We start from the raw sequence: 72,089 nt of genomic DNA, 5'->3' as shown, positions 1-72,089 counted from the left end.
CCAAGTTCCGGTCCAATTGAAACTTGGGTGATGAGAATCTTTCCTTATTTGGTAAATTTAGACATTACCACAAATGAAAGAATCAATTTCATATTTCCACTCTTGCTATTAATGGAATCATATAAGCAACAATTTTTCCTCAAATGCCATTGTAAGGATATTTTAAAATAAATAAATCATCATTTTTCCTATTATTTTAAAAAAATTTGCGGAAAAAACTATCCTTACAATCCATATGAAAACTTGTTGTTATCTATTCCTAAGCAATAGCTCATATCTCCTAAGAAGTAGCTCAAGAATCCGATCTTCAAACTATGCGATAGAAATCCATCTACGCGATCAGATTTAGCATATTCTTTCTTTAAGTTTCTTTACTCTTCTTTGATTCTTAAAACATCACCATGTGACCCAGTCACATTATGTATCAAGAGTCTCATAATAGAAACTTATCAGAGTCAGATAGTGGACTTTACTTGAAGTAGAGTCAAACTTATTGACTTTAACATCCTTAGGTAAAATTGGCAGCTTCGCAACCAATGCCCCTTCCTTTGGCAATTTAACATATGGACGCTTTGGTAATGGAGCATGGGACTATCACAGACTTAGCCTTTCTCTTTACCATTTGGTCAACCGAGTTGACTATGGTCGATCCCTTTCCATTGGGAAGAGAGAGCTTTACTGGATATCCAATGTCATCATTGTCAATGTCCATAAAGTTTTAGGAAGTTGATCTTAGCAAATAGATAAGATCATTAAGGGTCTTGTCATAGTATGGTTCATAGGAGTCCCAAAGGAGCTCACTATGTGACTTAGAAAGTGATTGAACTACCAACTTTGTCAAGACTTTGACACCCAACTCTCCCAGCTTGTCAATATGTGACTACATCTCCAAGATGTAATCACAACTAGACCTTGTCTTGCCAATAGGGCTTGAGTTACCTTGAACTTGTGGGTTAGGGAGAGTAATTGGAGGAGGTGAAAGAAGTATGATTTCCATGGGACATCATCTTCATTTAGGAAAACTTGTTTCAAGAGATTTGGGAATATCATAATTGTCTAAACCAGACATCTTTTTGGGAGATATTCAAGATAGTTGATCTAAAGTCCTTAATATAACACTCAATATGAAATATTAAGTCTAGGACCCAACAAACTATTTTATAACTTAGAAGAGGGATGCCGTAATCCAAGCTATAAAATATTTGAAGGTAGGTGAATAACGATTCACCAGTTTCCACCAAGATAAACGAAATGTATTATTAGGTTTTAATTGGTTTTGAAACTCCTAGATCTTTGAGATTCATTGAACTGTTCAATGGCATGTTTCAATCTCGAGTGTGCCCTTCAGGTTTTGTGACTGGGATGCCGAGGACCACAAAACAAGGTGTGAAGTAACCATGCAAATTACTTGGTACCCTTAAGTGTTTACCCCTCAATCGATGTGCCGGTTAACCACACACGCTCCATCGATACTATGATAAACATTAAGTTACCCTTTGCCTACCTTGTTAAATACGAGTTAGTGTGCCGGTTAACCACACACACTCCACTAACCGACTTAAACAAAGTGCAAAGTGTAATTTCATGGATTAGCACCTTATTCACATTTTCCTAAGTAACTAAGATTGGGTATTATTAAGAGTTTAGTTACTTAGTATTTATCATTAATACTTTTAATGAAGGGAGAATTATAGTCCTGTCAAACCCGTTCAGCTAACGACCTTCCACCAATCAAGGAAGCGGTGGGTGAGAGTGGACACCCATTAAACTGCCATTTTATAGGCAGTAACCTTTTACCCCCTTATAGACCGGCTTCGTGAATGAGGCCTACTAACGGTAAGACTGACTTTACTCTTATACACACACACACACATATATATATATATATATATATATATATATATATATATATATATATATATATATATATTAACTTATAATATTATAAAGTATAAGGGTTGAATTTTAACTTTTAAAATTCTAAGGGCTAACTTGGAATTAAAGTATTCATGGGGAAAACTTTACAAATTCCAAAACTTGAGGGCAAGTTTTGAAACTATTCAAAACTCTTGGATTTTCATAACTTATGAGTTTAATTAAAGTTTTAAAGACTTTAATGAAGTGACTCTTGAACATCCATAAGTTGAGGACAAGTTATGGAGTCATAAAACAATTTAATGAGGAAAAAGACTCTTCATTTTGTAACCTATGGCAACTTTTATGAGTTTTAAGATTCATAAATGTGACTTATAAGTTACATAAACACATTTTATGAACTTCTTTTAGATTAATTTGGATTAAAACCAACTATCACATAATTTTATTCATTAATCTAAATTCACTCATAAAACAAGGTAACACAAAAAACTTTTGGTGATCCATAACTTATTCTTAAGTTATGGAATCCTTTAAAACATTAACACCAAATTTTGTAACTCCATAAAAACTTTGAATCATTTTTTTTAAAACCTTTTCATATCTATAACTTATGGAGGTTTCAAAAAATAAATCTCTTTAGATCAAACTTTTAAAACTAATAAAATAATCATATCATTTTATCTTTTATTAAATTTGACCTAATTCAACTCATAAAGCAAATTATTCAAATTTTACAAATAATTAGTTTTTCACAAGAACAAGTAATTATAAAATTTGACAAACTTCATGTTTTTTTTTCCTTTTTTTCAACTTTGAAAATAAAATATTTGCATCAATATAACAGAAAACAACCCGTGGCTCTGATACCACTGTTGGGTTTTGAGCATTCTAACACTCCTAAGTGTACATGCAACCCTAAATATCTTGGATCTATGTTTTCTCTATTATACATGCAAATATGAACATCCAAGGTATTACCCTAATCTAGCATACAAAACAATGAATATAACAAGATAGAATACATACCTCTTTGTTGTAGAAAATCTTCATGAAGCTTGAGTGCCAAGTGCCTCAAGTGTGACACCTCAAATGGTTCACACAACACCAAATACACTTGGAATAACTTGAGAGAATTCTACACTTCATGAAAATCGGCTAGCCCTTTCTTACTCTAAGAGTGCCGATTTTGGTGAATAATATGATGCTTATATAGTGTGTTATAATTAGGGTTACACCATGTAAGCCCTAATTGTCATGACCTTTCATTTCCATGACCCATGGGTTATGTAACCTCCATGGAGCATCCATGGAGTATCCTATGGGTTTAACCCAACTTGATTATCCATGGAGTTTTGGCCCACTATATAAGTTATGGATGATTTGCAAAATCAACCCATATATTTAGTTAGTCTTCTTTTGATCACATAATTAATCCTAGATTAATTCTTGATCAATACTAATTAAATAATCTTATTATTATTATTATTAATATACTAGAACTTATAATATATTAATAACCATAAGTGTCTTATTTCTCTCATTTAGTCTATCCAAGTGCATGATGCCATGCAACCCAAATGGACCATGTCGGGTCGGGTCAAGTCTTACCAATTATAGTTATGGACTTAGACATTAATCCAACAGGGTTGTCCTACCTTGAATCGCATTTCGGGCCACTCTGCGGACCAAGATTGGCAAGATTTTGTCTGCTGAGCCCCCATTGCTCAAGTCATAGAAGCTTCAGTCACCATTAAATGGTATGGGCTGATCTTGTCCTTGGCTCCATGTTTCCAAACATTCCACCCACTCAGGCATCGGGCCATGAAAAGTCGGACGAGGGTTAGGAATTGGAAAGGGAGCTGTCCGGGGTAGGTTCTCAACCTCGGGTTCGGAGTTAGCACTGTCCGAGAGGTCTTCATCATGGTGATCATTCACAGGGATAGGATGATCATTCTCTAGATCTTCTTCAAACCATCCAGCAATGACCTCGTTCGGAAGGTACGGGTTGCCGTGGGGATGGAATCCAACCATGTTATCTACGCGAGAATTTGGGAAATGAAATAATTATTAGACGAACTATCTAGATAATTATTAGAAAAATCTTCATTAGTTATATCGCTATTTGTAAAGTGCATACCAGTTATATGTAATCAACACAGGATAGGCCTTCGAATAAGTGACCTTAACTCCAAATTCACAAGGAATAGGGGTAAAGCAAAAATTTCACCGATTCTAAGTCTATAACATCCTAGTTACATATAGCCTTAGTGTATCCACTTAGCAACTATCAACTTAGAAATGAAGACCCATTTTAGTTCTCAAGTAAGTAATTATAGTAACACAAAATACCTCTATGGTATTTTAGACTTAGGTTCTGTTATAATATTCTCATTGTGGTAATGTTGGTAAGTTTTTGGACTTGTTGCCATATCACAACCATTCTTGGGCATGTGCTAATCACTCCTCAGAACAGCATATTTGATCAGGCTATGCTACTCCCAAGACTGACCATACATCCCCAGGCTTACTTGTGATATTCAAGAATCGTAATACTTTTGTTCTTGTCATTGTGACAATGATTTTAGTATTAATGCAGGTATGTATACTTACTTAAAATAATTTATTATTTAAAAGCATAACTATTAGACAGAGTGTTTTAATCCCAATGTATTTATAGTTAGTATATCTTTTAGGGGTTGATATACTTAATTCACTATAAACAATGCTCTGATATCAATCTGTCAACCAAGAACGGCGGAAACGTTCCGGGGTGGAGGACGTCATGTGAAGTTTCATAACAATGTGAAGTAGTAAACAAACAACAACATCATCCATTGCATTAAAAGTAAAGTTTTAATACATGTGTGTTCTTTCATAATGTACAAAAATAAAATGAATAATCAAAATAAAATGAGTCTTGTCTGTGCTCCGTCTTCTCAAAACTTGGCCATCGTACCTGTCTAACCGGTGACCTAAGAATACAAGTTATTTTGAAAGCGAGTATCAGCCTAAAGCTGGTGAATTCATAAGTATTTAAGTGTCATTGTCTTGTTTTGGAAAGCTGTTATGAATGCCATGTAAATCTTTAAATGAAACAGTTGATATAAGTATGAAAAACCCTAGAAAATCCCATGTTTCCTACTAGTATGAAATGTAGTCTTCTACCAAGACCCGAATGTTTTGTTATGACAATGTAGTCTTCTACCAAGACCCGAATGTTTTACTATGATAATGATAGTTTTTCCTTCTTTCTGACTATTACAAACAGTACTTAGTCTAACTCATCGTTTATGTGAATGTATCACAAAATAAAGTAAATAGGAAAAGAATATAATAGTCTTCTACCAAGACCTAAATGTTTTGCTATGATAATGATAGTTTTTCCTTCTTTTTGACTATTACAAACAATACTTAGTCTAACTCATCGTTTATGTGAATGTATCACAAAATAAAGTAAATAGGAAAAGAATATAATAGTCTTCTACCAAGACCCGAATGTTTTGCTATGATAATGATAGTTTTTCCTTCTTTTTGACTATTACAAACAGTACTTAGTCTAACTCATCGTTTATGTGAATGTTTCACAAAATAAAGTAACAGGAAAAATATAATCATGTAAGTGTTATCCTTTTGTATTAGGATAACACGACATCGCGATTTGCGAAATGTATAACCTTTGAACATCCGTAGATTGTTCAATTATCCTCTGTAGCTACAGCAAAGGGGAGGAAGGGTTAGTCCCGTAATTGATGTTCTTAATATAAGTATTAACCGTAGACATCCGTAGATGTTCATCAACCTCTGTAGCGAACAGTAGGCCCAAGGAATGGTTAGTCCCGTAAAAGTATTCTAATAAGAATCAACTGTAGGCATCCGTAGATGTTCATCAACCACTGGTGCTAACAGCTGGGCTTCGGAATGGTAAGTCCCATCTAGATATCCCGTTGAACTGGGACAGGCAGGATAATTTACACAGAAGGTACTAATAAATCATCCTAATGAATCGAGGTACAAGTATCCATATAAATGTATACAGGAAAATGTATCTATGTAAAAGTACTCATGTAATGTATTCATGTAAGGTGCTCATGTAATGTATTCATGTAAGGTACTCATGTAATATATTCATGTAAGGTACTCATGTAATGTATTCATGTAAGGTACTCATGTAATGTATTCATGTAAGGTACTCATGTAATGTATAGTGTAGACTCATGAATGAACTGACTCTAATGTAATTCCTTGTAATAGGAATAATGTTATGTATCTCCTAACTATCCCTATAATAGTTAACTGGAAGGTAATTGATTGTCCAAACAGGTTTATACACCCTTGCTACACAAAAGTGTGGGAAACTGAATGAAGGATGAAAACTATAACATCAATACATATAAAAGAACAAAAGTGTATAGATATAGTTTTGTTCAAGAAGGTAAAAATGGTTTTGTAAGATATCTATGATGTCATTTTAATAAACATTTCAAATGTAATACTTTTAATAACAAGGTATTTTTAAGACAGAAAACCATTTCATGCATCACATTTTGAAGTATGTGAAATCTACTGGATGAAAACACAGTTATAAAAACATATGAGTGATTTAATAACATATTGTTTTCTACTTGTATCCGCCCCATTAAAGCATTTAAAATCATTTAAAACATTGATTAAGGGGTATGAACTCACCTGTAGATGGTGGTTTGGATGTACTGAATGATGTAGGGTAGCTAAGTTACAAGTGAAGACTTGTTCACACTCAATGATCCTAGTTAACATATAATCACACATATATGTATCCAGTTAGACTTTAAACCACTAATTGACAAAGTTAAGACATCCTAAGGCATGTAAAACACCTTATTTAGGTGCTACAAGTCATAAGGATTGCATCTAAGTGCTAAAGGACCTTGCTATCGTGTTTGGGGTTCAAGGGTAAACTCCCTTGGAGTTTACGGTTTTCAGTTTGACCTAATAAGTTTATGGTCGTAAACACCTCTCTTTTTGACCATAAGTTGGTTTGAGGTTTTTCAAGTCCTTTGAAGCATTTCTACTTGGTGGTTTGGCCTTTGGAAGAGATTAGGGCATCATTACACTCCTTTGAGGAGTTTACGGCCTCATGTTCATTTCTCTTTGGGTTTACTACCTTAAACTCATGAGTTTACTACCTTAAACTCATAAGTTTGATATTTGGGGGTTTTCAAGTCCTTAGCTCAATCATGGCAATAGTCTAGGTTAGATTTAGACATAAGGAATTACCATTGGACTTTTATGGGGACTTTTATGTACTTTTGGGGGTGTTTACGGTTTTGGGAGATCCCCAAACCGTAAACACATAAAAATGGAAGTATTTGGTGATTTTTGTGTGATAAACTCATCAAGGATGAAGCTAGACAAGTCCCTAAGGCATGGTGAAGCATCTAGGCACCTTAAGGCACCACTTTGCACCATAAATGATGTTTACGGTTTTGGGAGCCTCCCAAAACCGTGAACACCTTTAACTTGGTGTTCTTGGGACTTTTCTTTGATGTTAATATGTAATACAAGCTTAAGAAGACTCAAGGATGGAAGTACTTACTATATGGAAGCTTGGATTTAGCTAAAAGTCCAAGAACACTTAGTGTGTGTTAAAGAACAAAAGTGTATAGATATAGTTTTGTTCAAGAAGGTAAAAATGGTTTTGTAAGATATCTATGAGTTTTGAACAATAATTAAAAATGACTTGATATCATTTTAATAAACATTTCAAATGTAATACTTTTGATAACAAGGTATTTTTAAGACAGAAAACCATTTCATGCATCACATTTTGAAGTATGTGAAATCTACTGGATGAAAACACAGTTATAAAAACATATGAGTGATTTAATAACATATTGTTTTCTACTTGTATCCCCCTCATTAAAGCATTTAAAATCATTTAAAACATTGATTAAGGGGTATGAACTCACCTGTAGATGGTGGTTTGGATGTACTGAATGATGTAGGGTAGCTAGGTTACAAGTGAAGACTTGTTCACACTCAATGATCCTAGTTAACATATAATCACACATATATGTATCCAGTTAGACTTTAAACCACTAATTGACAAAGTTAAGACATCCTAAGGCATGTAAAACACCTTATTTAGGTGCTACAAGTCATAAGGATTGCATCTAAGTGCTAAAGGACCTTGCTATAGTGTTTGGGGTTCAAGGGTAAACTCCCTTGGAGTTTACGGTTTTCATGACTTTGACCTAATAAGTTTATGGTCGTAAACACCTCTCTTTTTGACCATAATTTGGTTTGAGGTTTTTCAAGTCCTTTGAAGCATTTCTACTTGGTGGTTTGGCCTTTGGAAGATATTAGGGCATCATTACACTCCTTTGAGGAGTTTACGGCCTCATGTTCATTTCTCTTTGGGTTTACTACCTTAAACTCATGAGTTTACTACCTTAAACTCATAAGTTTGGTATTTGGGGGTTTTCAAGTCCTTAGCTCAATCATGGCAATAGTCTAGGTTAGATTTAGACATAAGGAATTACCATTGGACTTTTATGGGACTTTTATGTACTTTTGGGGGTGTTTACGGTTTTGGGAGATCCCCAAACCGTAAACACATAAAAATGGAATTATTTGGTGCTTTTTGTGTGATAAACTGATCAAGGATGAAGCTAGACAAGTCCCTAAGGCATGGTGAAGCATCTAGGCACCTTAAGGCACCACTTTGCACCATAAATGATGTTTACGGTTTTGGGAGCCTCCCAAAACCGTGAACACCTTTAACTTGGTGTTCTTGGGACTTTTCTTTGATGTTAATATGTAATACAAGCTTAAGAAGACTCAAGGATGGAAGTACTTACTATATGGAAGCTTGGATTTAGCTAAAAGTCCAAGAACACTTAGTGTGTGTTAAAGAACAAAAGTGTATAGATATAGTTTTGTTCAAGAAAGTAAAAATGGTTTTGTAAGATATCTATAAGTTTTGAACAATAATTAACAATGACTTGATATCATTTTAATAAACATTTCAAATGTAATACTTTTGATAACAAGGTATTTTTAAGACAGAAAACCATTTCATGCATCACATTTTGAAGTATGTGAAATCTACTGGATGAAAACACAGTTATAAAAACATATGAGTGATTTAATAACATATTGTTTTCTACTTGTATCCCCCTCATTAAAGCATTTAAAATCATTTAAAACATTGATTAAGGGGTATGAACTCACCTGTAGATGGTGGTTTGGATGTACTGAATGATGTAGGGTAGCTAAGTTACAAGTGAAGACTTGTTCACACTCAATGATCCTAGTTAACATATAATCACACATATATGTATCCAGTTAGACTTTAAACCACTAATTGACAAAGTTAAGACATCCTAAGGCATGTAAAACACCTTATTTAGGTGCTACAAGTCATAAGGATTGCATCTAAGTGCTAAAGGACCTTGCTATAGTGTTTGGGGTTCAAGGGTAAACTCCCTTGGAGTTTACGGTTTTCATGACTTTGACCTAATAAGTTTATGGTCGTAAACACCTCTCTTTTTGACCATAAGTTGGTTTGAGGTTTTTCAAGTCCTTTGAAGCATTTCTACTTGGTGGTTTGGCCTTTGGAAGAGATTAGGGCATCATTACACTCCTTTGAGGAGTTTACGACCTCATGTTCATTTCTCTTTGGGTTTACTACCTTAAACTCATGAGTTTACTACCTTAAACTCATAAGTTTGGTATTTGGGGGTTTCCAAGTCCTTAGCTCAATCATGGCAATAGTCTAGGTTAGATTTAGACATAAGGAATTACCATTGGACTTTTATGGGACTTTTATGTACTTTTGGGGGTGTTTACGGTTTTGGGAGATCCCCAAACCGTAAACACATAAAAATGGAAGTATTTGGTGCTTTTTGTGTGATAAACTCATCAAGGATGAAGCTAGACAAGTCCCTAAGGCATGGTGAAGCATCTAGGCACCTTAAGGCACCACTTTGCACCATAAATGGTGTTTATGGTTTTGGGAGCCTCCCAAAACCGTGAACACCTTTAACTTGGTGTTCTTGGGACTTTTCTTTGATGTTAATATGTAATACAAGCTTAAGAAGACTCAAGGATGGAAGTACTTACTATATGGAAGCTTGGATTTAGCTAAAAGTCCAAGAACACTTAGTGTGTGTTCTTGGTGTTCTTTGTGTTTTTGAAAATCTAATCAAAACACAAAAATGAATGGATGAATAGATGCACAAACACTAGATTAAGTGTTTAATCAACTTGAAATGGATAGAACACTTACAACTTGGAAGATATTGAATTGTTTCTAGTTTGCTACTTGAGAGGTTTTCTTGAGTTTACTCTTTTGGAGTTTCCTCTTTTGGGGAGTAAACACATGATAACTAGACTTAGGGAGTAAACTCATGGATAAGCATGAGTTTACGGATTTTGGGATGATTTTTCGACCCAAACGAAATAGTTTGGCCGGGAACTTCTAAGACGCGAGGTGTTTGCGGTTTTTAAATTTCAAAACCCGAGACGACACTTTCTTACACCCATTCGTTTAAAGAATTATATTAAAATAATCAAACGAACTCTAAATTTGTTAAACTAAGAAGTAATGACATTAACTTATAATAAGAAGTGATTGACTTCTAGGGTTTGACCGAATGAAAATTCCGGGTTGTCATATTACTTGAGCTCGGCTGATCGCATGCACCACACCCTTTTCTCTTTTCAAAGTTCTTTTCTTTCTAAAATTCTTTTTACTTTTCTAAAACTCTTTTCTTTTGAAAAACATTTTACCACTTCCTTAGTTTGAGTTCAGACATACCCGAGAGTGTGCCCGAATCCCTCAAACCAAGGCTCTGATACCAACTTGTAACATCCAAAAATACGACCCAAAATTTTTTGTTTAAATAATACTAAAAATCATATGCTGGCTGATATATCATAAAACCATACGTCCAATATCTCAAAACATAATATAAAATGTCGTGAATAAACTGTATTGATATGTGTATTTTTATATGTATTTTTATGCACTTTATCTTAATATTTTGGCCTTATTTATTCTCTTTTAGAACTAAAAAGTACTCATAATGCTTTGAATTATGTTTTGCAGCTATTCGTTGGCGATAAAGCACAAAAGAAAAGACTGAAGCGGAAACCGGACGTAGAAGCTAAAACAAATTAAAAATGTTGAAGGAGTGATCATGCCCCGCATCCATAGTGATTACGCGCCGCGTAACGACCAATTTGAAGTACGCCCCGCGTACCTTAAGGGTACGCCCCGCGTACAGACTTGCACCGGATAAACTTGATCGCGTAATTATCCTTAGTACGCACCGCGTAATCCTACGTATGCCCAGCGTACGTAAGTCGGCTACAAAGGCTATAAAAGTCGATTTTCAGCTAACCAGGAGGGGGATTCGACTTACAACTTAGTTTAGTCGATATTTAACTTCTGTTAAGCCGTTTTGAGGGTTTAGAAGGCGGCCGGAAGGTCGTTAAGCTAACGGGAGCAGAGATCGGAAGGATTGGAGAGCGGATACATGTCGGTAATCATATGGGTTGTTAACGTGACCATGTTTAGCATTCCATTGTGTTACTATTCTGTATTTAGTTTCTGATTTGGGTGTAAAAACCTTTTACTTTGTGTTTATGATTAAATGAAGCTTTGATTATTAGACTAATTGCTATATTGAATTGTTTGTTTATGTTTAATTTATCTTGCCAAGCTTGTTAAAAGATCCTTACGTATTAATGATGATTATTTGCTGTTAATTGTTAAGTGAATTGAGTTGTGTGAACACCTGCTTGATTGCTTGTCTCTTATGATTTTGATGACCATTGAGATTATAAGTCTAGGAATAACGAAGGTGAAACTAGGATTAACTTGGGAATAAGTAAGTTAATGTGTGAGCCTTGTTTGATGACCATCAACAAGAGGTTAAATTGAATGATTAATTTGATTAACTATATTTACAAGTCTTGCTTGATACGAACTGAACACTAGGAAGCATGTTAGTTTAATCAATTGATCACTGTTTAAATTGACTTGTTTGCTAAAGGATTAGTTATAGTGAACGCGAATCTAATCATTTTAGGAATCGGTGAACATGAATAAATGAATTTATGTATGCAATTGTCTATGTTTTTAAGGTGTAATTTATCTAAATCAAAGTACTTGAAGAGATTTGTTTTCCTGTTAGTTTATCGAAAGTTGTTAATTAATTGTTAGTTTGAGATTTATTAAACTATTTCTTTATTCTTTCATGTGACCTGTAGCCTATAATCAAATATTTTAAATTAATTCACCACCGTTCCCTGTGATCGACACCCGACTTACCTAAGCTATACTGTAATCTGACTAGGTACACTGCCTATAAGTGCATAGTTAGTCTATGTTTGTTAGGTCATAAATATTAAAATTAGTGGGTACTTTTGTGCACATCAAGTTTTTGGCGCCGTTGCCGGGGAACGGCTTTCAATTAATTTAGTTTATTTGATTATTCGTTATTTGTTTTTAGTTAGTTTTTTATTTTATTTTTTTTAGTTTTATTTTCATTGATATCATTTCACTTGTCGGGAAGGTTTTTGTTGCTATGTGCAGGAATTCGTGATCATACACATTGTTTGGTTTTACTTTTTGCATGGGTTTCGAGATTGCAAGCGATTAGGGAATTCTTGACTTGTTTAGTCTACTACTTTGGGTGATTTGTCCAACTCAATCCACAAGGCGTAGTATAGCAAGGCGTGTCATGGTGGTTAAGTGGAAGACCGAGCTCTTGCTGTTCTTGACTAGTTTGGTCACTTCTTGTTCTACTTTTAGTTAATGGTGCAAAGAAAACAAAGGAAATAGTCTGACAGGTCCCGAAAGATTTTGTTTTCACAAACCACTTCTTGCATGCAAGGGATTTAATCAACAATTGTAGCTTGATTTCGACGAAGACGAGTGATCGTGATATCCTTTTTAGTTATTTTGGTTTGCTATTTTTTTAGTTATTTTAGTGAGTTTTTATTTTTATTTTTATTTTTAGTTTGTTTAAAATTTCGTTTTCCATGTTGATTCTCTTTGATTGATTTAGATCTTTGTAGAATTTTCGCCCTTAGAAAGCTGGCAGTAAGTTCAACTGCTAGGTCCGACTGTTGCCAGAGAGAGCCGAGTGAGCGTTTGAAGTTTATAGTCAAGACCCACGATTTCTAATAAGTGTGGGGTGTGAGTTGATATTGTGAGAGTATATTATTTAGAAGAGTGGCGTTTCTACCGTATTTTGATTCCTATGGTATGGATGAGTTGTTCCCACACCATGGAGTCTTATTTCGACGCAAGGTAGAAGCATCATCCCGGCTGCCACGACATGGTTGACACTTTCCTATGTCGTGGGGGAGATTTTCATCGCAAGAGGAGGGTGCCATTCTTGATATCACGACGTGGCCACCAATTACCACACGTGGCCATGTTATTATTCATAATAAAGATTACACATCACTTGACGACATGATCGTGTTGACACTTTTCCATGTCATGGTTATTACACATTGCATTTATTTGGAATCTTTTGTACCACATTTTAGAAGTTGGCGTTCTTGGTTTTAGTTACCGGCATACTCAGAAGCAACAGTTCCAGTTTTCAGCACATTTATGGAGCAACTTTTAGCAGCCCCATTCGATCTCGCCACAACTACCCCAGGGGAGTCTGTTCCTTTTTCTCCCTTTTTACTGTTTTTATTAGTTTTAGCATACAATGAGGGCATTGTATGAAATAAGTGTGGGGTAGGGGGTCGAAAAAGCAATTTAAATTGAAAAATTAGAAAATAGTTAAAAATTTATAAACTTGAAATAGTAGTTTAATTTAGAAAATCTAGTGATAATTTAAAATTTTGCTAATATTGTATGGGATGATCCAATGAGAACCCAAATGTTTACTTGAGCCTACACATGTTATAGTGTATTTGTGGCTTCCCATTTCCTAGTGAAAAGCCATGAGATATGAAAGGTAATCTGGTAGTTTATATGGCATAATATTTTTTGCAGCCTAAACCTGAAATCTATCCAGGAAAGCTTATTTAGTCATTGCACTTAGACTAATACTCTAACCAATAAAGGTTGAAGTTAAGCCTCTGCTTAAGCATGTAGGTTTTGAGTGGAAAAAAGTGAGTTACATGTGAAAAAAAAAGAGAGAGAGAATTACGAAAAAAGTTTGAAGAATTTTGGAGCAATTAAAGTGAAGATCAAAAGATCAAAATTCTGAAGAAATCCTAAAAGTTGAAGATACCATAAATCAATTCAAATAAGGTGGTGAATTCAAAGAAATCAAAGATCAAATTATCAAGGAAGTGAAAAAATCCAAAAGAAGCTCCATAGTGGTATCGAAACCAAAATTGAAACTGTAAGCACAAAACTTAGTGAGCTCCCCCAAACTACCACATACCATACAAACATATAAACAACTACTGGGCCCCGCCCATTGCATCGGACCGAAGTCCGGAAACTGCGTCGGACCGAAGTCCGGAACTAACCAGGGCCCTGCCCACTGCATCGGACCGAAGTCCGGAACTAACTGCATAGGACCGAAGCCCGAAACTAACTGCATCAGACCGAAGTCCGGAACTACTGAACACAGCATAACATACACATATCAACTAGCATAACAACATAGACTGCATACTGAGTCGGGTCGTACCCGAAACACATAACACGCAAAACCTGTCTGATCCACGAAGGCATCAAACATACTAACTATTGCATCAGCCCGAAGTCCGGAAACTATTGTTAACTAAACAGGCCGGCATTGTGGCCTTAGACCCGTTCCTACAGGAAGGAAACTCACCTCTTACGCTGGCTGGTAAATGAACTGCTCTGAAAACTGTCTGCTGCTGCTCCGATATCTCCCCGGCTCAAATGACTCTGAAATGGATGCAAGATCTTGTTTCCCTTCTTCTCCTTTGGATCTAGCCTTCCTCTTCTCTTCCAATCTTCACTCAGAATTGAGGACGTTACACAAACGGGGGTCCGGGGGCAGCGCCCCTAGGAGCGGGGTCCAAGGGGCGGCAGCCCCTGGCTGGCGGGGTCTAAGGGGTAGTTTTGATGACAGTTTGTAATTGTTTTGTGATAGTTTTCAGACATGAATTATATAACCGTTTTTTTTTTGTCATTTTCTGATACATCTTCTTGAAGAACATTTTCACATACATTCTCTGATTTCGTTCTCTGAATTTCATCCAATTGAGTGTTCGATCTGTACCATCGAAATACTTCAATTTGATAGCGAATCACGACTTTCAGAGAATCCAAGCAATCTGTTCATCCCCTATTTCTAACAGAAGAAACATGTGTGAAGATGTATCTGGACAAATTTCTATTCACTTTCCTCTTCGTAGCAGACAATAAGAAATCAATTAAAGTTAGCAACATTTGGATTCTTTTGTTTGTGACCTATGAAGGTTTCATCCTACCATGTTCATTCAATTAAAGTTAAAATAGCTTCATAAAATTACAAAATTACCACTATGATAAGAGGGGTTTTGGGTCGAAGATGATGAATCCGTTTAGTCAAACATCTACATATAGTAGGAATGTCAATTTGTGTTGCAACAGGGTTAGACAAAACCCTTGTGTCATCCTTTTTATTACTTTTAAAATACAAAAAAGCGTAATTCTACTTAAAAGTTTCAAGAATGTTTCATTACTCATATCTTACCATAGAATAAAGGATTAAACCCTAAAACAGATTATCACAATTCAAATACTTTTTTCGTGTGTACCCAACAAAAATGAAATCGGGGGAAATAGGTTCTAGCTCATATGTGCAGTATGATCTATGGAAACCCCTTATTTTTAAATAATTTAAGGCAAGACCTTTGAGATTTCACTTTTACCACATTTATATGTTCCCACCATTAACTGTAGTGACATAAGAACATGGTTTGGCATGCGGAATTAAAGATTGCTCAATGAATATGGTGATTTGGGTGTTCAAGAGATGTATTTAATATGTATGGTGTTACAAAAAGGGACATAGATCTACATCTACATAAATAACACACACTTACACACTCACTTTTACACCTCTCAAGCACACCTCTACAAGTGGACTAAACCCACCTTATATAGATGTGTTTACATGTCTCTCTCTCACTCTCTCTAGCTAATGGGTCAAAAGGCTAATGCACCACATGCAAGTGGGTTTTACAAAAGTCAACACATTACAAAGTCAAACATGAATAACTTTGCACCCCAACATTCTCCCCCTCAAAGTTAGGAATTGATGACCCACTTCAAATCTTCCAAAATCGAGCAACTATGCGATCCGAGCCTCAAAGGTGACACATGTCAAAACAAACTTTATTCTTCAATTCTTCCATGATTCTTCAATTTGGGCTCTAGGATGTGAGACCATACAACCCGAGCATCAACGAATGATCACGAGCTTCTCAAACTCCAAATTGATCACCAAAAGTTGAGCATAAAAATACACCCCAAAAATCTTCAATAAAACCAACCCCATTTCGAAAATAAATCACTTCCGAACTTCTAATTGCATCATTTCGTAAGCTTCAAAAATTCAAGGTCACTTCGGTCTTCAAATCTGCGTAATATGAAAAATTCAAGTTCGAATTTCCATATAAATTTCTCCACCTTTTTATAATCGAAATTTGATTATAAAACCTTCAAGGAAAGAGAGTGTGCTCTATTCAGAATTTTTCGTGTCAAAACTCCCCCTTAACATGTGGCATAAATTTTGTGCTTTAATCCGGAAAACCCAAAAAGTATTCAATTTTAGCTTTGTTTACAGACCGCCTTTGACAAAATTTCTCAAAAATTGGTAGAAATTGTCAATTTCAAAATTCTACAGTGACCCGGTGCGCCCAAAACAGCCAAAAATGCAAAACTCTCCCCCTTTTCCAAAGCTGGGTAGAAAGTGTCAATTTGCATAAACTGCAGGGGCTTAAAATGCATATTCTTCAAATTCTCAACAAAAACAGTTCATTTTCGAATTTGGGCAAAGACTGCTAAACACTCGAAATTATAGGGACTACATACGAAACTTTTCCATTTGTCTTCAAAACTAACGAAGCTTTTATCCCTTCGTACGAAAATTTGGAAAAAGTGTTAACTTCAATGCATCTATTTTAATCCCCCAAAATATTTCCTGTATTTATAACCATCGTCAAGAACATCAGCATCACTCCTTGTTTGAAAGCAGAATCTTGGTTCTCTCAGTTTTCTTCTCATTTTCATTCTCCCCTTTTAAGGGTTTGATGAACTCCTCTACCTTCCAATTATATATCAATGGAAAAAGTTAAATTTTTATTTTTCTTATAAGAGTTTATAGTAGTATGGATGTATAGGTGGTCTATAATGGATGGTTTAGTGGGCATGATTCATGAATGCATATATGGATTTATGTGAACTCCTCCAGACTCCTATAATTCCTATTAGAAAGAGCAAGTAAAATAAGGTTTTTTTTTCTTCATTTTTAGTTGCAGTTTCCATTGTGAATGGACAACAAAAATGTACTGTTGTGTTTGTATTTACAACTGCTAATCCGATCATAAACAATAGTGTCACTTATAGTGTTTAAAACCTCAAAGGTTTAGGGGCCTGCTCCATAGGAATTGCAATTACATTGAATAACATTTTTGTGGTTGTGGATATTTTTCAATATATTCAATGAATTATTTGATTTTTTTATTAGATCCCTAAACGAACCAAACATAAACGAACAAGGACATTTTTTTATTATAAGACTAAAATTGTTGATTGTTTCGATTTTAGATTATATGTTAGATTAAATGGCATGTTATATTTCTATCATGTTTAGTTTGGAGTTCTAACACTTGTATATTAGTAGTTGTAGATTGAAATGTTGTCTAACAAAGAATGGATGTACACGAAGAGACTTGATAGTAATCGTTTGTTTAATACCCAATGGCCACATTATGTCAATTTTTTTTGGATTTTGCTTACTCGAACGCAACAAACATCCAACGTATTATTAGGGATGGGGTGGAAGTTTTAGAAATTAGATGTCCATGTGCGAATAGCAAAAATATTTATTACCTCTCTCGATAATTGGTATTTAACCATCTTATTAGCCGAGGATTCATGAATAGTTATTCACTATGGTATTTACATGGCGAAATGTATTCATTACAAGAGGTTGGTCAATGTTCGAACCCAATACCACTTCAACACATGGGTCAAAGTTCAAATCCTGAAACGACTCAACACATCAATGGCGGTTTTGATGATTATCGTAGATACAAGGAGATGGTTATCGAAAGCATGCACCAACCGAAGCTTCTTATTATCAACAAACACCACAACACCCAAATCTTGAAGCCCAAAATTTTTATAAAATTTTGAAACAAGCTAGTGAGCCTTTATGGGACGGGTGTACAAAATCTTCCACACTCTCTACCACCACTAGATTATTGGACTGGAAATCACAATCTAATATTTCAGACACGTCATTTGATAGATTACTTTCGATAGTTAAAGACATTCTACCAATTGGCGAGAAGCTTCCTAATAGCTTCTACGAGACCAAGAAAATGTTGAAGCCACTAAAATTGCCTTCACAACGAATTCATGTATGTATAAACCATTGCATGCTATTCAGGGGTCAGTTTGTTGAGCTGGATCATTGTGTAGTATGTGGCGAAAATAGATACAAAGACAAAGGGAGGAAGGTTCCTAATTTGGTCTTGACTTACATGCCGATTGGACCGAGACTTCAAAGGCTGTTCTATTCAAGGAAGACAGCCAAACATTTAACTTGGCATTCAGATCATCCAGTAGATCCAGAAAAGATGATACATCCCAGTGAAGGTAAAGCATGGAATCATTTTGACAGAACCTTTCCTGATTTTGCAAAAGAGACGCGCAACATTCGTCTTGGGTTGTGCACCGATGGGTTTAGTCCTAATAATTCAAACACAACTCCCTATTCATGTTGGCCGGTGTTTATCACTGTTTACAACCTACCCCCTTGGTTGGCTTTTAAACATCAGTACAAACAACTTCCGTTGATCATTCCCGGGAAGAAGAGCCCTGAACAGAATTTGGATGTTTTTTTACAACCTTTGATCGACGAGTTGAAGATGTTGTTCACAGATGGCATTGAAACATATGATGCCTATCGAATGACCAATTTTCAGATGAAGGTGTTACTTTTATGGACAATTAGTGACTTTCCTGCTTATGCAATGCTATCCGGATGGAGCACGCATGGTACTTTAGCTTGCCCTTATTGCATGCACCAAACAGAATCATTCCGACTTTCCAATGGACAAAAATTGTGTTGGTTTGACTGTCATAGAAAACATCTACCCGAAAGACACATATTCCGAAATGATACAATTAATTTTTTAAAAGGCAAGAAAGTGAAGGGTCATGAAGTGCCTGTTTCGTACCCAACCAGAGAATATATTTGGGAGAAAATCCAACATTTCCCCATTGTATACAACGATACTCCTTATGGCCCAAATTATATAAAACCTCATGGTTTTGGTATTACACACAGCTGGGTAAAAAAGAGCATCTTTTGGGAGCTTCCATATTGGCGTCACCTGTTGATCCGACACAACTTCGATTTGATGCATATCGAGAAGAATTTTTTTGAAAATATGTTTCAGACTTCAATGGGCACCCCAAAGTCCAAAGACAATATAAAGGCAAGAGACGATATTGAGATGCATTGTGACCGACCTATACTAAACCCCATCAGGGAAAACAATAGGAAGACTCGGAAGAAGCTTGGAGATTACACATTGAAAAAGGAAGATGTTAAAAAAGTATGTGTTTGGTTGAAAAATCTCAAATTTCCTGACGGGTATGCATCTAATATCGGGAACTGCGTAAACATCAAAGATTATAGTTTTTATGGTTTCAAAAGCCACGACTGTCACGTGTTTATGCAACGGTTTCTTCCCCTAGCCGTAAGAGGGTTTGTTTCAACAAAAATATACGAGGTCATATCGGAGATATCTATGTACTTTATGCTCGAAAACGTTGCATGTTTGCGACTTGTTCAATATGAAACGTAGTATTATTCAAACCATGTGCAAGTTGGAGCAAATATTATCTCCTGGCTTCTTTGATTCCATGGAACACTTGGTCATACATTTAGCAGATGAAGCTATTGTTGGTGGTCCGGTACAATACAGATGGATGTATCAATACGAGAGGTAATCACCCTATTTTAGTATTATATCCAACATTTTTAAAGTTATTTGTGGTATTCCTAAGATATCATTCATACTTTTTAAATATAGGAAACTGGGCATAATTAGAAGAAGAATCAGGAACAAAGTAAGGGTTGAGGGTTCAATCATCAATGAACATCTAGTGAATGAACTTGCTACCTATTGTTCTTTATATTTTGACCTGACGATTGAGACATGCCATAATCGAGAGGCATGAAATTTCGCACCGCAAAGTCATAGGTTTTCGAGTGGAGAAGCTCCACTTAGCATCTTTGTCGTCCCATCAAGAAGATTATATGAAAAAAGTGGAAAACGAAAACCCTTGAGTGATAAAGACCTTCAGAAGGCACACACCTACATATTACTTAATTGTAAAGAAGTTAACCCTTAAATCCTCGAGTTTTATGAGCTGGTCATGACAATGAATCCAAATGAATTGGTTTCAGATTTAAGAGATAAATTCTTTGCTGAATGGTTTGAAGACAAAGTAAGTAGAACCAGTTCTTTAGTACTAATTATTATTTACGCATCATTAACTAACACAATGTGTGTATGTTTTCATTTTAGGTAATGAATAAGACACCCGATGGAAGTGCTAAACACTTAGACGTTATAGCTGAGAAACCATCGAGACATGCTCATTTTCATAATGGGTATTTTGTAAATGGTTATAATTTCCACACTCAACAATACGGTGAGGGTCGTGTGACAGATAACTTTGGAGTATGTGTGAGAGGGGAGACTTATAATGATGAACATGAGTCAGACTACTACGGCATATTGCAAGAGATCTTAGAGGTTGAGTATTATAGTAGCGGGCCCTCGACTGTTGTTCTGTTTAATTGTATTTGGTTTGATAATAAAGATGGTATAATAGTCAACAAAAACAAGTTGATTGATGTCAAAACCAACTCTCGACTTCAAACTGACGACCCATTTTGTTTGGCATCAGAAGCAGAACAAGTCTTTTATACACCATACCCTTCAATGGCAAATGAGACGAAAGATAAGTGGGCGGTTATAAAAACAAAACCAAGAGGGGTATTTGAAGTCACCGAAGCTGAAATGGAAGCAGAAGAAATCTTTCAGGGTGAAGAACGGTTTGAGTCACCTGTTACTGTAACTCGTGCAGAACGATTGTGCCTAGCCTCAACTATAAATACATATGAGCAGATATCTGATGACGAGAATGAGGGATCTAGGGAGGAAGACGAAGAAGAGGAAGGTTCTGAAGACGAAGATTATGGAAACGAGTTGTTTTATTCAGAAGAAGAATTTGAAGATGAAGATGATGGGGACGTATATTAGGAGCATTATCTTTTGTTTACGTTAGGAGCATTTTATTTGTTGATGTTAGGAGCATTGTCTTTTTTAAACCTTATAATGAAACAATGTTTTTGTAATGAGTTTGGTATGGACATCTCGTTGTTTTAAACATTTGTTTTGTCTTGATTTATGAATCTTATATTATATATCTGACCATTCTTGTACTATTAAATGTAGCATGTCGGGTAATGGACAGAATGATAAAGGTCGGAAGAACAACCCTTCTTCTGGCAGTACGGGGCGTAGGGGGAGGGCATCCCCTAATTCTACTGACGAGCCACGTCATACGATGTTGCTCACACCGATCGACATGCCTATGATCACTGGAGTCGCAGGCTCCAATAGTCAAGGTGCCATTGCTCCGCAAACCAACATGGTTGATCCTCTAGCAGACTTATCTGGGGTTATGTGCCAGGCTCAACAGATGGGCTATGTGTCCCAGCCCCAACCCCAACCCCAACAGACGAGCCATCGATTACATCCCTCACAGATAGGCTATAGGCCCCAACCTCCACTTATACAGACAGACTATGGGTTCCAGCCCTCACCCCCACCCCCGCCCCCACCCCTCCACCCACAAAGGGGTTGTCAGACCTCACCTACAATATTGAGAACCCATGGTGGTGATGGGTTTTAGGATTATTTTTTTGAGGGTGGAGGCATAGAGATGCCGACGCCAGATACACTGGTCATGCCACACACACCACTGACGCCACATGGCTCCGCCTCCAGAGATATTTCAGGCGATCATGGCTCTAATGCTGGTGATTTTGATGAATCATCGTTGCCCATTATCCACAAAGAAGGGGATAAGTTAGTGTTTTCATCTTTTAAATATTTAATTTTTAATGTTGTAATTACACTTATATATATATATATATATATATATATATATATATATATATATATATATATATAAGTTTTTTGTAGGTTTGGTGATCATTCTATCCACAACGTGGTTATGGATCTCTTTTGGCAGAGTATGGATGATGCGTGGCCTACATATAAGAGCATCACGGAAAAGACTCGTAAACAGATGTTTGCGCGTTTTAGGGTAGTATATTAAATATTTATTATTGTATCTTAAACTCATTTCTTTTTACTTTCTATTTTTAAGTATACTTTTTGTAACATCCAAAATTTCAAAACAATTAAAACTTTTCAAAATCACCCATTTTATTAACATGGTTGCAAAAAGGTTTTCAATACATTATTAAACAGAGTAATTTCCCAGGTTCATATCATAAAACACCAACGCGTGGAACGGTACGATCACGCCTTTGCCTTGCCACAGACTCTTGAGAACCTGAAACATAAAACCACAACTGTAAGCCCGAAAGCTTAGTGAGATACCCCCAGAATACCAACCACATATACGCCTTTCCAGGCCCTGACCTTCCGGTCCATGTGTCTCAGGGGACTTCCGTCCCTGCTGGGTAAACCTTCCGGTCCTACCCACGCCGACCTTCCAGTCCATCACACAACATAATCGCCTTCCGGCCCATAACATATTGCCTTCCGGCCCATAACATATATTGCCTTCCAGCCCATAAGCATAAAATGCATATACAACATAACGAATAATCATATAGCAGTTCATAGACAACAATCGATCAACAGATTACATATCATAGCATTACTCTAACAAGATACCGGTCTAGCCGGTCACTATCATAACATTACCCTATGAATCAGTCAACATACTAAATGCATACATACGCCTTTCCAGGCCATGACCTTCCGGTCCACATAGTAATGCCTTCCGGCCTGTAACATATAATGCCTTCCGGCCTGTAACATATAATGACAACTACCCGGATTTCCATCCGGTAAAAAGGGTCGGCCTTGGTGCCATAAACCCTAGCGATATAGTGAGGATAACTCACCTCGAAACTGTCGACTGAACAGATAGCTCAAGCTGCTCCGATCACTGATACGATCTCCACCTCTGGACAGTCACCAATGCACTGAACTCAAACAATAACAACAATTACCAAAATACCCCTGGAACCACTGGTAAATCCTTGGTCAAAGACAAGGTCAAAGTCAACCCCTAACTGACCCTACTCGCCGAGTCAACCCTATGACTCGCCGAGTCCCCATACTCAGAACTTCACTCAACCCGCGATCTAACTCGCCGAGTCACCCCAAGACTCGCCGAGTTCAACGACTCTGAGTCCACTCGCCCTTAACTCACCGATTCCTTAAGACACCCTTTCTACACGTCGAGTATCCCCTTTTTACTCGACGAGTTCCTCCTGGAAGAATCGCGGGGCCACCCCGACTCAACTCGCCGAGTCTGAAGAACGACTCGACGAGTCCCAGTAAATCTTCAAGCTACTCGCCGAGTCTGTTCATCGGACTCGGCGAGTCCATGCCATGCAACCACTCAAACTGCTTCCTAAGGCCAAAACTGCTCCGACCACTCATAGGTCTGGCCTTTCTAATCTGATTCATCACATAAGGTCCTCATTTCAGTGCTCATGATACACCCCATGATTCATAATTCACATTTTGACCTAAGGCATAAGGATTCCAATCCAAAGCCTTCATCAATTCCCGAAATGCACAGGCATGGGACATTCTGGACCTCCAAAGGTCCCAATACAGGGTTACAATCGCTTAGGGGACTAGGGTAACATTCAATCTATTCACAAAAAGGGTTCCATAAACCCTAATTCCATAATCACATCAAAATAGCAGAGCATAACTCGAATTCTTACCTGAATAATGTGCCCTCTGTTTCCCCAAATCCTCAGAACGTGACTCCCTTGCTGTTCCTTTAGCCAAGCCCTTCTCTTCCTTGCACAACAACTCTTCCAAGATCAACAATGGCCCTTAAACTTTGCTCCAGATGCACCCAATCGATTTAGGGTTCTTCTCAGAAGGCTAAAATGAACAATGACGGCCAATAAGTGCCTCTTATACGTCCCAAACCTGAACGGTTAGGGTTTTCGCTAAACAGCGCAGACTCGCCGAGTCCATATCTGGACTCGTCGAGTCCAGTCGCGAACCCGCGACCCAGTCTGCGATCCTACTCGGCGAGTCTAGGCTCCAACTCGCCGAGTCCCCTCTTAAAACACCCCAGAAACATAATTATTACAATACTTGAAATTCCGGGCTGTTACACTTTTTTTATAGACAAAATATAGGTGGTACACAACAGAGAATGAGGCGATATATACAACATTCAATAATGTCCTCAAGGAAAGATACAGGGACCGGATGAGGGATTTGAGGAAGTTATCTGCTAGAATGGCATGACGTGATGGGTTACCATTTAAAAAAGATTTTTCTAAATACTTTCCAGAGATGTATCAATATCGTCCCCAGATGGTACCAGAGTCCGTTTGGCCACGCTTGTGTGACGTAAGAAATACAATATATTATTGTTTTATTTTGTTGATTTTTATTACTTATTATATTATTAAATATATATTTCTTTTAATAGCATTGGAGTACAGAGAAATGGAAAAAGTTGTCAGATGCTGCTCAGACGAACCGGAACACCCCTGATTCCACTGGGAAGACATCAAGGCATACGACTGGTAGCATAGGATATGCCGAGCACCGTCGTAGATTGGTTGGTATCATAATTGTAAAATTTATTATTCTTGTTTTTCACTGACTGCATTAATTATACTTTGTCTTTTATGTAGAAAGCACAGCTGGGTAAAGATCCCGAATTTTGTGATCTATACGTGAAGACACATGGCACCAGTGAGTCGAAGAAAAGATATTTCAAGGGAGAAAGTGAAAATATAGAATATTGCTCTGAAACATCCAAAGATGCAAAAGTAAATTATTTTTTTTATATTGACTATCTCAATTTTTTGTATATGACAAGGGTGTTGTTTTGGTAAATTGTAGGATGCATATCTAGAGGGGTTAGTGATGAAATATGGAGAAGACTCGACAAACCATAGGCACAATGCGCAGGTATGGGTTGAAAGCCAAATTCGGAGAACAGGAGGAAAAAAGAAGGGTCATATCTATGGTATAGGAGCATCGGATGCCAATTTTTTGGTTTCTGGGATAACATCTTCCGAATCTACCCGGTCCACCCAATCCAACAACAACACACAAGAAAAGGTATGTTGTTATTATAGATAAAATTGATTAAAAACAAAAGTACATTGTTATTATGGTTTAAAAGTTAGGTGGTTTGTTGTGCTTATGGATTACATTGATATTAAAACAAAAGTACATTGTTATTATGGTTTACAAGTTAAGTAGTATTTTGTTATTATGGATACAATTGATTAAAAACAAAAGTACATTGCTATTTTGTTATAATAAATTAAAGTACATTGTTATTATCATTTTTTAGGTTGATAGGCTACGTGAAGAAGTTTCTAACATGCGACAATTGCAAGAACAAATGGTACAACAAATCAAGCCAATGATCCCCCTCATACTCCACCCGAGGATGGTGTATAAGTTATGCATGTTGGTATTTGGAATGAATGTTTGTTAATTTTTAGTTGGTATGAATGTTGTGACAATGGAACAAATGAATGTGTCCACTTATTTTGCAAACTTGGTGTATTTGGAACACTTTTTGTGTATTTTGAAACCTTAATTGTAGTGTTATTATGTTTATGTTTACTTATCTTGCATATTTGACACAAAAAAAAAAAAAAAAAAAAAAAAAAAAAAAAAAAAAACTGGAAATATTTTATATTTAAATTTAATAATTAAATAAAATGACTATTACCGACGGAATACCAACGGAAATGTCGTCGGTAAGCACGTCCGTCGGTAAATAAGTCCATACTAGTCAAAAGGGAATTACTAGGTAATCTGTCACAATTCTGTCGGTATTTTTTTCCGTAGGTATTCCGTCGCAATGTCGTCGCAAATGAATTCCATCGGTAATCTGTAGATAAGTGTCCGTCGTCGATATTCCATCGCAATTCCGTCGCAATTTCTCGCCGTAGGTATTCCGTCGGTAATTTACCTACGGAATATGGCCGTCGGAATTCCGTCGGAAATATGTCGCAATTCCGTCGCTAAAAATTACCCACGAGCAATTATGCTATGACACCCATTTCGTCACAATTCCGTAGGTAAACCGGCATACCTACGGAATACCTACGGATCTTGCCGTAGGTATTTTCGTTTTTTCTTTGGATATGGATTTGTTAGCGGGATTCAACATGCATGGCAACCATCGATGGGGTATATGTAATTTCAGAGTTGATCGGTGGTTCTCCTATGATATTCTTCCAGGATTCAATGACAATTTGGGTTTTTCACGCAATGAAGAAGGGGATCACACTGCTTGCTCTTGTGGGAACGACTGTCATATCAGCTCACAATACAAAGCATCATTCTCTCTCTCTCTCTCTCTCTCTCTCTCTCTCTCTCTCTCTCTCTCTCTCTCTCTCTCTCTCTCTCTCTCTCTCTCTCTCTCTCTCTCTCTCTCTCTCTCTCACACACACACACACGCGCGCGCGCACAGAAACTCTACAGAAATGTTGTTGCTTATAATAACCATCAGAAATGGTGTTCATAGGGAATTGGAGTAAATACATTTTCATTGAGGAAGAACATGTATCCGCTAATAAGTGGTAGTAGCCACTCTAAAGATCCACATTTAAAGCCTTGTAATACTCAGTCTTCTCCTAATTGGAGTGAAACATGGAGGCATTTCAGTTGTATGAAAGGCAACACATACTCGATATTTATGCATATATATACGCTACCCAAACTAAAGTTCAAATTTCATCAAGTTAGAGAACTAAAGACAGAGAGAACAACAAATCAATGGGAAGATCCAAAATATTTCATATCTTAATCTTCTTCTATATATGTCTTGTCGCCATAGCCCTTCCTCATCCATCTGATCAAAATGAAAGAAAGGTATACTAAATTTCAACACCCTAAAGCCCTTTCCGTTTCTTTATTCAGACATATCCATCCGACTGCATGCACTGATTCTTAAGTTTTTAAGCAAGTCACAGCGACTCGAGAAACATTCTTCATTACATCGTGCTTTTGATTTTTTTTTTGTTATCTATATTGGAAAAATGCATGAACTTGATGCGTTGTGTTGTCATAATTCATAATTCATAAATGTTGTTGTAGCCATACATAGTATACATGGGAGCTTCTCCTGTAACGAGGACAATGACATCTATCGTTGATCATCACCATAGTCTTCTTTCAGAGACCATTGGAGAGTAAGTTCCTAGTTATTATTATTTAATACGAGTATTTTTGTTACAATGAAATTCCCGTTTTAATTTGCAGTGAAATATTAGCAAGAGATTCCAAGTTGCATAGTTATGGAAGGAGCTTTAATGGATTTGTGGCAAATCTACTACCTCATGAAGCAAATCTACTCTCACGTAAATCACTCATCACAATCAAAATATGCCTCTTAGAGAAGATTATAAATATGGTGTTTTTCTAAGGGTTTTGATTGTGTTGCAGAGAAAGAAGGAGTCTTATCAGTGTTCCCAAACACCATACGACCGCTTCACACAACCAGATCATGGGATTTTATCGGATTGCCACTAAGGAGTACACAAAGAAACATAACAGCCGAAAGCGATCTAATTATTGGCGTTCTTGATACAGGTGATGATTCTTTGTAATAAAAAGAATCCTTTTATATAAAAGGAATCTTGATTGAGTGACTTATTTTATTCAGGGATTTGGCCGGAATCCCCTAGCTTCAATGACAAAGGCTACGGTCCTCCTCCTACAAAATGGAGGGGTAAATGCTTCTTGGGTGGCAATTTTACTGGTTGCAACAAGTATAACTTCTTTCACTGGTTCTATTATAATTAACACCTATACTTTGTTTTCTCTCTTGCCATATTATACTTATTTTTTTTCTTACTTATTAGGTATTATAATTTTAAATAAATTTACTATCCTTTCATTTTTTTTTCTAATTATACTTGCTAATAAATTTACCAAATGATATTATGGGGGTTTTGAGATTGCTTATTTATTAATTTATTATCAATCATCATTTGTATCGTTAATAGATAGTTTTTAAGATTTTGGACGGAGTGAACTAAAAAAAGTAACTTATTAATTTGAGTAAATTAGACGAATGGTCCCTATGTTTTGGGATAATTTGTACGTTTGGTTCCTAACTTAACATTTTAATTCGAAATGTCCTTATAATTTGTTTTTGTTGCACGCTTGATCCCTATTTACTTAAAAAGACTAATTTTTCATTAATTTTTTAATTTATCTAAATAAGGTGAGGTAGTTAATGTAATGTAAAGTGAGGCGAAAGTGACATTAAGGTTGTGTTTATTTAAATAAATTAAAAATCAATGGTAAAATAGTCTTTTTAGATAAGACATGGACCAAACGAATAAAAAAAACAAATAATAAAAAATTTCGGAGTTAAAAAAAAAAAGTTAGAAATCAAACATTCAAATTACTCCAAATCATAAGCCCCATTCTACTAATTTACTCTATTAATTTAAATAAGCGTATTGTGATAATTTAATTGTTTTCTTTTAACTTAATTGAAAATGTTAATAAATTATTTGAAAGTGATTGTTATAAAACTGCAAACCAATTAACCATTTTATTATTATTTTAACAATAAAAAAGAATATGGATCTTACATCGTTTATATCTATAAACAAATTTTGCTAAACTATGGAATTTTTTACCATTGTTACGATATTAATTAATCAAAACAATTTTTTTCTAAACCCCATTTTGCTTTTGATTTCATAAATTATAATACTATAATAAAAATTTTGAAATAAAATTCTGTAAAGAAAAATAAACAAAAATAAATTGTTATTTTTAAGTTTTAACATATAACCTTCATTTTAACTTGTATGTATATTTTTTTTTGAAAATTCAACAGTAAATTGATAGGCGCACAATATTCCTACATCGCAAGTAAGCACGACCCGAAACTATCACCGGTGGATAACGAAGGCCATGGAACGCACACAGCTTCCACGGCGGCGGGTGTTCCGGTGAGGGGTGCAAGCGTGTACGGTATTGCGAGAGGCACAGCTCGAGGTGGGGTGCCCTCGGCTCGCATAGCAGCTTACAAAGTATGTTGGGGCGGTGGTTGTTCGGATATGGATCTGTTAGCCGGATTCGACATGGCAATCGCCGATGGGGTGGATGTAATTTCAGTGTCCATTGGTGGATCACCTAAGAAATTCTTCCAGGATTCAATGGCGATTGGGGCTTTTCACGCAATGAAGAAGGGGATCTTCACCGCTTGCTCCGGTGGTAACGACGGTCCATATCAGCTCACAGTACAAAACACAGCGCCGTGGATAACAACCGTAGCTGCTTCAAGTACCGATCGGCAGTTTGTGGCTGATGTTAAGTTGGGAAACGGTGAAAACATCATGGTTACTCTCTCTCTCTCTCTCTCTCACACACACACACACATAAATTCAACAGAAATGCTACTATTGCTTATAATAACATTCGGAAATGGTGTTTATAGGGAATTTCTGTAAATACATTTTCATTGAGGAAGAAGATGTATCCGTTAATAAGTGGTGCCCTTGCAGCCAACACCACCGAATCATACAGAAACGCAAGGTATCTGCATTTTGTTTTGGGCTAAATGCTTGAAATAACAACCTACTTTCCTATATTTATGTACTTAAATTTCTTTCTATTATAATACTGTTATTTCAAAAAAAAAAAAAAAAAAAAAAAAAAAACTTATTGAGCCCTTGTGATTTGAAAAAATATACTTAATTATAGCATTTTAGTTTCAACTTTTCCTTATTACCACATTATACATTGAGTACAATGCTATTATAGAAAAAAAAAAAAAATCTAAGTAGAATGTTTGTGGATTGCATGAATGATTATGTATACATATGTTTAAAATATGGGATCATTTGTAGTGCTTGCGACTATGGATCTTTATCAGATGAGATGATAAAGGGTAAAATCGTCTTTTGTTTGGGGAAAGGCGAGCAAGATCACACACTTTATGACAAACATGTGGCGGGTTTAATTGTGTCCCGAGAGACACATTACGATACACCTTCTTCTTTTGTGATCCCTGGAACTTCAGTAAATCTCATGGAGGGAAAAAACATTGATTCCTACATCAACTCCACCACGTAAGAAATAACAACATACTTTCATTTCATTATCTTATAGCATCATACATTCATTTTTTTACAATTTCACAATATACTTTTAAAATTTTATATATCACAGAATGTCGGTTGCAATAATACAAAAATCAAGAGCCATTAAGATTGCTAATGCACCATTCATTGCATCTTTCTCTTCAAGAGGACCACAAGTGATAACTCCCAACATTCTTAAGGTCTCTTTCTCTCTCTCTAAAACTACAATGTTGTAATCACAAATAATAAAAATTGATGTACACAGCCTGATATTGCTGCACCTGGATTGGGGATATTGGCTGCATATTCAAGACTAGCAAGCATGACAGGTGATAGAAATTATGACAGACGATATGTGGATTTCAAGATAGCTTCCGGAACATCAATGGCGGCTCCTCATGTGGCGGCAGCAGCCGCCTATGTCAAATCATTTCACCCGACTTGGTCCCCTGCTGCAATCAAATCAGCTCTCATGACAACAGCAACACCAATGAAGATGAACAAAGAAGACATGGAATTGGCATATGGATCGGGTCTAATAAACCTTAAAAAAGCAAGAGACCCGGGTCTTGTATACGACATCAACACAAGTGGCTACATTCGATACTTATGTACTACTGGCTACAACACCACAACTCTTGGCATACTCATTGGTGGAAACCAACAATATGATTGCAAGAATTTTAAACCAACCAAAGGTGCAGATGGACTAAACTACCCCTCCATCCATTTGCAACTTGAAACGAATGTCACCACGTTTTCAGGAGTCTTTAAGCGGATTGTGAAGAATGTAGGGACACAGGAATCGACGTATAAAGCGGAAGTGGTGAGTCAACCGGGACTCACGGTTAGGGTTGACCCGAGTACTTTGACTTTTCAAAAATTGAATGAGAAAAAGTCGTTTACGGTTTATGTGGAAGGGTTGTTTCTTCAACCGAAAGTGCATTTGGTGTCGGGAGCGATTGAATGGAAGGATGCTAAGCATTCGGTAGTGAGTCCGGTAGTTGTATATAGGTATTCGCCTCCACTATGGATGGATGAAAAGAAGGTGTAGGGGCTACTTTCACTTTGTTTTTTCTAATTTGGAACAATTTTGAGTGATGAATTTGGGATGTGGTACTTAGTTTTTAGTGTTTAATTTCAGAATGGGTTAAATGCTAGAGATAGCAATGTACTTTTATTCATCTGTTTTCGTTATAGCACTTGACTTGACTACTTCCATTTGTTTCTATTGTTGAATTGTGTTTTGTAAAATCTACTCGGTTATAGCAATGTCATCTGAATACAAAGTCAATCTCATTACTATAATTGTAATGATTTTATAAAGTACTAATGTCCTTATAAGAAAAAGATTGAAACTATAAGTACAAAGTTTTAATTGAGAGAGAGATTTTTACACATGAAAACGTAAACAACTAGTTAAACCCATAATAACCTTTTTAATCCTTCCTTGCAATATTTCTATCTATTGGTCCATAAAAGTTTATATTATTAAGTCTTAATTCACATTTTGACCAAATTCATTATTTAATCTTATTAAATTATGGTTTCTGCCATAATAATAATAATAATAATAATAATAATAATATTATTATTATTATTATTATTATTATTATTATGTTCCATTATTTTTTATTTAATTAAATAATTAATTTATTTTAACAAAATTTTAATTTATTCCTAATGAAGTTGTTACACAAGTACACACGGGGTGACCGCTTGTTTTTCTTTTTCCTTTTGTTTTTTTAAAAAAATCCAGTAATATGTGGATAAATTGCTGCTCCATGGAATAAATGATGTCAAATGTTTTTTATTCAGTAAACTATTGGAGAAAAGCAATTGATTCATATTAGGATTCATCTACTTTTAATAGCTGAAAATTTTCGGTGGAAGTTTTTACGGTCTAAAAATTATCGGTCGCTAAAATTGTTATATACAGATTTAACATATTTTCATTTAATTATTTTATATATATATAAACTAAGAAATCTCAAATGAACACTCGGATATGTGCCTGTGAGGGAATGAGGGTATGTATGGGTCCACACATACATCCCTACGTCTCCCCATTAAATTTTTTTAGCAACACCCTAAAATTACACGATGTAGTACAAAATAAACACTACCCCTTGAAAGGAAAAGTGTGTGCAATAATCACGTCTCATGATCATATCATAACTAGATCTAATTCATACTTCATACTCAATTCCAAAATAAAATTAATACATATCAAAATATGTCATGTCCACTTAACCAAACAGAAGAAAAGAAAAAAAAAAAAAAAAAAAAAAAAAAAAAACAACAACAACAACAAACAAAATAGTGTTCTTACTTCTGCATCTACTTGGATCTTCACTTCGGCTTTAGCAATCATTCACTGTTACAAAAAAAAAGTATTAGAACTTTTGTCTGAAAAATAAATGATCTATGAGCTTACTACATTACAAACCCACCATAAAGTAGAAAGCTATAACCATAATGATTTGTTTAATATCGCATCCTACTTTCATTCTTCCTATTAGAGCATAAAATTTTGAAAAATCTACAGATATCCATTGCTATGATTGGGTAGATTTTTAAAAGCATAATGTCCTAGTTAATATGAAAAATTGAAAGTATGATGTTGTAATTGGTATATTTTCATCGCTTTAATAAGCACAATGCTGTAATCGAATTAAATAAAAGTAGGATGTTATGCTTAACAAATATATGAAAGTACATTACTATTTCTTGCATTTATCCCTAAACCAATAAGAAATTCAAATCTTGCAACTATTGAAATTGGTCAACTCTAAAATCAACTTTATAACACCCGATATCATAAAAAGAAATTTTCAAACGACAAACTGTCATATGTATGTTTATATGTGGAATTTTGGAATTCTAAATGACTAAATCAAGATCACAATTAGGTCCATCTTTAGGCAGGTCTATTACCCAAACATCAAAACCACAATTAAAAAGGATGAAAAAAATTCTGTTAATACCTATCATGGTTGGAAAAGAGCTTTGGAACACTCCAGCTTTAACTGCACACATCAGCATATCTTAAACCTTTAAGCTTTTTCTAGAGGCAAAAACAAAGAGAAACAGGCACCATAATCCAACAACTAGTAAGTAACACAATCAAAAAATTTAATAAAAAGAAAGAATAATAAAAAAAACCCGAAACCTAACAAATTACCAAAATCAACAAAACCATCATTTTTCGATTCACCGTCTAAGACTTACCAAAAAAGTATCTTTGCAGACGGTCTATACACAAACTGGGAGTTTCGATTCCAATGTGGATCGACACTGGGCTTTATGTCACATGTCAAGAGTTTGTTGGAAGAATAACCCTTTTTACAGAACTATCAGTATTTCATTCAAATTGTTTGTTAACTTCACTTAACGCATCCTTCGTTGTCGGCAAAAAAGAGACTTTTCCATTTTGAGGTTTTTTCTCCTCTTCCTGGCCTCAGCTGCAGCAGCCATGTCACATACTGTTTTAACTGAACAAACACCTGGAACTTGATGATTTTTATGCACAATTTGCTTGCTATCAGAAAGTAGATTGCCCGGGGAAGAAGAAGACTCTACTGGTTTTTCATTTAGATTAAAATGGGGATGGTTTTGGTTATTATTTTGGAGAAAAGGAAAAAGCCAAGGGTAAGGGAGTACAATCATTGGAGGCCATGTGAAAGGGGGAAATGATGACTGATTACACATCATAATCGGAGAATTTGTTGATGAAGAACAGTAAGTATGTCCATACATCTTCGTTATCTTGATCATCTACAAGAAGAGACACGTATTAGATGTAGTAGTTGGTGTAAATTTTAGGGGTTAATTGCAAGAAATAGCAACATACTTTTGTTTATTTGTTTATTATAAAATTCTACAAAAAAATCATAAGTACAATGTTTTAATTGAAAAAAAGTTTCGATAATAAACATAAATATGAAAGTAGGTTGATGTTTCTTGCATTTAACCGTAATCTTAATCATATTTTTACCTTTGCTTTTAAGCATTCGTTTGTAACCTTCAAAATGTCCAACTCTTTTGAAGCCATCTCCTTTTTCTAATAACAAAAGGGAGGTAAATTTTAGATTTGTACACTCCAAGCTTTTGGGAATACAAATTTACGCTGCTAAAAAAGACATATTTTGTTCGTAAAATATCATCCAAGATATGAAATTGGAAAAATCCAAAACAGTATGAAATACTTTCATTAGGTGATCTAACCACAAAAGTATATACAATTTTGGGGGTGTTTGGGATTGCTTATTTCAAGCGCTTATTAGTAATAAGCATCTTTAGTTGTTTGGATGAAATAAAAAAACATGTGCCTAAATAATAAGTTTTTGATAATTTGTTTTCTTCTAACTTATTTTGAAACTGTTATTATAAATGAAAAACATTTTACCATTTTACCCCTATTTGAATCATAAAAAATCCTATATATATTGCAAAAACCTACTTTTCTCTTTTCATCATCAATAATATATATATATATATATATATATATATATATATATATATATATATAGAGAGAGAGAGAGAGAGAGAGAGAGAGAGTTAGGATCATATATAAACTTCAACTATTGTGTGAACGTATAACCAATTTTGGACCAACCACTACACAAGGGTATTATCGGAAGTTTGCATACAAATGTTTTAATAACCATAAATAAAATTTCATAATTATGTAACTTCCCTTAAATCATGCATCCCTTATAGGTGTCTCATCTCCTTCATGCCTTAACTGTCGTATCACCATTACAAAACCCTACATCATCTCCATCGCCGCCATCATTACACACCTTACAAATTAATTTTGCCTTCTTTGTTGTTTTAAACTAGCTACTGCTTATTAGTTCTATGAAAAAAAAACCCACCATGTTTTCTCATTCAAACATAACCCTTGCACCATCAATTCTTGTTTCTTGACCATGCAAAATAAGAGATCATAATATACCTCTCCTTGTAACTCCTTTTCAGCAAAAAAAAAAAACCATTGTCTGAATATTTAATCATCTATACACTTTCCCATCACACCAAACTTCCATTAATGTATTAAATTAATTTTATGTCATCAAAAATGGTGTCATGAAAGAAATAGTACTGGAACAATAACATTATTTTATTGGAACAAAACATTATTTTGATCATATCGATTGAGGTTAGTTCATGATTATTTCATTTTTTACTGTTATATTAACATTATCAACGTTATGAATTTGTTGCTTAATAATCATTTGCTTGCGTTTTGTTTTTGAGATGTCAGATAGCAATTATTTTGGGATTTGGTTGATGTTGTGATACAATAATATTCTTTCAGAATTTCAGGAATCACCTTACAAAAACATCAATATTTTTTAAGAATATAGAGAATCGAGAATTTTAGTATTCGCCTTATTTATATATATATATATATATATATATATATATATATATATATATATATATATATATATATATATATATATATATATATATATATATATATCCTTTCCGGTCATTTTTCATTTATAAACAATATCTACAAAATACTAAATAACAACTATCACTTATTGTGTTTTGGTACCTAATAAGCTATTCCAAACATTATTTATTAAACAAAATTTGGTACCACATAAACTGATAAATATTTTTACAAGAAACCATAAGTTGTTTAACGATTAACTAGCTTTGAAATAATAAGATGCCCGTTTATTTTTTATATCAATTTTAGAAACAGAAAACAATTTATCAATTAGTGTTTTCCATGTTTTTAAACCATTAGATTATTATTATTATTATTATTATTATTATTATTATTATTATTATTATATCTTCTCACATTTACTAGGGGACAAGTGTGTGGGGCTATTTTAAGAAAGATTTGTGCAGGAAGTGGGGAAAAATTTAGATTCGTAAGGTCCACGATATTAATGTTAGGAACCAAAGCATACTATCTATAAGGCTATAAATGCAAAACTACGCTACTTAAAGCGACAAATCCTTGTCATAAATCCAAAACATGAAATTTTAAAGAAAATAATGCAGGAAAAAATAGACCAACCCTTTTCAAATTTTTGTTCTCCCATGCTAGATCACCAGCTTTTCTGGCCAGCTCCTCATATATGGCCTTGAAAATTCATCATAAATTAAGAAAAACTTCAGTAATGAAAAAAGAAAAAACTCTTTTATCTAATATACATATTATCTTACATAATAAAAATCTTGAAATAAAAATTCTAAAATACAATACCTGCCTCCTGCGGATTGTTTGTCTAGCTGACTCTCTGTTTGCCAGCACTCTGCGTATCTTACGCGCTTCCTTTTCCGCCTGCATCAAGAAAGTTCTAGGCATAAATATTGATGGATATATTTAGAAAAGCGATCTCAAGATCTATAGCATGTCCGTCGCTTGGACGATAAGGTCGATCGTCCAAAGCCCATATTTTAAAGGGGCCAAAATTTTATGTAGACTTTATTATATATATATATATATATATATATATATATATATATATATATATATATATATATATATATATAGGGATCATATATGTATAAATTTTTTGTAATCAAAAATGTTATTTAGATGCTGGTATAAGTAATTTTCTTTCAACTGTTGAGTTATTATAAAAAAATTAATAAAATTTATGTATTTTAAGGGTCTTTTATTGTCTTTCGTCCAAGGCCCAAAATATGTCTGAAACGACTAGAACAACTCTGACATAATATACGAGTTTCAATTTAAGAGCTCTCGTAAACAAAAAAGAAAAAAAAATTATAGTCAGGTCCCCCCTTAAGTATTTTTTGGGTGAGAGATTCAATATCATCTTACCAAATATTTCTACTTCATTAATATTATCTACTTATCTTCCTACTGGCACCATAGGACAAAATTTTATTTACCTTTTTGGACCCTCTTTTGGTGAAAGAACCCTAAAGACCCCAAAAAAGAGAAACATATTTATTTTTTATTTTTTTTAATTTCTATGTTTTTTTATATACAATGACCCATTAATTATGGTTCTTGATTCTTATACTACTCATCTAGCTGTGTAGATGAATTTCATTTTGGAGATAACCCATTTTTGCAAGAAAATAAATAGAGATAGGCATACAACTAAAAAGGAGACAGATCTTGTTACCTCGGTCAAAGTCCTTCTATGTCTCCTGCCACCTAAAGTTGAATATTTTGTGGAATAAGAAACATTTGACGCAAGTTCAGTATTCCATTCATTGTTCACCGGTTTTTCAGCCCAGATGCATGTCTTCTCCGATTGCTGACAAAAATAAATGAGGTAACTTTTTATTAATATAGAAGTCCATCTTTTACTTTTTTTTTTCTTTTGGAAAATTACAACCAAATTAAGTAGAAGCTCCTCGCACTATTTCATAGAGTACCCGGTTTGATCTTTTACTTAATGCAAGTTGCAATTAATAAAATATTGAGAAAAGACAAGGACCTGTTAGTGATTTATATTGACACCATAAAGATTGAAGAAGACAAATGATAGTTAACTATTTGTTGCATTTAAAATACGTGTTGATTGTAGAACATATTTATTGAATTGAGATTGTGACATCTTGAAAAGATAAGAACCTTTCATTCATTTATGTGACCCATTAGACTCGATGTTGCATTTTTCAATTGCTATACAGGTTGTCAAAATTGACCATGGATATAAAAAAACAATAAGTAAAGTGAACGATGTGATTTGTGAAGGTGATGGTAAATACGAAGTAACAATTCAAAACACTGATAGTAATTAAAACACCATAATTACATGGCCATCGATGAAAATTAGGTAAATAAGAAACCTTATCGACATTGATGGGACGCTTCGAGGACGATTCTATTGAGTCAAAACACGAGTTACCAGCGTTTGATACGGCCTTGACTCGTTCACTAACCGATTCACCAACATGACTTAACGCCGCCAGCGCCTCCGCCGCTTCCAACATCCGGTGATCTTCCCCGGCATTTTCTGAACTCGATCCATTAATCGCCTCCATGATTAGTCAATACCAGCAATTGAGTGGGGAGGAGCAGAGAGAGTGAAGAAGCCATGTTAGTAGTCGCGAAGAAGGGAGAGGTAGAAGGTGACACGTGTCATGCCACATCATGTTTGGCGTCTTATAAAAAATAGTTAATGTATGAAAAAAGGACACGTATCATTGAAGTATAGGCCATGTTGGCAATGTGAAACTCGCGTGATGTGGAAGAAAGGTAGCGGTTTTGCGGTGTGGGATTGGGTGTCTGTGGAACGGCGCATGCAGTATCATGTGGACGGCTTTCGCCTTATTTTGAAACAAGTGGACATACGACTCACCGCTACTTAATATGTTCTTTAATATAAAAAATTAAATTTTAATATTTAGTTTTTAAATCTTTGGATTTCTAATAACTTATTTATTGGTAGATTACTTTTTCAATTAATTGAATTGTCATGTTATACTTTATATCATTTAGTTGATATTCATTGTATCATACAAGGATTATATAGTACTCGACATTTTGGAATATATGGTTGGCTAGCAATGAGAAACTCTTCAACAAAACAAATGTTTCTCCTACAAAAACGGCAGATTTAATCATACTACAGGTGTTTGAATGGTGCAAATACAGGGGCAAATTGAAAAAATTTGGATGGAATGGAGTTCCTCTCCTTTTTTACTAGCTGTTACATGCTCCTTTCTCTCATTTTGTTGCTGTAAATAGTTTTACTCTTTTATTTTTCTTTTTTCCTGTACTTCTGTAGCTACTGGCTATTGGTTTTTGTTTAATATATATCATTTATTCGCCGTTCAAAAAAAAAATATACATCTGATCTTTTTAATATCATAATGAAATTAGTATTGTTCATTAGTATATGTTTAAAATTGTTGTTGTTTTTGTTTCACAATATATGTTTATCAAGTTCACATTGTGTATGAATGGAAGACTACAATGTTAATTTTATGTTCACGTTATATAAGTTATGTCGCACCCATGATGTAATTTAATTGTTTTGTAGAACTAACATAGATCCATGTTTTATCGTTGATGGAATATAAGTAACTGTTAATGATTAGGCCGGTAGGTTTGGTACCACGTCTTATTATATTTTCAGCATGTTCTATTAGCGTTACATCATTTTCTTCTCACCCTCCTCTCACTCCACAAAACTGATAGAAATGGTATCATACTTCACCATACTTTTTGTTTGTTTTTAATTAAATAAAATGTAATTTGATAAAATGTAATTATATGAAATTTGATAAAATGAAACTATTTCATTAATTAAAAAATACATACTAAAAAAACATAAATAAATAAAAACATAATCGAAACATAGTAGAATAGTCCATCACGCCTAATCATCGTCGGTCATAACGTCATCGTAATCCTCGCCCGAATCATCTACAAACATGTGTGAATCGTCATTTGTATCGTCGTAAAAATCGTCAGCATCGGGATTTACTTAAGCATTAAAGACATTTTCCACCAAATCAACACGAAGAATGTTGTGTCCAACTTGGTCGTATACTTCCCTTTGTTTACCATGTATTTGGGCGTACCATTATTCACTCCTTTTAATGTTGGAAAATTCTCATTTTTATTGCAGTGACAAATCATCTTTCCTATATATTCAATAATCATATTATGCAATATGATGTATGTATACATCAGACTACTTACTCTTTTTTTGCTCGAATGATCATGCTGGTACTGAGAGTACCCGCCAACGTCTTTTTAAAACACCAAAGGCTCGTTTGATATCCTTCTTAGCTGATTCTTAGGTCGACTTAAACTTTAATCGCTTTTTTTCGTTTGGATATAAGAATGATTTCACAATTGTAGCTAACTCAGGATATATCTCATAAACAAGGTAATACCCACGCTTGTATGATGCCTTATTTGCTTCAAACGATGCATTATATAATTTTCCAAGGTAGATGACTTTGAATATCAATAATTGATCTAGACATTGATGTCGTTGTTAGCAGCCGTTGGACAAAAAATATCGAATCACTATGGTTACACAAGCGCTTGTTTATGTAAAAGAAAATCTTGCAATGAAACTTGTTTTAGGGGTGACTTTTTCCATATTGTCACACCCCAAAACCAAGAACGGCCGAAACGTTCTGGGGCGGAGGACGTCATGTACAGTATCACAACAATGAAAAGTAGTAAACAAGCAACAACATCATCCATTGCATTAATAATATAATTTTAATACAAGTGTTCTGTCAAATTATAATAGACACTAAAGTATAAACAAAATGAAAGATGAGTCTTGAACGAGCTCCATCTTCTCTAAACCTTGCATCGGTACCTGTCTACTGTTGACCTGAGTATACAAGTTATTTTGAAAGAGAGTATTAACTTTAAAGCTGGTGAGATCATAAGTATTAATGTGTCTTAATTTGTATGTAAGTATTTGTTTGACATGTAATGAAAGACGTGAAAATGTTTGAAAGAAAGTTCGTGTAAGTATGAAAATGTTTGTAAAACAATTGTAAACGTTTGAAAAACCCTAGAAATCCCTATAATTCCTACTATATTAAAAGGGAGTCTTCTACCAAGACCCAACTGTTCTAAATGTAGTCTTCTACCAAGACTTAACTGTTCTAAATGTAGTCTTCTACCAAGACTTAACTGTGCTACTATTATTATTATTATTATAAGAAATTGTATCCTTTGGTACTAAGATACTCAAATATAATTCACCTCATCGCTTATGTGAATGGGTCACAAGATAAAGGTAATAATATAAATAACCTAAGTATTACCCTTTGGTACTAGGGTAACTAACGGTGTTAACTGAAGACATCTGTAGATGTACATTTACCTCTGTTGTTAACAGCTGGGTATAAGAATAGTTAGTCCCTTAAAGTATACCTATACTGGTATCAACCGTTGACATCCGTGGATGTGCTTTTACCTCTGTAGCTAACAGAGATTCTAGGGATGGTTAATCCCACAAGTATCCTTTGGTACTAGGATATTAAATCCAATCTATCTCGCCGATTATGTGATTGTATCACAAAGTGAAGATAAGAATGAGGATTATATAACAGAATCTATACATATAAAATGTACTATTAATTCATCATATGTTATCTATGTAAACGTACTTATGTAAGTGTACTCATGTAAATGTACTCATGTAGATGTATCTATGTAACTGTACTCAGGTAAATGTAATCATGTAAATGTACTCATGTAGATGTATCTATGTAAATTTACTCATGTAGATGTATTCATGTAGATGTAATCATGTAAATGTATTCATGTGAATGTAATCATGTAAATGTACTCATGTAGATGTATCTATGTAAATGTACTCATGTAGATGTATCTATGTAAATGTATAGTAACTTACTGTGTGTACTAGCTGTGACGTGTGTTCTCTCTCTATCTAGCAAGTATTGCCTCATGAATGAACTGACTCATTGTATGATATCGTGTTCTAGTAATAGTTCTAGTATCTTCCTAAACTACCCATACAATAGCTTACTAGTAATGTAACTGGCACGTATGAACATGGAAGTATACCCTTGCTACCCAAGGGTATTGAATGAACTGGAAGGACCTTTATGACTATATATGTACACATGATATATAACTAATATTTAAACGACCTTCGGACGGGTACCCAATGTCCCACCAGACCACATCTCAAGCGAAAAGGAAATAAGGTGGATAGCCTTCCTAAGTCTTTTAAACATTTCTTATATAACTATACATATATAGGCACGCAATTGATAATATAAAAGCATAAAATAAGTTTTATTATCTAAGAAAAGATCGACTTGATGTCAATCTATAAAACGGTTTGAAAGCATGGGTTTGATAAAACAGTTTAAGTATAAAGAAACATTTGTTTGAAACATAATTGTAAATGAGTTTGAAATGACACATACATAGTAAAATGTACAGTTTAATAAGGAGTTTTAAACATATAAAGTGTTTATGAAAAACATTTGAAGGAAACTGTTTGGTAAAATGGCTAATGAGTAGCCAATCATTTGAATGCTGCTTATTAATCACAAGTGATTGATATAATAACTAGCATGATTCTACTTGTATCCCCCCATAAAGCATTTAAAAACATTCAAAACATTGATTAAGGGGTATGAACTCACCTGTAGCAAGTGGATCGGAAGGAAGTGTCGGATAAGTGCTTGGTGTCAAGTGAAGACTTAGACATGCACAAAGATCCTAATAACATATAAAGATATATGTATATAAACAAATAGTCTTTAAACAATTAATAAACAAGTCAAGAAACTCTAGGGCATGACAAACACTTTGTATAAGTGTTATAAGTGTTAAGGAGTGCATCTAAGTGTTGTAGGGAAAAGCTAGTGTGTTTGGCGTTCAAGGAACACTTCTAAAATGAGTTTACTCCCTAAAGACCAACACCCCTTGAGTTTATGGTTGTAAACTCTTGAGTTTATGGTCTTAAACTCCTAACCTTTTGACCATTTGTTATTTTGAAGTCTTCTAAACTATTCCAAGCATTCCTACTTCATGATTTAGCCTTAGGAAGTGTTGTGTGGCATCAAAACACTCCTAAATGGAGTTTACGGTCTAAGGACCATTTCTCCATGAGTTTACTACCTTAAACTCATGAGTTTACTACCTTAAACTCATGAGTTTACTACCTTAAACCCATAAGTTTGGTATTTTGGGGGTTTTCAAGTCCTTAGCTCAATCATGGCACTAGTCTAGGTTAGATTTAGACATAAGGAACAACCATGGGACTTTTATGGGACATTTAAACACTTTTTGGGGTGTTTATGGTTTTGGGAGATCCCCAAACCGTAAACATATAAATGGTTGTTTTTTTGTTCTTTTAGGTGATATACACATCAAGGATGGATCTAGACAAGCCCCTAAGGCATTGTGAAGCATCTAGACACCCTAAAGCACCCTAAGGCACTAAATTTGGTGTTCTTGGGACTTTTCCTTGGTATAAATATGTATAGCAAGCTTTAAATGACTCTAGGATAGAAGTACTTACATTGTGGAAGCTTGAAATAAATTTAAAGTCCAAGAACACTTAGTGTGTGTTCTTGGTGTTTTGGAAAAACTAGTCAAAACACATAAATGGATGGATTAAAGGATGTACAATCATTAGATTAAGTGATATACTAACTTGAAAGGGCTAAAACACTTACAAGTTTGAAGATCTTGAATTAATTCTAGGATGATACTTGAGAGGATTTTTGGAGTTTACTCTTTTGGTAAATGGGGAGTAAACACAAAATGACTAGTTTTTGGGGAGTAAACTCATGCTTATGCATGAGTTCACGGTTTTTGGGTGATTTTTCGACCCAAACATAAAAGTTTGGTTGTGAACTTCTAAGACACGAGGTGTTTGCGGTTTTTAAATTTCAAAACACGAGACGACACTTTCTTTCACCTGTTCGTTTAAAGAATAATATTAAAATAATCAAACGAACTTTAAATTTGTTAAAATAAGAAATAATGACATTAAATTATTGTTAAGTATTTTAGTGTTGCGTCTTGGGCTTTTGAGTTTTGTAGTCGGATTGGGCTTATCCATCCGTATTTATCTAGATTAGTTTCATTGTTATCTAGATAAGTTGTTAGGGTTATAATATATATATGCATGCATGTATGCGTATAAATCAGAATAGTCTATTACGTTGATTCTTGTAACCCTAAACGCCTCTACAAATTGAAGTTCTTTATCGAGCTCTTCTAGGGTGTTATTGCATTAATCATTCGATATATTCAGTGCAATACTTGTATTCTTTAATTCGTTCTTATTAAATATCTTGCTTAGAATCATACGATCCTGAAAGAACATTGTTCTATCAATTGGTATCAGAGCAGGAGACTGTGTAATCAATACACATTACTTCTGTATTCGAAATCCTTTAGGGTTTCCGCTTTTATCGAAGCTGTCGTCTTCTTAACGACGACTACTCTGTTTTTGATAAAACCCTAATCTCAAGTTTACAGGTTAGATTCTAGCAGCTCACCATGTCTCACGATGATATGCATACAAACCCGATTAACATATCAAACAGCATCGGATCAATAACCAGAGTACCCATACTCTACACTCAAGACTATGAAGTATGGGCTCATCACTTTGAAGATTACGTGGTTGGATCTGAAGACAATGGCTATCTCATATGGGAAGCTATCACTCTTGGACCGTTTGTTCATTCAGAGACAAACACGATTGTTAAGACGCAGAAGGATTACAACAAGTTGGTGACAGATGCTCAGAAGATGCCACCGGATGAGAAGGACAAGATCTTGTGTAATGTTAAAGCCATGCGAATGATAAGATTTGCCCTGCAATCTGACACCTTTCGGCTTGTAGGTTCATGCACAACTGTAAAAGAGATCTGGGATAGGTTGAAGGAACTTTACTCAACTGATGAAGATCTGGAACACTCCATTCAAACTCTGTTGCTGTCAGAATTCGGAGTTTTCGAACAGAAACCTGAAGAAAAGCTCATATAGACATTTGATCGGTTCAATCATCTCTTAAGTAAGATGATCAAGCATGGGATAGAAAGGAAGCTGATCGAGCAGAAAGTTACATTCATGAACGGGCTAAGACCAGAATGGATGGCTGTGGTTTCCACTGTGAAGGTGCATGAACAGTTCAAATCCTACTCACTGGCGAAACTAGTTAGGATACTAAAGTCCCATGAAAGTGTTGTAACTAAGGAAGCGAAAGTGGTCTCTGGTGTGGGATCGCTGGCTCTTGTCTCTAAAGGAAAAAGTACAGTTGAGGAAGAAGAAGAATCAGACATATCAGAGTGTGACCTTACAAGTGAGGAGTATGCTTTAATGATCACAAATCCAAAGAAGTTCGCAAGAAGAAAATTTCCCACCAACAAGAACCGAAATTGGCAGGGAAGTTACAGTTCTGAGAAAATGAAGGATGAACCGAAAGTCTCTTCACTGAAGGTTGAAGAAAAGGAGAACAAGCTTGCAGGAGACTCTGGATACGACTGCAACTATTGTCACGTCAAGAACCATTTTGCCAAAGATTGCATGTTGAGAAAGATAGCTGAGAAAAGAGAGGGTGAAGATGACGAAGCATATTATATGCGCAAATTAGAAGAAGTCAAGAAGAAAAAGACGTCCAACAGCTCAATGAATGCATTAACTGTACAAGAGAATGCAGGGGAAGATGAGTTCGGTGGTGTAGAAGTCTGGTCAACTGACTCTGAAGACGAAGAGGTTAGAAGACCCACTCATGGAAACGCGTTTGCGGCAAAGAATGAAGGTTCTGGGGGAAAGTGCTTTATCGTCACCCATGGTCCATCAACCAAAAATGCAGATATGGAACCGAACCTGACAGATAACAAATGTTTTGCAGCCAAGCCGGTGAGTGAAAAGATCAACGACTGCGATCGATTGATCAAAAAGGTACATTCTACCCTTGAGTCTCTTAAAATTCCCAAAACTGAATATATAGAAGAATTAAATGAATTAAACTTTAAATTTTCCAACCTAAGTAGTAGCCTCATGCAAACCCGCTTAGCAAACTCTAACCTAACTGACCAACTCGGCAGGGTGTCTTCAAAAAGTGAGGAAAGGAGGATCTAGATTGAGCAGAAGGAAGCAGAGTTAGTTAGGGCTAAGGATGAAAGTATTTATTTGCAGAGAGATAATTTAAAATCGTTAAAACAAAGAAATGTTTTCTGTTTAATTGCTAAGCGTCTTTATACTAATATTGCTCAATTACATCTAAATTGTGAGATTGGAAAGAAAATACATAAAATGATTTTACCCTTTCTTGAATTTAAGGAAGATGATGTTATAGCAGAGTGTGAATCAGAAGTATCCTCTGAAGAAACATCCACGGTGTATAGGCTAGGTTTGGATAAGATAGAAACTTTCATCGATTCTAAGGAACATAAAAGTATGTTAAAAGATATCTTAGATAAAAATGATAGGTTAAAGATTAAAACTGAAACTATACAAACATTCGATGAGTCAAATGCCAAAATTGTTAAAGATAACAAAATAAACTTAGATAATTCGTCTGAATTTGATGCGGAGAGTGAAATGAGTGAAATCTCAGTAGAGGATGTAGTTGATTGTTCTAAGTTTGTGAAAAATGAAACCAAGAACAAAAAACCTCTTATTTCAGAAAACTCAGTTGAGTTTTCTCGTCTGTCAAAAGAACAGAAACCGAAACTCAAGGAAAAAGCCTTGGTCTACCAAAAGGTCCAGACCGTGCCAAATCAGGTTTATGCTGTAACCGGTATCACTCAAAGACAAACAACATAATTAAGGATAATGGTTGACGAGGATAATGCTGAAGGATGCGAAGACTATTTCTGGTCTGCTCCCATTGATAATGCAGATGAGACTGTGGGACTGTCTGAGAAAACCACATAGAGAGTCAAAGGAAGATACATACCAGAACCCATCAATAAACCTTCTAGTTTCGATATTCCCAGCACAAGCGGAACTAAAGATGATCCTGATGAACCATTTGATGAACCCGATATTCCAATCAAGAGGGAAGAACCGAAAGGTCTACTCAAGAGACAGGAAGCACCGAAAGTTCAAACTAAGGAGAGTATAGAGGAAGGTAAGACAACTGCAACTCAAAAGGAGAAACCACATGCCAGCTTCAATGTTCACAAATCTCAGAAGGAGCTAGCCAAACAGAAAAGTCTCAGAAATCAAAGATATGCCTCGAATCTGAATGAACGGAAAAGACATTGGAATTCTCAAAATCCTAACTATAAGCCTCCTAGAAAAGAAACCATGGACAAGGGAAAGGAACATATGAAGGATAATTTAAGCCCAAATTCATTTTATTCCAAGTCTCAGAACTGAAAGTCGAGTCTCGGTGCAGAACATACTTTCGGTCCCAAAACCAGATTCGGTCCACGACCTAGTTTCGGTCCCAAAACCAGATTCGGTCCTCAACCTAGTTTCGGTTCTAATTCTGGTTATGGATCCTCCAAGTCTCAAGATGAAACAAATTCTTTAAAGGACATCAAAGGAAAAGGAAAGCTGGAATCAGAATCCGAGAAGGAAAATAAGAGATCTTCCACTAAACGTAGGAATCAAATGAAAAACACTAAACCATCTAAAGCAACACCAAAAGATACACTAAAATTTAAAGAAGATAAAACAAAAATCAAGGTGTTTACCATCAAAAGAAAAGATCAAATCATTCTTGTTAAACGAACTTATTTAGTTGATGCTTCTATAGTCATTCCTTTCTCTGTAAAAAACTCACTAGGACCTAAGAAACTTTGGGTTCCTAAATCTGCTTGAATTTGCAGGTAATCAGTGACAAGCAGTTTGACGACGAATGGTATATAGACAGTGGCTGCTCGCGTCACATGACAGCGAGAAAGGAGGAGCTAAGGGAGTTTCGGTCTCTAAAAGATGGTGGATCTGTGAAGTTTGGAAACAATTCCTATGGCACAATCAAAGGATATGGGATGATAACTAATGGAGACTTCTCTATCAGAAAAGTGGCTTATGTAGAGGGATTGCAGCACAACCTCATCAGTGTATCACAATTAGTTGTGGGCACAGGGTTGAAGGTCTCATTCGATGATGAGGGGTCTGAGGTATTTGAAAAACAAACCAAGAAGGTTCTGCTGAAATCTGCACGAAAAGGAGAAATGTATCCTCTAAATCTTAATCCAATTCAGGGGACACCAGCTATCTGTCTGCTGTCAAAGGCAAACACCGATGAAAGCTGGTTATGGCATCGACGTCTATCTCACCTCAACTTCAAAGATATCAATAAATTAGTGATTGGTGATCATGTTCGAGGTCTTCCTCTTCTTAAGTTCGAAAAGGAGCATTTATGTGCAGCATGTGAGATGGGTAAGCAGAGCAGAAAAAGCCATCCTACACGCATCAATACTAAAATAGTGGAAGCACTTTAGTTATTACACATTGATTTGTGTGGACCTTCTGCTATAGAAAGTATCGGTGGAAGTAAGTACATTCTGGTTATTGTAGATGATTTTTCACGCTTCACTTGGGTTTTCTTTCTTAAACAGAAATCAGATGCAACTCCCAAGCTGAAGATGTTCATAAAGCAAGTGGAGGTCTAATTAAAGAAGACAGTAAGAAACATCAGAAGTGACAACGGGCTGGAATTCAAGAACAAGGATTTTGAAGACTTTCTGGCTGATAAGGGGATCACTCACAATTTTTCGGCCCCTTATACACCACAGCAGAATGGGATTGTTGAAAGACGAAACCACTCGTTGTGTGAAGCATCCACAACCATGCTAAGTTACGCTTCTCTACCTTTATACTTTTGGGCTGATGCCATTGTTGCTGCTTGCTATACTCAGAATCGGTCCTTGCTCAATAAGAGATTCTCCATAACTCCATATGAGATCTTAAACAATCGGAAACCGAACGTCAAGTTTTTCCATATTTTCGGTTCAAGGTGCTTTATCTTTAATTCTAAAGAGAACCGCAATAAGTTTGATGTTAAGCTCATGAGGGCATATTTATGGGTTACTCTCTGTCATCAAAAACATACCGGCTGTTGAACAAGCGTTCTAAAAGAATAGAAGAGACTTATTATGTCACCTTTGATGACAATTATATGAAGAAGGTTCAGAGGACAGAAAGTGCTTCAGAAGACATATTCCCAGAATTCGGACAAGTCTCAGTTCCAATCTCCAACCTGTTTGAGGAATACATTCGGTTATTCGATGAACCAGAAAAGGCAATTAATTCAGAGGCAACAGCAGCAGACAACAAAGTCGATAATCTAAAGACGGTCATAGATGAAGCTGCTAAAACGATGGAAAGCGAACCACCAACTCCTACGTCATCAACCAGCTCTTCAAACAAAGATTCAACATTCCAGGGAGAGAGCTCTACCACTTCAAAAATATCCGAAGTTCCCGTTGAGGGGGAGAATCCAAGTTCATCCCTAAAATCTAAAAGTTCAGATGATACAGAAACAACTGATCCAAAACTAACAAGTGAAATTCCAATCGAGGGGGAGATACCCACTGCAGACTCTACTGAAGACAAAGGTTTCACTTCGCCAGTCGAGGGGGAGAAAGCAAGTGATAGTTCTACTGACGAAGGTGAAGGAGGTCAGTCAGATGTTGAAATTGAAGTAGAAGCGGAATTGAATCCCGAATATGATCCAAGCTATCTTCCATTAGTTAAATGGACAAAGGACCATCCCAAAGAGCAAATTATTGGTGAAACTTCAGAAAGTGTTCTAACCAGATCTCAACTGAAGGCGAAACAAACTGCATTATTCTCTAAAGTGGAATTTTGTATGTTTAATTCATTTATCTCCAAAATAGAGCCAAAAACTGTAAATGCTGCTCTTGATCATTCTGATTGGGTTCAAGCAATGCAGGATGAGCTTCATGAGTTTGAACGCAACAGAGTTTGGAGGTTAATTCCTACATCAAAAGATGCCTTTGTTGTTGGTCTGAAATGGGTATTTAGAAACAAGCTGGATAAAGAAGGGAATGTCATTCGTAACAAGGCTCGGTTGGTTGTAAAAGGCTATTGTCAAGAAGAGGGGATAGATTATGAAGAAAATTTTCTCCAGTGGCAAGGTTAGAGTCTGTTTGAATTTTTCTTGCATATGCTGCTCACAAGAACTTCGAAGTTTTCCAAATGGATGTCAAATGTGCATTCTTGAATGGAGAATTAGAAGAAACCGTCTATGTTGAGCAACCACCTGGCTTTGTGAATGAAAAATACCCGGATCACTACTATGTGCTGGATAAAGCTGTCTATGGGCTAAAGCAAGCACCGAGAGCCTGGTATGAAACGCTTACTCACTTCTTAAAATTGTCAAAATTTAAACAAGGTTCGGTTGACCCAACCTTCTTTCGTAAGAAAGAAGGCGAGCATTTGATGATTGTTCAGATTTATGTTGATGATATCATCTTCGGGTCCAAGAATCCTAGCTTAACAGCTGAATTCAGGAAGTTGATGGAAACTAAATTTGAAATGAGCACAATGGGTCCAATTAATTTTTTCCTTGGTTTGAATATTAGATAGGGGCCAGAAGGTATCTTTATAAATCAGGAAGCATACACCGAAAATTTATTGGCTAAATTTGGAATGAAGGGCGATTCAAAGGTGAAGGTTCCTATGGCATTCGGCACTAAGCTAACTCCATCCCTGGAGAAACCTGTTGTGGAAATAACCCTTTATCGACAAATGATAGGATCCCTTATGTATCTAACAACTAGTAGACCAGATATCATGTTTTCTGTTTGTTACTGTGCCAGGTTTCAAGCCAATCCAAGAGAACCCCACATGCTTGCTGTGAAGAACATTTTTCGATATCTGAAGAAAACTTCATCTCTCGGTCTCTGGTATCCCGCAAGATCTGGATTCTTCATTCAAGCCTTTTCTGATGCTGATCTAGGAGGATGTGGACTGGACAGAAAAAGTACTACAGGAGGATGTCAATTCCTTGACGGAAAACTTGTCAGTTGGCAATCTAAGAAACAAACATGTGTTTCCTTATCCACAGCAGAAGCAGAATACATTGCTGCCGCATCTTGTACCTCTCAGGTTGTTTGGATTCAAAGTCAATTAAGAGATTATGGGCTTAGCATGAAAAAGATCCCTTTCTATTGTGACTCAAAAAGTGCAATTAGGATTTGTCATAATCCGGTGCAACATTCGAAAACCAAGCACATTGCACTTAGGTATCATTTCATCAAGGACCATGTAGAAGACGGGAACGTAGAAGTACATTTTGTTCGTTCTGCTGATCAACTGGCTGACATCTTTACTAAAGCATTTCCAGAAGCAACCTTTAACAAAATCTTACAAGGCTTGGGCATGATGGAAGGAGAGTCGGTACCGAATCCTTAAATCTCTCATTTAGACAACTGAAATAGATAGACCACTCGGTCTATCTCTGCTCCAGATTTTTAGGGAACCGAAATGGACAGACCGCTCTGTCTATCTCGGCTCCGTAATTCTCAGGAACAGAAATGAACCGAATGATCAATCTATTTTGCTTCACTCATTAAAAGATAAGGTTTCGGTTGTATATTATGTAAATATTTTATCTTTATGTTTTTATTCTTTTTCAGAAAATTTCAAAAATCCAAAAATATTTTATCTTTCTGTTTTTATTCTTTTTCAGAAAATTTCAAAAATCCAAAAATATTTTATCTTTCTGTTTTTATTCTTTTTCAGAAAATTCCAAAAACCCAAAAATATTTTATTTGTTTCGATTGCTTGTTTGTTTTGTTTGATGTCTTTCTTAAATAGGCAAACACAAGTATAACCGACTATGGATCTAAGGCATGTATGTTTCAAATTTAACACAACCTAGTTAAGAGTCCTTAGAAGCATGCTGCTGCATGTTGTCTTAAGCCTCTACGATCTTGAGTAGGCCTTACTGATTCGATCGATACCCATCGTTTTTTCCAAATCAGGCTATTCTTCATCACTCGGTCTAGAGCTATTCTGCTCTGTCATGATTATCTAGCAGAAGGTACATTCGGTTCTTAAGCCACCTCCTTATATTCTCCATCTACTTTCGGTTCACTAACCTAACCCTTGAGACTCTCGGTCTTTACCACTGAGGTTTATGGTTACACAACATCTGCGTTTATGATCTTGGATACGTTTACCACGTACTAAGTGAAACCCAAAATCCAACACCAAAATTGAATTGACGGTGAGTGAAATACTCAAGAATTTACTGGTTACCTAAGGAAATCTCTTTTTATTTTTTATGCGTGATCTTTTATGAAATTGTCTACAGCCAAGACATTTCTTCCCAAAGAGATCCAATTTGTTTGTTTGTTTTTGAGATTTCTGCTTCCTATACGTCATTAACATAATATATCCCACCTACCTGTTCAATAGATCACATTGGTCTTACAGGTACCTCTACCAACAATCGGTTTTATGTTAAAGCTCGATGTTTGGTTGGAGGAAAGCTACCCTATGCCTATGCTTAAAATAAGCCTTTCAATGTTTATTAACAAACAGTTGATCGTATTTTTCGGGAAACCACATAAGCACTTCAAGTCTCTCTTGACTTTGAAGGAAGTGATTCTTGCCCGGAATCCTCTGCTTTCGGTCTTATAATAAGACATCACTCACATCCCATACACTCTTGATTTATTTCTTTATCTTTCACACTCTTATGCACGGAAATTTATATTTTCCAACATTCTTATTGTTGTTTGGTATAAGTTTTGGTTATCGATTGTAACCAAACACGAGGATATTTGGAATTTCAAACGTTAAGTGAAGATAAGATTTAGGCGTGTGATTTTAATCCGTTTCAAAATTCACGCGTGCTGACGCATTCCTGGGATTAACCACACTGTCACATCGCGCTTTTTCAGGCGACGCTTTAGCAAACTCATCATCATGACTTTCTCTCTCCAGGCAATGGTATAAACAGGGATGAACGTTTTATTTGTCTCTTACTAGTCACAAGTTCTCTCAATCCTAAAAGTTCACACTGTTCATCTTCTTCTTCGATCAACAATGGCGACTTCTTCTTCTGCACATGATCAGACTGCAACATCATCTTTGCTCACAATCAAACCAAACCAAAATATGATTATCGAACTGACTCCGTTCATATATGACTCATATATGTTGTATGTTGTGGAGTGTCTAAAGTATTCCCCCTGGTTTTTGCCCTAACCCAGGTTGAAGCTGTTTCAATGTCGCTGTTGTCACAAGTCTATTCATCGGCGATTGATAGATCGACAGAAGCAGTTGATAAGTCCGCATCTTCCTGTGCGAAGGCTACAAAAGAAGTTTATGAGGGTGTTCACACAACTCAGATTTTTCTTGATTCTCTGAAGTCTCATGCTGACACTAATCAAGCCAAATTCTAATCTTCGGTGGATTCCTTTTCTAAAACTCTTCAAGATGAAACCACCAAGTTTGAAGCTCTTCGTACTGAACTTAAAACAAAATCAACATCTTTTCTCCAATCTGTGGATTCTCGTTTTGTTACTCTTGCTGCTGAAAGTACGTTGAAGGAGGACTTGATCAAACACCAAGCCACTATCGATATACAGAAAGTTCAGCTGGCTCAGGCAGAAAAGGAAATTTCTCTGTTAAAGACTCAAAGGGTTGTGTATCAAAGTTGTGCTGGTGATGTCAAAGCTATGTTGACAACTCTACTTGCAGCTCATGATCCCTTCTTAACTTTAACCATCCGGAAGCATCTTCAGTCCAAACTTCTTCCTGCTATTGCCATTCTGAGTGAGATGATGGGTGTTTCGGAGAAAGTTGTTCTTCCAAAACAAGGGGGAGAGGAGAGTGCACATCTGAAGTCCAAGATAGAATCGAAGGTTAATTTAGCTTCGGTTTCTAGAAAGCAAGTTCAAATTGAAAGTGATACTGATACTGAGGAGACTATTGCTGAAGCTCTTCAGAGAAAGAAAAGGGACAGAGAGCTCGATGAAACGATGAAATTGGATAGGGAGGCAGAAGAGAAAGCAAGGAGGAATAAGGAAGAGAGGATGCCTTGCAATGCAAAAAGACTCTGTTTCCAGAATGGGACAGAGATACACTTATCAATCAGGCGATTGAGTTTCCTTCTGTCTATTGGTTGGAACCAGTTGCTTCGTTTGACTGTGATAACTCTAGAGACTTGCAGTTCGACATGCCTATTACAAGAAAAACATTTACCTTTCATTGCTTTGATGTTACTGCTAAGGTTCCACATCCAAATCTGAAGGTTGACAGAGAATTGATCGATTTCTATTTAAAGAACGGTCAACCGCAGTACTTGACTTGGAGTGTACAGAAGATTACTAAAGTCAAGGTACTGAAAACTTCACCTGCTGGGAGATTTGTGAATGTATATTTCAAGATCAACCGTGGTTCAACAAACACGTAACATTTCATTTCTCTAGCAGATCTTCCAAACCTTAATCCGCATGACTGGATTCTGCTATACAACATTTTGCTCTCAAATTTTAAGGAGTCTGAGCCGATTCTTAAACATCTGAAAAGAATGTTGGCCTCCTATGTCCATGAGCTTGCAACTATGGATCAGGAGATAGCTAAAGTGATGAATAAGAAGCCATCCGTGAAGCCAACGTCTAAACCTGGTGATGTGAACAAAATGAAGTTGGGGCAGATAGATTCTACAAATTTGACTATTATGTTCACAAAGGGTGAGAAGCACAAGTTTCTGTTTGCTTTGGTTGACAAGCATCTGTTTTCAACAGACTGTCTGGAGCATATCATCAATATTATACATCGATGCAAGCAGAATTCAGCAGCTGATAAGAAGTACTTCACTGATATGCTTCGGTGGTATATTACATTTCGACATCATGTTTTGGCTATTATACCGAGAATATTTGAAACAATGAAGAAGTTCTCTGTTGTAAAAAGAGATTGAAGTTTCTGCTCCAAGGACGCAAAGGGGGAGATTGTTAAGTATTTTAGTGTTGCGTCTTGGGCTTTTGAGTTTTGTACTCGGATTGGGCTTATCCATCCGTATTTATCTAGATTAGTTTCATTGTTATCTAGATAAGTTGTTAGGGTTATAATATATGCATGTATGCGTATAAATCAGAATAGTCTATTACGTTGATTCTTGTAACCCTAAACGCCTCTACAGATTGAAGTTCTTTATCGAGCTCTTCTGGGGTGTTATTGCATTAATCATTCGACATATTCAGTGCAATACTTGTATTCTTTAATTCGTTCTTATTAAATATCTTGCTTAGAATCATACGATCCTGAAAGAATATTGTTCTAACACTTATAATAAGAAGTGATTGACTTTTAGGGTTTGACCGAATGAAAATTCCGGGTTGTCACACATATGACATGTGTCTCTCATATCTTAAACTTGATTGTTAAAGATGGTCTCAACACGGTCAAAGAACCCATTAATAGTATTCGAGGTGTTAGGAGTGTTGATGTAGCACCCATATGTGACATCCCTAACGTCACGACATTTTTAAAACTATTTGTTTATGTTTATTTAAAACATTTGTTATTGCAGAATTTGTCCCAAAATATCCTTGACATGATATAACATCAACATCAAGGCATTTTAGAAGATTTTATATTTTAAAAATCTGGAATGTCATAACTGATACAAGAACATAAGTATAAATAGAGACTTACAAAATCTCAATATACTAAAGATCTACATCTCCTTAAATCTCTCAGGAGATAATTACATTATCTATCAGTACATTCATATCGCTACCTGTGATATAAAGATACTAAGTGGGTAAGGTTGGGAAACCTGGTGAGATACATAGGGTTTTCAACCTACAATATTATAATCTTTAATTATATATTCTTCAGCATTCAAATAACCCAATTACACCATTCTCGTTGTCCTCACTTTCTAGTCTTACTAAGATGATCTCGAGAGATCTTTCCTAAAGGATATTTATCGGCATGCATAATAACATTTTGGGTAAGCACGATAGTACAAAAGTACTTGGATAGGCACGACAGTACAATAATACTTGGATAGTACAACAGGCAGAACAGTAAAATAGTACTTGGATAAGCACGACAGTAAAATAGTACTTAAAATAGCATGGCACACACACCAGTACAATAGTACTTGGATTAGCACGGTAGTAGAAAAGTACTTTAGACAACACAACAGGCATGATAGTACAATGGAACTTTTGGTTAGGCACGACAAGTCACGACTTATTATTTCGCACAACTCTTACTAACCTATCACGACCAGTAATTCACACAACCCTATCTGTAACACCCTGTTTCGATTCGTTTCGTAATTCGGGGCCGTGACCCGAAAATTAGTTATCATAAGGCTGTGGGCCTTGGGGGAAAGAGAGATTTACACCCCCTTTGGATGTGGGTAATGTAGATTAGGTGATCTGAGAGTTCGAGTGGTGATTTGGAGCCCGAGGGTATAACCGTAAAGTGATATTCGGGCCCTTCATAAATTTTGGATGTAAGTTCGGTAAGTTTTAAGGAAAAGGAGAGTTGATAGGGTTATTTAGCTTCTCAACACCTTTCCGTGGATATAAAGATCATCGAAAACAGAGTTGAAACGAAGAAGTTATGACCATTTGATGTTAGGGCGGTTTTAGGTTGAGTCGCGTATGTTGGGCGTACTCAACGTGTATACTGGGCGTACTAGGGCATCCTTAGTATGCTGGGCATAAATTAAGTACACTGGTCATACACGATCAGTGCCCAAACCTTAATTTTATGGTTTGAGCCCTAATTAAGCTCCTTAACTCCCCCAAACCCATTCCATTCTCAGCCTCCACCTCTCCAACACCCTCTCTTGAAACCCTAACTCTAGTTTGAGCATTGTAAGGAAAAAGGAGGTGTTTTTAAGTGCTTTTGAGTGTTCTTTGAGCACCTTAGAAAAGAAGGAACTCATCGAAGAAGTGTTGGTTGCATGGAGCTTGTAGATCCAGACTTTATTCACATTGATCTTTCTTCTAGAGGTATAAAGTTTGAATCTTGATGATGAAATTGTTAGATCTAGCTAGTTTTGGGTGTTATAAGCTTTTGGTCACTTTAAGTGCATAAAGTTTAGATCTTGAAAGTTTGTGATCTTTTTATGGATAAAGTTGGAAACTTTATCAATCCAAACATCATTTTGATTCAGATTTGAAGGTTGGAGACTTGGACTTAATGGATTAAGTTGAAAAAGATGCACTTATGGTTCCATTTGAGATATAAACACTAGATCTTGTTTGTTAGGACCATTCTATTGGATAAAATTGGAAACTTTATGCATTATGGAGCTATCATGAACCATAAAAATGTGATCTTGGCCCTTCTATCCCTTCCATACAAGAGGTGTGATGTATTATTGGGTTAAGAACTTAGGGTTTTGGACAATAAGCGCTTTATAGCCATGCAAAGTCATAAAGTTGGAAAATTTATGACTTAGGACATCATTTTGGGCTTGGATCTGATTTTTGGACGTAAGGACTTAATGGAATAAGCTCTTAATGGTGTTTTGGGATAGGGTTGCATACGTTGGGCTTACCTGGTGGTATGTTGTGTATATGCGGTCAACGCCCTGCTTTTGGTGAACATCAGAGTATGTTGGGCGTACTCCACTGGAAAGAAATATCAAATTTTGGACCTTCACTGTTGACTTTGACTTTGACCAAGTTTGACCTAAGGGCATTTTGGTTAATTTGATTTATAATTTGAGATTTGGGTTCCTATTAATTGTATAGGTGACCGGTAGAGACAACTTCTAGAACGGTGATCGGTACAACTATTCTTTCAGACTGTAAGGTGAGTCTCTTCACTATACTCGTGGCTCGAAGGTACCAATATCGGCCCACTGGATTAGGTTTGTAGGATGATGGTTGTCTTTGTGACACTTGTTGATATGCCTACACTTGCTTGTTGTCTTTGTGACTCATGCTTATATGATTATATGATTTATGTATTGAGCTATATGGGATCGTAGTCATTATAGACTCGGGGTTGATATGCACCTGGGGGTTGATACAGACCCGACACAGCTACAAGTTGTTATATATAGTCATTATGGACTCGGGGTTGATACGGACCCAAAACAGTCACGTGTTGTTATATTTGTATATATATTTCGTACGCAGTATTTTGGGGAACTCACTAAGCTTTGTGCTTACGGGTACTTTCGGTTAGAAAGGGAAGGGCCCGACGTGACTGCATAGCATCCCCTAGATTTTTTCCGCATTGGCAGTTAATGATCTTACTATGATGTTTAAATAATATATTCATTTTGATCGGTTTTGGAACAACTCGTTGTATGATTATTTGTTTTAAAATGAAAATTTTACATTGGATTCTCAGGACGTTACAAGTTGGTATCAGAGCCTTGATTTGAGGGATTCGAGCACACTCTCAAGTATGTTTGAACTTAAATTGAGGAATTGGTAATCTTTTGAATGAAAATACGTTTCTAAAAATATGTTTCTAAAGAAAATAAATTTTTGAAAAGATTTTTATAAAGAAAAAGGAGGTATGATGCATGCAATCATCCGAGCTCAAATAAATGATCCCCATAATACCCATACATGTTGATATGATATATTATATGAATGTTTGCATGCTAGGATGAGGCTTGGCATACTTTCATGAATTGCATGATAAATTGGCTTGATATGTGATGCCATGCAACTAGGAGAATTAGATGCTATTCTAGATTTGGAATTTTTATTGGTAGAATTGATTGTTAAGTGTATGCTTTAAAAATTGTATACGATTAGGATCATATAGCCCTAGAAAGATTGATTTGGCCTTATTATGTGTTTCTTGTTGGTTGTGGTCTTAGGGTAGAGTCTTTTACTCGACAATGTATTTGATCCTCTATTGTGTATAATTTGCATGCATAAGGCAAACAATAGTGCGATTGGAAGTTCCTAGAATACTTAGTAGTAAGTGAGCTTAGGGATGTGCTTTGTTTGTTCTTTGGCTTGGAGTATTACTGCATGAATGTTTCTTGCTTTGTGCTTTGTGGAAATCTTAGTGATGTGAGTTGACTATTAAGTGAATATGCCAAGTCACATGTTGCAAAGGTTAAACAATCTCAGAGTGACAGATTTGACACTATTGTGCAACTGTCGTTTGAGTCTAACCATTTTAGGGTCGAGTTTGTTACTCGAAGGATTATCTAGGCTTTGTGGCATGTAGATGTATTCATGAAGTAGTTAACTGACATTACTGAGCGTTCTTCAGCAACTGATGGCAGGGCGAGGTCGTGACCTAGGAGAGCCTATGAAGTATGTTAGTGAGCTTGGTTGTGCTGTTTAGCAGGTACTTAGAGTACCGAATTGAGTAGTTACTTAGATAATCCAAAACGATCCTTGAGGAAAGTACAAGAAGGTGTGGAAGGTAGTATTGGGCCCGTACTATTGAAAGCACAGGATCCGTACTCGAATCAAGGAAAATTTTCGGCGATTTTAAGGAGCTGATTGAGGCTAGATTGTATGGTTTGGCACCATGGTTCATTTCAATGTGTTCCCGTTTTATTCGGTTTATTGGTTATGATTATTCAGGATGAGGATGAATATGGTGGTTGTATAGGCCTTAGTGGCATTTTCATTTTGGGATTGAATGGTGCAGACCTAGGTGAGTTAGTTGATTTCGAGGTCTCGAGGGCCCTTCTCGAGGTAGTGCCAGTTGAGTCGTAGGACTTTAAAAGGAAGCGATTGTGATGATCGACCCAAGGATTACTAAAGGGCTTTGAGCACTATAAGGACCTTATGGTGCACATGCAACCCTAGATGCTTTGGATCTAAGTTTTCTCTAATTTTACATGCAATTTGATTTTCCAAAGCATACATCCTAACTAGCATACAATTTGACAATTGAACAATATTATTAGTTAGATAACTTACCTCTTAGTAGGACTTGTAGTTCTTGGCCTTCAAAAGCTTTAGCACCTCAAATGTGATGCCTCTAATGTGTCACAAACACCAAATACAAGAGGAGGCTAATAAGAAGTGACTAGCTATCACAAAAAATCAGTTATCATTCTTCTAAAGAACACATAGGCCGATTTTAGAGGCTAAGGGACTCCTTTGTAGTGTGGCAAAGACTAGGGTTACATCCATGCAAACCCTAATGCACCATGACCTTTCATATTACTTAGGCTCCATGGGTTAAACCTCCACAGACTATCCATGTTGGTTTAGCCCATCGTAAATTTTTGGATGAGTGTCTAAGTCCATAACTATTTTGGTATGTACTTGACCCGATGGTGCATGATCCTTTTGGGTTGCCTTCACCAAAGCAACTTGATAGGATGAATTATAGAGAGAGAGGATTAACTATGATTTATTAATATATTATGAAAATAATATATTAAAGGAGAAATCATATTGTTTAATTAATATTAGTCAACAATTAATGAGAGTTAATTTTGTGGCTAAAAAGATATTAATTAAATAAAGGGGACTGGAACTGTCAATTGTGTGATAGTTGAATATTGGGCTAATGGACTCCATATTAGAGGAGTGGACGAATTCTATGGGGAAACCCATTAGAAATCTTCCAAGGCCTCTAAGGAGGGAGTCCATGGGTTGCTTAGGGCCTAAGCAGTCAAATTAGAGTTTCCTTGTTAGATAACCCTAGGGCACCAAAAAAGTGGCTAAATGATTCCTTAGGGTTTCTAGATGTTTTTGGGTGTCTTTCCTCTTCTCCTTATTCATCCTCTTGCTCTTAGTTTTTGTGAGCCATTAGAGGTGCAACATTTGAGGCACTAAGCTTTCAAGAGTCAAGATCAAGAAGGTTTGTGATTGTTATTGCTACATAAAAATCAAGATAAGATCTAAACCCTATTGACATATATGATTTCAATTATAGTATGCTAGATCTAGGGTTTATAATCATTGGATACAATTAGATAAACCTATATCCAAAGTTTTAGGGTTTTTCATGTGTACCATAGGATTGATGATTTGCTCAAAACCTATCAGTGGTATCATAGCCTAGGGTGTTCTTCTATTGTATTTAATGCAAAATTATGTTTTCAAAGCTAAAAATTTGCGAATTTCGAATCTGACATGATTCACGTCGTGAACACACTGTGTTCACCTCGTGAATTCAGCCTGACAACAAATTTTCGAATTAAACCAGACTCATGTCGTGAACACAGTGTGTTCACCTCGTGAATTCAGTCTGACAGCATGATTTCAAAAATTTTACCTTAATTTGCTTTAGATAATTACCATAAATTGTTTTTTCAAATAAAAATCAGATTTTTCAAGTTTGGTAATTGATATCCTAATCAAATTAATAGATAATTGTCAAATTTAAGATAATTAATTGTTTTATATGACAAAGATTAAATATTTGTATTTTTGATTTGAATTATCTTGTAAGAAATTAAATTAGGTCAAATTTAGATAATTCAAATTATTTGATTAATTTAATTATTTGTAATTTGATCTAGATAGTTTTGAAAAGTTTCAAAACCTGCCCTCAAGTTTTGGAATTTAAATTTTTGATTATAAAGTTTAATTTTGAAATATATAAATTCTAAACCCCAATGATTTGAAATGTTTCAAAACATGCCCTCAAGTTTTTGAATTTAAATTTTGATTAAAAGGTTTAATTTTAAAATGATAAATTCTAAAACCCTAATTTTGAAAAGTTCAAATTGCACCCTTATGGTTTTATTAAATTAATTAAGTGTATAATTAAAAGAGAGTTAATAAATCCATAATGATTTCGTTTATATTTTAAATAAATTAAAAGTATAATTTATTAAATTAGACCACCTAGTATTTTAAAAGGTGTAAAATACACCCTTATACTATATATAACATTAAAAGTCTAATATTATATATGTATAACTTAAACTACTAGTCTTACCGTTAGTAGGCCTCATTCACGAAGCCGATCTGTAAGGGGGTATAAGGTTATGGCCTATAAAATGGTCGTTTAATGGGCGTCCACTCTCACCCACCGCTTCCTTGATTGGTGGAGGGTCGTTAGCCGCACGGGTAGGATAGGGCAAACCCTTTCCATTAAAAGTATAATGAAGTATAAAGTAACTAAATGTTTTACAAAATTCCCAATCTTAGTTACTTTAGGCAAAAGTGAATTGATGCAATTCTATGAAATTACACTTTGTACCCTTGCTAAGACGTTAGTGGAGCTTGTGTGGTTAACCGGCACACTAAATGGGTTCTAAGCAAAGGTAGCAAAGGGTCACTCGACGTTTGTCATAGTTTGGTGGAGCATGTGTGGTTAATCGACACATCGAATAGATGACTGTAACATTGGAGGCACCATGTATATTTGCATGGTTATTCACACCCTGTTTTGTGATCCTCGGCATCCCAGCCACAAATCGAGGGGCATATCGAAATTTAAACATGCCATTAAAAAGTCCGATGAATCTCAAAAGATCTAGGAGTTTTCAATACATTTAAAACTTAAATTCTTTTTCGTTTTTCATGGTGGAAAATTAGTGAATCATCATTCACTTACTTTGAAATGTTCTGCAAGTTGGATTACGGCATCCCTCTTCCAATTTGTAGGATATTGTGTTGGGTCCTAGCCTTAGTATCTCATTTGGGTGTTTTATTAAGGACCCAATCAACTAACTTGAATTTTCTCCCATTTTGTAGATGTCAAAACATAACAACTATGGTCTTCCTAAATCCATTGGAAAAAGATTTCCAAATGAAGATGATATTCCACGATTCGATCAAGGAACAAGAAATCATTCTTCACTTCCTCCACCTCCTCCTATTATTCTCCATGAACCATAAGTTCGAAGGCTTGAAAATTTCAAGCTCACTCAAGCCCTTTTGGCAAGTAAACACGAAAAAGGAAAGTCGGTTTGTGCAGACGTCCTAGGGATGAAGTCGCACATTGACAGGTTAAGAATGTTGGGAGTCATTTTCTGTGAGAAGTTGGTTGTTGACTGGATTCTTCAATCGCTTCCTGATTCATATAGTGAGTTCATAAGAGAGTACTATATGATGGACCACAACATGAACCTCATCGATCTCACCTATATGCTTGTTGATGCTGAATCAGAAATGACTTGGCGCACTGGAGAAGCAAAGTTGATTGGTAGATCTGCCTTCCAAACTTCTATGGACATAGGCGACGGCAACAAAAGGCATGCCATGGTCGAAGAGTTTGACCATAAGAAAAAGGCAAAGTCTGAGGTAGTTGCGTGTGTTTTTCCAAAAGTGTCAATTTGCTTTCATTGCCAAGAGAAGGGGCATTGGAGACGAAGCTTCCCTAAATACCTGAGAGATCTAAGAGGCGGGAGAGTCAAGACGAATGACTCTACTTCTGGTATTATCCATTATCTAACTCTGTTAAATTTCTATTCGTTGATTATAAACGCATGATGTGATAAGATTACATTTTTGTATTTGTAGGATTGAAGAAAAGAAAGGAAGAAGCACGCTGAGTCTGATCACGAAGAAATGGGTTTCGATCGCATGATTCATGATCGGATTTTTAGAGCTGCTACATAGAGAGTTATATAAGATTTGTTAGGAATATTTGATCACATAGTTTTTCAGTTGATTTTGCATTGTAATGACATGTTTTCCGCTGCTTTTATGAATAAAATAAATTTTTTAATGACATGTTTTCCGCTGCTTTTATGAATAAAATAATTTTTTTTCTTATTTATGTATATCCTTGCAATGAAATCTGTCACACCCCCACACCAGAACGGCGGAAACGTTCGGGGGCAGAGGACGTCATATTCAGTATCATAACAGTTCATAGAAAGGAAAGTACACACCACCATACATAAATAAGGGTTTTGAAAGTGTTTACATAATGGTATTCATTACATGTTCAAAAGATAAATACATAAACATCTTGTGAAAAGAAATAATTAACGCCAGCGCGTTAATTCCCAAAAGTTGATTTCCAACCTGCTTAGCGGTTCCCTGAGAATACAAGTTATTTCAAAGAGAGAGTGTCAACAATTAAGTTGGTGAGTTCGTAAGTGGTTTAGAAAAATTGAATGTCATTCCAAAATGAGTGTATGTTTTCCAAGAAAATCCCTTATTTTCTTATAAAAGTATGAAATGCATGAGAGTATTTGTGTTGAAAAATGTAGATAGTTGAACCAAGAAAATCCCTTATTTTCCTAATAGTTGTTTGGTTTGTATACAGGAAAATCCCATATTTTCCTAAAGTAATATTTTGTTTAATGTCCAAGACTAAAAATTGGAAGCAAACCACATGATTTAAAAGATTTTAAACATAGATTTATATAATAAACCTATCAGAAGATTTCAGTTTGTTAGATAAAGAATAGTTTTAATAGCTACTCGTTCATCAATCAGAAGTACTATAATAATTGTGTATCCGATGAGTTTTATAACCATACTAAACATAATATGCTTGTAGCGACGTTCTTCAGGCATCGTAGCGTTATGACAAACTGTCACCCCAAAGGACGGACTGTAGCTAACAGTCAGGGCGTGGGATCATGACTTCCCGTATAGATCTATACACATTTGACACGTTCTCCTAACGGGAGACTCTGGTTATAGACAGGACTTGTAGTATTACCTTCTAACAAGAAGGTAGTATTTGAAGATATAAACATCTCATGGATTCTCAACTAAGTCTGTATTAAAGTAATAGTTTTGTATGCAAAGTTTATCCTTTTTCACAATGTTTGACAAAGCATAAATCATAAGTTTTTAGAATGTATAAAACGGCTTAGCAACGAAAGATACTTTGAAATCACTAAATACTTTGTATAAGTCTAGTGCATGCAAAGTATGACAAGAGTTTTCCATAGTAGTAATGAATTCCAAGTGATTCATTTGATAAAAATGAGTGAGGTGAAACTTTATAAAATACACGATAATAACCGTATGTTTACTTGTATTCCCCCCCCCCTAAAAGGGTATAAAAAGCATTTAAAATGTATTTAAAGTGTGTTTGTAGGGGTATGAACTCACTTGATAGATTGAAGAAGGTGTGACGAAAACCGAGCAGAACTTTGGCTTGAAAAAGCGGATTTTCTCGGGATTCTCGGGAATCTCGGGAGTACAAACGACCTTCGGAACTTGAGCTAAGCGACTAGGGCTTCGGGTTTGCACGGGCACGGAAAACGAGGCAAAATGCAAGAAAAACGAGAGGAAATGAGCAAGTTTTCCCGGAACCCTCGCATCCCTTTTATAGGGGCTGAGAGGCCTCGGTACGCGGGGCGTACGGGCGTATGCGGGGCGTACCCGTGCGTCATGCATGACCGAGTCCTCGACTGCCCCGGAGTTCGGATGGGACGGGGCGTAGCTCGCATAGGGGGCGACGTGGACGAACCGGGGCCAAGGCCTTGAGTACGCAGGGCGTACTCGCGTGACTCAGACTTCGGATAATACTGAAGTTTTCAATTAAAAATATATATTAATTATTTATTAAACTTCAAAAATTCATATCTCCTTCATACGAACTCCGTTTTCGACGTTCTTTATATCCACGCGTAGGTGAGACTAAGATCTACAACTTTCGTTTAGATTCCGTCGGCAAATTCCGAAATTATTTTTATTATTTATTTTTAAAAGGTCGGGGTAAGAAAATTCGTTAATAATTCATAACTTTTTCATACGATGTCCGTTTTGGGCGTTCTTTTTATGTACGTTTGCAATTTAACGATATCTATGACTTTCATTTAGACACCTAAGGTCAAAAAGTATTTAATTGAAACTTTGCGTTTTTACGTAACTTCGTATTGTCGGTTTTTGTCGGAAAACTTAGAATGGTCATAACTTCTTTGTTATAACTCGGATTTTAGTGTTCTTTATATGTTTGGAAACCTTAAGACGATATCTACTACATAGTGTACTCCAAACAGAGCTTTTGAATACTTCATTTTTCGATGATATTCTAATTACTTTTTCAAAGAGGTTACAAGACTCGATTTTTAATGACCTGAAATGACGGGTTGTTACAAAATCGTTGTGAAAAATTGATGTTTGTATGTTTCTATAAATGGATGTGATTCTTAGTTATGTTATTTATGGTAGTGTCAAAATTTGTAAGTAAGAAAAGATTCTCATCACCCAAGTTTCAATTGGACAAAAACTTGGAATCATATGATTTGAATCATGTGATGTATGGAAATCTTGCTACTTAGGAAATTATGACTAATTCCTTGATCACACAAGTATGTGAGTTAAGTGAAGGACTAAAATACTAGAACACAATGTTGTGCACTACTCAAGTCCCCCATAAATAACAATAAGACTATTCTTCATAATTTACCAAAAGGTCTTGTAAATGTGGTTATACTTACAAGATTAAGTGTAATTCTGAATCATTGAAAAGTTTCAATGAATGGTAGAACGAATAAGAAGAATCAATTAGGCAGAAAGATACAAATTTCTCCAATCTAAGAAGAAGGGAGACTACTTTTGTATCGGATTTGATGATCATCTTAATGATTAATAACCATATCACAATTGAACATCTAAGGACATCTTAGTGCACTAGTATGGCTAAGAAGAGGAATCGGAAATTGCTGAAATGGTTAAATCAAAAGGATGAGTCATACTTCGTTCCAAAATCAAGTCTTAGAATCGTACTCCAAGATTGTGAATTGAGTGACACACACTCATCAAATGTGAAGTAGAAAATTGTTTTTCTTACTCTTGCACGTTTGAAATTGGTATGTTGAGATGTCTTGGAGAAGACAAAGACCAACTAAGACCAAATGTGTGTAATGTTTTTTGTCTTGATATAAACACACACTCACTCTTGGATATTTGTTTATCGAGAAATGTTTCTTGATAAGAGAATCTAATATGTCAAGTGGTCAGTGGGAGTCTAAAAATCTTGAAAAGATTCAAGAACTAATCAAGAGTAAACCTATTAAACAGTAGCACATGACTTGAGGTTTGTAACCTATCTTGTTAACAAAATTCTTTTTCTGTGCCAATCTTGTTGAGTGATTATGCATATGAGTTCTATGAGTTCTCAATAGAATGCATAAGTCAAGCACCTTATTCAATGAAAGTACATTAACAGGAATATGTGAGCTGCTAGATAACTTGAAAGCAATGGTAGGACCCTTGATGGCAAGAAATTAATCATGAACAAGTTCTGTCCATAAGAGTTTGAATTTGTCACATACATTATCTTTCAATTATGCTTATGGCAAATTCACATGGATAGGAACACATACACCATAAAATCTAAGTGTCATAAGGTTTCTCTCTTTCATGAAAATTATTGTGAGGAAACGCTTTCACTAAGAGAGATTTTAAGTAGATAGCGATTATGTAAATCACATTCTCAAATTCGATTATGATTACGACATCCCTCTTCATAGTTCGAATTGTGAGATTTGGCAATTAGTCTGAACATTTGGGACTTAGTAAAATAAGTTATGAATTAGTTTAGACACACATGTGAGCTGTCTAAGGAAAAGTGTGTGATTTTGAGAAGCTTAGATAAAGGCTTATCAAAGCATATCGTATTAGAAACAATGAACTTTGGAAGTCAATACCTATTGTTTTCTAGAAGTTTAGTTGGTTTCTAGATACGTGTCAAAGCTAGTGGGAGTATAAATGTTATGCTGGAATGGATATAATCATCATGTTAGTGGGAGCATGATTATTATTTAAGTATTGCAAGTTGGCAATATTAATTATAGAAAAACAAAAGTTTCACTTTGCAAAGTGGCAGGGGTAGAAAAGTTGTTTTTTGCTATAATTAAGGGAGAGAATGTTATACTTCATTTCCAATCTAAAAGCTTAGATCAAGAAATTTTAATTGAATTTAGTCAAGCGTATATTTATTATTTGCATTCTCAAAGTTCGATTATGATTATGGCATCCCTCTTCATATTTCGAATTTTGAGAATACGACAAATAAAAATATTATGACGATATTATAGTAAGAAACTAGTAAAGTATCAAATTTTCATTAGAAATTGTATCCCATACGCTTTGGGTATAGGATCGATTGCATACGTTGTAATATTCGACCGTTCTAAAATTTTCCAAATGCCTAGGTCATTTAGAGGGAAAGAGGAAATAGAACAGGTTTTGACTAAAATAATTAAACAACTGCCAAGGACAATCTAAGGTTCGCCAATGATTGGTCGCTTGTGGACAGTTAAAAGTATAGTCATGGATGAACCCTATTGACATTATTATGAATAGATAAGATTCTATTTAGAATGAGTTGTCATATGGCAAATATGGAAATGTTTCCATATTGGGAGTTGGATATCGAGAATCAATGTCTAGATTAGAAACTTCTATGCAAGAAGGATGTTAAAAGGAATGTACTTTGAATGGGAGACTTCATGACTATGGAATTGTCTTGTAACAATCTCCAATAGAGTACTTTGTAATTTCATTGGCTGAGTGTTGGTGACTTTTGTGCCGTGACATTACGAAAGAACTGTTGCATAAAATTTGAGAATCTAACATATTCTAGTAGTGGCGAGAATTTTGTATTCTTACACTAATGGATTAGGAATTGTGAAATGAGTGTGATTGAAAATGTTATTTGGTTATACTATTTCACAAATTAAGGACCATAAGTAAATATAGTGTGCATGCTAAGAGCATGGGACAATTGTTGTTATAATTCTAGTAATAAGTTGATTACCCGAAACAACAAATAATGAGTAATCAATATAGTGATAAATAAAAGGTGTTTTATTTATACTCAAAAGTTTGAGGCTATATAGGATTAGTATTATTCTTGTGTTTCACTTTGCATGTTTTGACTTCCTGAATAATTAAATTAATTTAGAATAATCAAATTATTTGAACGGTCCACAATTGTTCAGATGTTGGAAGTAGGTATGAATGAAGACTGTCATGAATTTGTGTGTAGATTGTCTAAAATGTGTTAGACATAGTAAAATTTTGTTGCAACGTTCATGAGTGCTTATAAATATAATTTGAGCATTGGATTAAAACCCATGCTCACTTGGATCGCTTCATGGATTTTATCACGAGTGATTGGTGAGACGATAGTATCTTATATTCTTGAAATCGAGATGTGTGAGTTGTATCTTGCGAGTCGGTTGAAGATTGATAATACGTAAACGCACCAGTAACTTGGTGTTATAAAACGTATTGTTGTGTGTGATTCGGTGAGTGAGTGCAAGCGAGCATTGAATCAAAGTTTATCCGTTCCTTTTACCCAAAGTGGGATAAAAGCGATACATGTGGGCCCCTTGATGATTTAGTGATGACACCCTAAGCGCATGGCCAAGCCGGGACTAAGTTGATGTGTTCGACTGTAGTCTTTAATCAGTTGTCATAAATTGGAAATCGGGAAACAACACATACACTGAGAGAATGATTTGAATCCATGTCTCAGTCTATACGATATCAAGAATGGAGGAATATATGATCCCTTATCTAAAGGACACGCTTCTGATAAGATCAAAGTTGATAGCGGTTTTTGAAAGCTACGATTGCAGATCAGGATCTGAAGTCATACGCATACTAGTTATTAGACTTATCCAAGTGGGAGACTGTTCTAAGTCCATAGTTATTTTGGTATGTACTTGATCCGATGGTGCATGGTCCTTTTGGGTTGCCTTCACTAAAGCAACTTGATAGGATGAATTATGGAGAGAGAGAGAGAGAGAGGATTAATTATGATTTATTAATATATTATGAAAATAATATATTAAAGGAGAAATCATATTGTTTAATTAATATTAGTCAAGAATTAATGAGAATTAATTTTGTGGCTAAAAATATATTAATTAAATAAAGGGGTCTGGAACTATCAATTGTGTGATAGTTGAATATTGGGCTAATGGACTCCATATTAGAGGAGTGGACGAATTCTATAGGGAAACCCATTAGAAATCGTCCAAGGCCTCTAAGGAGGGAGTCCATGGGCTGCTTAGGGCCTAAGCAGTCAAATTAGGGTTTCCTTGTTAGATAATCCTAATAGCATCACATATTTAAGGACCCTTAGGGCACCAAAAACGTGTCTAACTGATTCCTTAGGGTTTCTAGACGTTTTGGGTGTCTTTCCTCTTCTCCTTCTTCATCCTTTTGCTCTTGGTGTTTGTGAGCCATTAGTGGTGCAACATTTGAGGCACTAAGCTTTCAAGAGTCAAGATCAAGAAGGTTTGTGATTGTTATTGCTACATAACAATCAAGGTAAGATCTAAACCCTATTTACATATATGATTTCGATTATAGTATGCTAGATCTAGGGTTTATGAGCTTTGGATAATTTGCATGTACAATTAGATAAAGCTAGATCCAAAGTTTTAGGGATTTGCATGTGCACCATAGGATTGATGATTTGCTCAAAAGGCATCAGTGGTATCAGAGCCTAGGGTGTTCTTCTAGTCTATTTGATGCAAAATTATGTTTTCAAAGCTAAAAATATTCGAATTTCGAATCTGACCTGATTCACGTCGTGAACATAGTGTGTTCACCTCGTTAATTCAGTCTGATAGCAGATGTTTGAATTAAACCAGACTCATGTCGTGAACACAATGTGTTCACCTCATGAATTCAGTCTGACAAGATGATTTCAAAAATTTTGCCTTAATTTGCTTTGGATAATTACCAAAAAAAAAATTTCAAATAAAAATCAGATTTTTCAAGTTTGGTAATTGATATCCTAATCAAATTAATAGATAATTGTCAAATTTAAGATAATTACTTGTTTTATATGATAAAGATTAATTATTTGCATTTTTTATTTGAATTATGTTGTAAGAAATTAAATTATGTCAAATTTAGATAATTCAAATTATTTGATTAATTTAATTATTTGTAATTTGATCTAGATAGTTTTGAAAAGTTTCAAAACTTGCCCTCAAGTTTTGGAATTTAAATTTGAGATTACAAAGTTTAATTTTGAAATATATAAATTCTAAACCCTAATGATTTGAAATGTTTCAAAACATGCCCTCAAGTTTTTGAATTTAAATTTTGATTAAAAGGTTTAATTTTAAAATGTTAAATTCTAAAACCCTAATTTTGAAAAGTTCAAATTGCACCCTTATGGTTTTATTAAATTAATTAAGTGTATAATTAAATGAGAGTTAATAAATCTGTAATGATTTGGTTTATATTTTAATTAAATTAAAAGTATACTTTATTAAAGTAGACCACCTAGTATTTTAAAAGGTGTAAAATACACCCTTATACTATATATAACATTAAAAGTCTAATATTATATATGTATAACTTAAACTGCTAGTTTTACCGTTAGTAGGCCTCATTCACGAAGCCGATCTGTAAGGGGGGTATAAGGCTATGGCCTATAAAATGGTCGTTTAATGGGTGTCCACTCTCACCCACCGCTTCCTTGATTGGTGAAGGGTCGTTAGCCAAACGGGTAGGATAGGGCAAACCCTTTCCATTAAAAGTATAATGAAGTATAAAGTAACTAAACGTTTTACAAAATTCCCAATCTTAGTTACTTTAGGCAAAAGTGAATTGATGCAATTCCATGAAATTACACTTTGTACCCTTGCTAAGACGTTAGTGGAGCGTGTGTGGTTAACCGGCACACTAAATGGGTTCTAAGCAAAGGTAGCAAAGGGCGAATCGATGTTTGTCATAGTTCGGTGGAGCATGTGTGGTTAACCGACACATCGAATAGGTGACTGTAACATTGGGGGCACCATGTATATTTGCATGGTTATTCACACCCTGTTTTGTGATCCTCGGCATCCCAGTCACAAATCGAGGGGCATATCGAAATTTAAACATGCCATTGAAAAGTTCGATGAATCTCAAATGATCTAGGAGTTTTCAGTACATTTAAAACTTAAATTCTTTTTCGTTTTTCATGGTGGAAAATTAGTGAATCGTCATTCACTTACTTTGAAATGTTCTAGAAGTTGGATTACGGCATCCCTCTTCCAATTTGTAGGATATTGTGTTGGGTCCTAGCCTTAGTATCTCATTTGGGTGTTTTATTAAGGACTCAATCAACTAACTTGAATTTTCTCCCATTTTGTAGATGTCAAAATCTAACAACTATGGTCTTCCTAAATCAATTGGAAAAAGATTTCCAAATGAAGATGATATTCCACGATTCGATCAAGGAACAAGAAATCATTCTTCACTTCCTCCACTTCCTCCTATTATTCTCCATGATCCACAAGTTCGAAGGCTTGAAAAGTTCAAGCTCACTCAAGCCCTTTTGGCAAGTAAAGATGAAGAAGGAAAGTCGGTGTGTGCACACGTCCT

General features: G+C 35.5%; 3 protein-coding genes across 3 annotated transcripts; 2 read left to right on the top strand and 1 right to left on the bottom strand.

The window, feature by feature from the left end:
• Positions 1-17,987: 17,987 nt before the first annotated feature.
• Positions 17,988-20,278, top strand: LOC145060079 (uncharacterized). Its single transcript, XM_079007806.1, has 4 exons — positions 17,988-18,127; positions 18,231-19,802; positions 19,903-20,043; positions 20,131-20,278. The coding sequence occupies exons 1-4, from the start codon at positions 17,988-17,990 to the stop codon at positions 20,276-20,278; spliced, it is 2,001 nt and encodes a 666-aa protein (XP_078863932.1).
• Positions 20,279-27,119: 6,841 nt separating this feature from the next.
• On the top strand, positions 27,120-31,700 carry LOC145056684 (Subtilisin-like serine endopeptidase family protein). Its single transcript, XM_079004391.1, has 10 exons — positions 27,120-27,252; positions 27,478-27,572; positions 27,643-27,740; positions 27,826-27,972; positions 28,046-28,151; positions 29,237-29,741; positions 29,840-29,937; positions 30,252-30,473; positions 30,574-30,685; positions 30,751-31,700. The coding sequence occupies exons 1-10, from the start codon at positions 27,157-27,159 to the stop codon at positions 31,537-31,539; spliced, it is 2,268 nt and encodes a 755-aa protein (XP_078860517.1). The 5' UTR covers positions 27,120-27,156; the 3' UTR covers positions 31,540-31,700.
• Positions 31,701-33,716: 2,016 nt separating this feature from the next.
• Positions 33,717-38,762, bottom strand: LOC145056683 (uncharacterized). The gene is made up of 6 exons (XM_079004390.1): positions 38,286-38,762; positions 37,613-37,747; positions 36,721-36,798; positions 36,532-36,597; positions 34,483-34,548; positions 33,717-34,262 (listed from the first exon to the last, which is right to left on the bottom strand). The coding sequence occupies exons 1-6, from the start codon at positions 38,478-38,480 to the stop codon at positions 33,876-33,878; spliced, it is 927 nt and encodes a 308-aa protein (XP_078860516.1). The 5' UTR covers positions 38,481-38,762; the 3' UTR covers positions 33,717-33,875.
• Positions 38,763-72,089: the final 33,327 nt, after the last annotated feature.

This window comes from Lactuca serriola, chromosome 6, assembly GCF_051521515.1.
Source record: "Lactuca serriola cultivar US96UC23 chromosome 6, Lser_US96UC23_V15, whole genome shotgun sequence".
In the NCBI taxonomy this organism is placed as follows: domain Eukaryota; kingdom Viridiplantae; phylum Streptophyta; class Magnoliopsida; order Asterales; family Asteraceae; genus Lactuca; species Lactuca serriola.
Note: the sequence above shows the minus strand (reverse complement) of the source record. Positions and strands in the feature narration are given on the sequence as shown.

Excerpts from the sequence above, each read along its gene's own strand:
- LOC145056683 (XM_079004390.1), bottom strand. The coding sequence starts at position 38,480 with ATGGAGGCGATTAATGGATCGAGTTCAGAAAATGCCGGGGAAGATCAC. Across the intron at positions 36,598-36,720 it reads AAACAATCCGCAGGAGGCAG|GCCATATATGAGGAGCTGGC; the intron begins GTATTGTATTTT and ends TGAATTTTCAAG. Across the intron at positions 34,549-36,531 it reads AGAACAAAAATTTGAAAAGG|AAAAAGGAGATGGCTTCAAA; the intron begins GTTGGTCTATTT and ends TTTTGTTATTAG.
- LOC145060079 (XM_079007806.1), top strand. The coding sequence starts at position 17,988 with ATGGCGAAATGTATTCATTACAAGAGGTTGGTCAATGTTCGAACCCAA. Across the intron at positions 18,128-18,230 it reads ATCGTAGATACAAGGAGATG|TGAGCCTTTATGGGACGGGT; the intron begins GTTATCGAAAGC and ends GAAACAAGCTAG. Across the intron at positions 19,803-19,902 it reads CTTCCCCTAGCCGTAAGAGG|TATTATTCAAACCATGTGCA; the intron begins GTTTGTTTCAAC and ends TATGAAACGTAG.
- LOC145056684 (XM_079004391.1), top strand. The coding sequence starts at position 27,157 with ATGGGAAGATCCAAAATATTTCATATCTTAATCTTCTTCTATATATGT. Across the intron at positions 27,253-27,477 it reads CTGATCAAAATGAAAGAAAG|CCATACATAGTATACATGGG; the intron begins GTATACTAAATT and ends ATGTTGTTGTAG. Across the intron at positions 28,152-29,236 it reads AATTTTACTGGTTGCAACAA|TAAATTGATAGGCGCACAAT; the intron begins GTATAACTTCTT and ends AAAATTCAACAG.